Consider the following 72,089-nt stretch of genomic DNA (forward strand, 5'->3'; position numbering starts at 1 on the left):
GCCCATAAAGACAGTAAAGAGAGCTGAATGTGCTGAACTGTTATGAACTGTTTAGCTAAAGAAAAGGAAGATTCTACGCTGTCTAAAATAATCCTCCAAATTACACTGTATTGACTAGATCTTCACCAATGTAATGACATCTTAAGTACATCGTTTATATACAGGTATAAGTATCTACTTTTAGAAACTTTCTATGAGTGGAATCCCACAATACAAGCATGGATCACAGGATATACGCTCATGGCATGTGGCAAAGATTTCCAGAGACACCACCATTAATTAGCCTAAACAGCTCAGTATCATAGATACGTTAATACCAGTATTTAGTCCAGGTGGATCATAATACAAGTTAAACCTCTTTCTTGGTACAGATGGAAAACAATCTAATTCCATAAATGACATACATGTCATATATATATATATATATATCTCCATAAAAGACATCAGCTTAGATGAATTCCTACTCGTATGTAGGCAAATAGGCAGAAATCTAGATGAATCGTAGTACGTCAACAAAAAACAATGCTTTGTGGCCCCTACCTCCCCCCTCCCGAAGCTGTCCCACTTGTCCCATCAACTGGTGAGAATATAGCTGAATTGGTATTTCCCTATCTCCAATTATTTGATAGTTGCTGGGGCTGCGATTCAGCTCTCAGCTCCTCTATCTTACGGGGAACAACAATTACAAGTTGACCTTTGCCATAATTTCCAGCACTCTAATTTATCCCATACATCTTAGACTGAACTCAGAGAGCTTCAACTAGAGGTCACAAGGCAGATGATGGATTCTGAAAATTGGATATATGCCCCTCAAGTTGTAGACTAGGTCAGAGCTAGTTCCCTATTTCTGAATTATTAATTTCTTTAAATAATTAGCAGACATGCCACTCAATTATCCTTGATTTTCACATCCCATTTAAAGGTCACTAGGTTTTAGAGTCATCCTTAATTTGGCATAAAAATTATCTGTCCTTCCCAGCTCTGGCTTGCATCCCCGCAATCTGAGAAGCAGAAAATTAACTTTGAAAGTTAACTCTTTTGTACAAAGGAAGGCAAATGTATGCATCCTTTCTCTGTTTTCACTTGTAGTTAAGACTTTGTTCAATTATTTAAATTTAAAGAAAATCACATTTCCTCAGCTGTTTCAAATATGCTACCTCTTTTCTCATACATCTTTTAATTTCGTATTTAAATATTTATACATATTGAATGCATCTAGACAAAAAAACAAAAAAACAAACAAAACACATCAGAAAATGTAATGTAGTAAAAATACCACTGTCCTGGATTCTTTCCCCATTTACTCCTGGGACAGTTATTCAGCATCAGAAGATAACCTGATAGTTTTCTTTACGATCTCCTTTGGGTAAGAGGGAAACGTGATTTTTCATAAACTTACTGAGCTTTCAATATTCAAAATAAAAATCTGAACAATTTAGCAATAATTCATGACTGTATTAGTTTTATATGTATACATAATATATATTATTGCCTTTTGTAACCCTGCTATCCTCAATGTCTGTTAATCTACCTATCTACCCGATCCAAATCAAGCTTTCTTTATAGTGACTAAAAATTCTACAACAAAATGCAGAATTATGCAAGCATTACTATAAAACAAGTGAGAATATCTGAACTATTGTCAGACTTATGGCAGTTGTATGGTAAGGTATGACAAGAGTTTGCAACATTGGTTTATTACTTCAGTCAGTATTGCCTTATGGATTGATTTTGTTGCTGGATTACTTTGAGTAGTAACTGTCATAGAGGGGGTTAGAGATGCTGTGAACATTTATTTCCTTCTGTATTTATTCTATGAATTATTCCATAAATAAAATTATTCTATATGTGATCTGGGATGATAATTTTTGCCTTCCTTACTGGCACCTATTGAGGATTAGGTGGCACTTTATCCATCAGTTATCAGTTGATTTTCTTAGATTGCAGGTAAGTACGAAACACCGAAGAGTGTGAACACCTCAGCAGCTCTACAAATTAATCATGCTGAATCTTAGCACTACAGTTCCCCAGAATGGCTTATTTGCAAAGTAATGCCAGGCTGAAAGGAACTGTGTTGTTGATTGCTAACTTCAGAAGGTCAGAAGAAGCAACTAACATGAAAATTGTTGATATCTGTTTGAAAACCAAATTAATCCTTACTATTGTGTTTTCTTTTTCAGTTTGCCACATTTCTCAAAACATGAAGATGTAGGTTCTCAATCTCCATTATTGAAAATCCAGTCAGTTTAAGAAAGAGATGCTGCATTTGGAATAGGAAAATCATCTGAAGACTCTCATTCATTTGCTGGCCATTTTAACTGACAAGAGCATTGCTCTATTCTCTTTGCACCCTCCCTTCAGGCATTTATAGACATTGATGAGATCCCCTTGAGCATCCTTCAGGCTTACCTCTCTTCACAGCAGAGCTGCTCCAATTCCTTGATAGACTTCATAACCCTCTTTTGAACTCTGTATGTCCAAGTCCCCCTTGTACTGAGAACCTAGAACTAAAAAGATTGTAATTCTGACACCAGATATCATAACACTGGTCTCACTGTAACTGAAGCCTAATTGCCATTATGGTTTACTTTCATGGATTAAGGCAAAGAAAAGCTCTCCCAAACACTTTTGATCACTAGTTTGGCATGAACATACCACAGAAATACAGTTGAAGCTCGCCTTGAATTTTTAATTAGTAAATTTAATTGTTTTGCTTGGGTGTTCTTCATATCTATAATTTTTTCATTTGTCTTTTTTATTGCCATTGAAAATATTTAAAAAGAGAGAGAAATTGATATTTAAAGGATAATTCAAAGCTTAAATGGACTATGGATGTCTTTATTTATTTATTTATTTTGATAGCAATTTTATCCCAAAACAATTTCGTTTAACTGCTGAGAAATATAATGGAAAGAAAGAAATGTAAAGGACAGTGAAAAAAATCCTGTATTTTCCACAGAACATTCCACTCTTTTGTAAGCCAATAAGAAAAAATTTCTAACTTGACACTTCCAGAATAAACTAGACCAGACTAGACTAGAAAAGAATATAGTAGAAAGTTGGAAAAGACTTTCAAAGATCATTGAATCTAACTGCCTGAGCACTTTGGAGCTTACAAAAAAAGTTACATGATATTGAAGGCATTCTCTAAATGCCTCTTAAATATTAGTGGGTATGGGACAACAGCCACCTATCTAGGAAGCCTGTTCCAGTGTTTGACCTCTCTCATGGTACAGAAATGTTTCCCAGTACCCATCCCAGCCCTCCCCTGGCGTAGCTCTGTACCATTCCCCTTCTGCTACCAGTTCCCAGGAAGGAGCAGAACTCAGTACCTCTCTCTGCTTTCCACCTTGGGGAGCTGCAGGGAGAAGTGAAGTCCACTCTTGGCCTCCTCCAGACTGGACAGCCCAGGTGCCCTCAGCCTCTCCTCACAGGACATGCCTCCAGCCTTATAAGCTTTGGTGCCTTCACTGGACATACTGAAGAATTTTCAAGTCGTTTTTGTATTGTGGAGCTCAGAACTGTGCACAGTATTCACGGTGAGGCTGTACTAAATACATATAGAGACAATTGATGCTCTTGGATGGCTTGCTTATGGAAGTAAGCCAAAAAACTTCCACATATGCTCCAGCCTATTTCTATTCATTCATGTTTGTTCACTGCTGAATGTGTACAGGAGTCCATGATGTCCTACAGGCTTCCCAAACAGAGCATCTTACATGTCTTATCTATCCTTTCAACAGACAATACACCGATATTTCTCATTCTAGGAAGCTTTTGATCCTTCTTTGACAAACAAACAAACAAATGTCACAACAGCATGTTGATGCTTGGTTGCAAGACTTCAATTTTCTGAATTTCAAAACAGTGTAGGTTTTGAAGTCTAAACTTGACCCTGAGCTCACAGCCTTATGCAGGAGTAGATGTGCAGATGCAGACATAAAGGAACTCATTTTCTGTCTCATGGAGACCAAAAATTGCAGCTACATAAGGGCCATGCTTCCAAATTCCCTTTCCTTGTTTCATCTATTGGCAAATGCTCCTTATCTAATATCACTATCTGTATTTTTTTTTTTCTTATTCCATTACCCCAAGTGAAATCACAGCTGGGACTCATAGAAAAAAAAGTCAGAGTAAGCCTGCCAAACATGTGTGTTTTCAATCCAGTCTAGAAGAAAGGAATCACTGTGATAGCTAAGGGCAGCGAATGTCTGCACACAGCACTGCTTTCATCGTGCTCTCTCCATCAGAACTTGCTCTCATTTCTTTTCATATTCTGCTGTGAATAAAGGCTATGCATTGACTATTAAATATACTGGGCCTGAGTTTAACACTCCTCCCCCGAAAAAGATCAGAAAGAACTTAATTTATGTCTGTAGATATAATGTAGTAATTTAATATCAGAATCAAACCAAGGACTTTTCTGTGCATGTACTAATGAACATTTTAAAACACCAGTAATGGTGGTGGCGTTTTGCTTTTTTCTTTTTTTTTTTTTCCTAAACAGAAACTTATATAATAAGCACTGAGCAACTGCAAAACTTTCAAACTCAAGTACAACTTAAAAAGAATGAGTGCAAAAAAAAAAGAAAAGGAAAAATAAAACTTAGCTAGGGGGAAGCAAGCAAGAATTGCTCTTGTAAAGAAAAAAAAGTTTCTGTGCAATATTATATATTAAGCACATTTTGGAGCATAATTCAATATTATATACCTCCCCCCACCCATCCACCAATTATCTGACAGTAGGGATTCACTGATACAGATCTTTTTATGGCATCTCATTCTAGAACTCTATGAACTCATATTGCACAATATTTTCTCTCCTATTTGATTATTCTTTTTTATGAACAAACCTTTTTGAATGATGTTTTCTTCTCTCAGTTTCACTGTGGCTCAGGATATGGAGAATTTCTGTTACACTGAGCATCCAGGGATTTACTGTGCAGGGAATCTTACAGAGTGAGACGTCAGCTTGTTTTTTAATGCTGGGACCGGTAAGACAAAGCCCCCACTTCTGTGTAGACTAGGGTTACATCCACTCCCAATTACTCATATTATATATTACTTACATGATTTGACTTAACAGCTTCAGACTCGTTATGTTTAGCACAGCACACATGGGGGGAATAAAATGGCAATCTGCTATCTGAGCCAAAGTTCCTACAAAGACATAAAAGACATATCAGTCCCAAAGGCAGGCTTCATAGACATCCCCAGTCTCAGAAAGAGTGAAGTGGTAATGGAAATTTTTCCAAACTGATAGGGGGGAGGTTTATTAAACTTTTGTTTTGTTTTGTTTTTGTTTCCCATATATTTTTTCCCCCTTGGTTTACTCTCCAGGCTGCAAGTGCACATTGCTGGCTCAAGATTCAACATGAGCTAGCGATGTATGCTTGCAGCCCAGAAAGCCAACAATATCCTGGGTTGCACCAGGAGAAGTATGACCAGCTGGTTGAGGGAGTTGATGCTGCCCCTCTACTCTGTTCTTCTGAGACCCCACCTGGAATACTGCATCCAATTCTGATGCCCCCAGCACAAGGACATGGAACTGTTGGAGTGGGTCCAGAGGAGGACTACAAAGATGGTCAGAGGGCTGGAGCACCTCCCCCATCGGGACAGGCTGAGATTTGGAACTCTTCAGCCTGGAGAAGAGAAGGCACTGGGGGCATCTAATGGTGGCTTTTCAGCACCTGAAGGCAGGCTACAGGAAGCTGGGAGGCAATTTTCATAAGGGCAGGTAGTGACAGTGTAACGGGAAATGGTTTTAAACTGCAAGAGGGTAGATCTAGACTAGAGATTAGGAAGAAATTCTTTACTGTGAGAGTGGTGAAACACTGAAATAGGTTTCCCAGTCAGGTTGTAAATGCCCTGTCCCTGGAAGCATTCAAAGTCAGGCTGGATGGGACATTGAGCAACCTGATCTAGAGGGAGGTGTCCCTACATATAGCAAGAGAGTTGGAACTAAAAGATCCCTTCCAATCCAAACCATTCTTCAATTCGATGATTCTACCTTAAGGAAAATATGACATTTCCATCAATAAGGTGCAATCTTCTGCAAATGGGCTCAATAACACATATATCACTTTCTCTGCTGATTTCTTCTATCTGTTTAGAAAAAAATCATCAAACACTGTGTTTTATGTTCATACTATCTCAGAATCACCTGGGTTAAAAAAGACCTTCAAGATCACTAAGTCCAACCATCAGCCTGACCTACTGAGTCCCAGCACTGAACCATGCCAATGTACACACCTAGTAGAGAGGTTCCTTATTTAAAATTGTGCCTACTCAGCAGAATTTTTACTGTAACTGAAATAATAATAACAGTAAGTATAACTTTACAGGATTACATGCAGAAAGAAACAAGAGCAGGAAATCTTAGAATCCACTAACTACATAATCAAAATTAGTAGTAATTTCAGTGGACTTTTGTGTTTTTCAGACCAAGCGCAGGCCTTCCGTCTAGTGTTCATCAGTCTGTGACTCTGATCAAAAATTGAGGGATTAGATACTCTGGTGCTGGGCTACATTGCTGGGTCTGTTGATTTAAATTTCACCAGATGAAAAGGAGCTGACAATAAAAAATAATTGAAAATAAATGTTAAGAAATACATCAGATTGGCTCCATTAACAGTTTCATTTAAAAATACTTACACTTAACAGACTCATAAACTACAAGGATCAGATTTATTTTAAAAATTCCTTAAGAAATACATTGTTTCTTTCCTTTTTCTAACTACCAATAATATAAGATCAATGTAAAAGAGAACACATTCCAGTAACGTCTGCAAAAAGGTTGGCATTTAATAAAAATCAGCTTGTTTACTGCAAATGATAAAATTTAGATGTCTACAAATCCTTCGCTTTTTCATGGTGGAAACATTTTGATTTACATGCTGTTCTAAGATTTTGTTGTTTTTTTTTTCTCTTAATTTCCCTCCTTCCACATTCTCCAACAAATAAACAAACCCAAACAAGGATGCTCTTTTGGGATGACTAGTTACTACTATTTGAGAATCATTTATTCTGAAATACATTGAAAAATTACAATCTCCAGATTTTCTGCATAAGTAAGTGGGATTTGCTTGTTTTATAACTGAGCTGAGTCCTAGGAAGCACAAGCCATCCTCCCAAACTATCAATTCAAGGGATTCATACAGAGCCAAGAGGCTTTAAAGCTGTCTTGTTGACAGGAAGCATATTTTATAGTTGTTCACTTCTCCCATTGTGTAGGAAGCAATTCTACACTGGTAGTTTAACCTTCATCTACAAAGAGCAATTGTTCTTCCCATGAAGCCTGTGTGATTTTCACTTCAGAAATACGCTAACACAATTATTAATGGGAACCACAAAGAGAATCATATTTTTACAGTAAACACTGTCAGCTAAATGCAGACCAATACTTGTTTTTGATGTAGAAAGTTTCTACGAACGGGTAGAATTTTGTTTTTATTTAATTATTCTGCTTCCTGCTTTTATTTTCTGACATCCAGGAGTCTCAAACATCTCCTTGATCTAACTGGCCAGACCCAGGTGACAACATTCAACTGGAAAACCTGCATCAAATCTGTGTTTGTTGAAGTATTTCTGAATGACAGTTCCAAATATTATGTTTCAAGACTTGCATAACAGTTCTATGAGGAGATAGTGTCAGAAGGAATAAATAATAAGTCTGCAAGATTCATTGGGCCATACACTGAGAAATGACATGATCAATGACACTCTTGGGAAGTGTCCCAAACCTGAAACTTCCTTATTCCAGGAGTATATATTTCTCAAGAAGTCACCACTTCAAATTACGCTTTCTGTACCTCCTCTTCTGAAACAAAATGTTTATCCAGGGCCCAGAATGTTCCTGGGAATTTGGTTAATATTTTGCTAATACCTGTATCTTTGATTTTTTTTTAATTACCTGGGGTTTTGATCTCTTAAAAAGGTTTCCCCATCTTTGTGCTGATACACAAAAAGTGAACAACACTTACCACATCTTCTTCAAGCCACTTTTATGGGCAGATCCACTGTCCCACTTAAAAAAAAAAAAAAAAAAAAAAAAGAATGTGTTATGTGCTTAAGAGAGATCTGGGTTTAGTTTACCTTACTTCATTTTGCAGGTCGACAACCACATTTCTAATACAAGTCAGAAAACATACTCTCCTCCCAACTCTTACCTGTAAGTAGCTCTGTGTGTCAATGTTGTAAACTCTCCTGAAAAACCTAGTTTTTCATTAACCATTGGATAATCTAGGCACCAACTTAGCAATGTAAATTAGTCTAAGAACTGAACTGTAGCAGCACATGTGTCTGCACAACTTAGTAACTGCATGAGCATGGACTGATTTGTTTAGGATAAAAATATGCTGAGAAATATTAGACTTTGGATAAACCTGCCTGGAAGTATAATTATGCCAACATGAAAGTGTGAGAGGAATACGCACAAGGTATTATCTTGAAATATATGGGCAACAGTATACTAAGACAGATATTTAATTTAGAGAGCAAAAAATTTATACTTTGTAATTAAGTACGCAGAGGGAAAGATTTGGCTTCATTTAGATCTAATTCTATCTACTTGAGAGCCTGACTAATATTTAAAATTGCACTTCTGTGAATTCAGCCATATTTCTAATACGGGTAATCTTCTTTGGCCCATTTACATATCAGCCATTCAGCTTTTCTACATCAGTACTGATGTCATTGGAAGTGCATGATTCTTGATGGAGCTCTGGCCCTGTGCAGCTTGATCATATCTCTGCCAGTGCTGCATGTAACTGTACAGGAAAACAACATAGACCAGAAGGAGTGCATCTGCAGACTAATACCGAAGATCCAGACAAGCACTTCCGGAATCATTTTAGGAATAACTATAATCTGGTGCCATTGACAGAACAACCACTATCATATGGACCACACCAAATGTAGTTACAGAGCTGATTCTCTAGCTTATTTTCATCTGATAGAAAGAACATCTGTTGTGCTCTGAGACAAATCCAATGGAGGATTGAATGGGAAAAACTGGGAAATTCATTTCAGAAGCTCAATCCCAATACAAACTAAGATAATAATTCAAATAATTCAAACACATTCAGCTATATGCTTGATGCATCTTAATCATACCATAATCATAAACAAGGAAATACGAACCAGAATGAAATAAGTAATTCTCCTGAGGCAAAGAACAGCCTACATCAGCAACAGCTCTACAGCTGGGTTTGGGTCTAAGGCAAAAGATAGACAGCAGTAATCATACCCTGAGTGTTCCAGATCTTTTGAAGAATGAAGAAGGGGTATGGAGGGACACTAGTTCAGGCTTGGTGTCACAAAGCAAGTGAACTGTGATACAAACTTGGGCACAAACACTTATAACATATCCACAGCAGCTGCAACATAGCTAAGGTGAATCCAGTCTTGAAAGCTACCCATGACTAAAACCCTTTTTTCACTAGAGAGATGTGTACCTATGCATATCAGCTGTGTTATCTGAGGAGCTATAAATGAGCACTTGCCTCAGCCAGAGGGATTAGTTCTCCCAGCTCATTCTGCTGCTTCACAAAAATGTTTCTGGGCCATTAAATCCAACCCCTCATTGAATTATCCTACCATTTTATAAAATCCATTCAGAAACTTACAGGAGTTTCCATTAGAAACAATTGTGGCATTCCCCAGCATTCCGTAGTTCTCATGGGAACACCCTCACATACTCACACTGTTCTGGTTGTCAGGAAATTTTTTACAAGACAGACCAAATATAGTCTAGGTTGACTAATTTCTCTCAAGATAAACCACTATCCACCACTTTTTTTCCTGAAAAAGTCATATAAGCTTATAATTGAGTCTGTTATTTGACTTTTTTGGCATGAAAGAGAGCTGAAAGTACATTTTCGCGTCTGCTGTTTCCCTGACACAGTGGTCATTCTGAAAAGGCTGAGAACATCTGCTGCGGAATGCTTACAGCAGTCATTTCTCACTTCTGTTTCTGTTTCATCCATGCCAAAAAGAATCATGAAGCAACTTCATTATGTCTAGGAAATTTCATACATTCCCCTTCGGGATTTGCAAATAATGCAGCTTCAACAAAAATAAAAATAAAAATTTAAAAAAAAAACAAATAAAAACATAAAAGCTACTTATTGAACAGAATTCACAAAGGAATTACAGTGTTTCAGAAGGTATAATTCTCTTATCTCAATGATATTGGTAGAAATCTCTAAGACAACATGCATTTTATTAATTCAAACGAAAGTCCGTCTAAAATATCGTAATATGTTTAGTCAAAAAAAAAGGTTTGAATTGTTATTGTCTTCATGCTGTCACTTTGAGGACTGGAGATGCTAGAATTGATGTGAAAACTAACAATTAGGAGTATAAAAAATGCAAGCGCACGTACAGAATATTCAAAAATATGGTCTGATTTGAAAAGTTAGGCATTTTGAAATTAAAGCATAATTATATTAAAATAAGACAATGGCTATACAGTATAATTATGAATACAAGAAGGCCAGAGTATACAAATAAAAGGCAAATGAACACAGATTAAAATCTGTCTATGTATCAAAACAAATGAAGGACTGCAAGAACAGATAAAAGATTGCTTTGAGCAGAGGATTTTGTCAATTACAGAACTAACCAACCATGGCTGAATAACATCCATGCTTGGATGAAAGTTCACTGACACAAATCAACCACTGTAAAGGAGCCACCATTAGCTGTGTGCTCAGTTATTTTACATGAGCTGAGCTCATCCCTCCATTCTTCTCATAGCCCCTGGACAAATTCCTTGTTTATGAGGAACAAATGCAGTCCTGTAGTTCAGTCACACTACAGAACCAGTGTTCCACCCCACTGTTTGCACCTAGTATGCTCTTTTTTGGAAGTAATTAACTGATGAAACGTATACATCAAAGCAATCTTGTTTCTGTATTCATTCTCTGCCTACTCTGTTTCTGTGCCTCCAAGAAAATATAAATTACAAGTTGCAGGTAGAGACTTTCCGTTGTGTATCTGGGAGTACTGTGTGCTAACCCATTTTCTTGAAAATACATGGAACCTCTGAAGGCATTTTCTTCCTAGATCTGAGTTTAGAGGTACTTAATTAAAAGGTATGGGAACACTCTTCGGTAAAGGGATGTTCCCTGAAGATTCATTACTGAGGCTCTGAAGACAGTACCAGTTCTTCCCTATGGCACTGGAGTTACTACTGAGTTCTCCTGAGAGCTTTTGTGCCTCTTATTTAACATCTGTTCCTTCATATCCCATGAGAACATATGCAATGCAGAATCCATTTTATACAGAAATATCTGAACATGAATATCCCATTCTTATAACAGAAATGTAGAGACATGGATTTTCAGGAGGCCAATGAATACTTGTTGCAAAACCTTGCTTTAATATCCTTAGTCTTCAAGAGATTATGTTAATGTAACCCAAAGATTATGCCAGCAGTGCCCATGCCCTTTCTACACAGTGTTGTCTGCTGCTTTTTTTTGTGTTCATACATAAAATCATTCACCTTCATATGAGACCACATGCCTTCTATGTGCCACAATCAATATCCATAGTGATCGTTTTATGCTGATGAAAGTTAATTTAACAGATTGAAATAACATTTGTCATGGGTTAAAAATTTCTGCTCAAAATTCCTATCGGTGTTAATCTCTACTTGCCCAGGAGATTCATGGATTTGTCTTTTAATTTTACTTACTATTAAAAGGGTATTTCTTGTGATTGTTCTATTAAATGACTTGTTAGAGAGTGTGAGGGGATGGGTGTTTAATGATTATTCAAGTTGCATTGCGTACAAAGCTGTGGTTAAGGTTTAATTAGATCACCATACAAAGACTAAAATGATTATGAACTTTTTTAGATATATGGTAGAGTAGTAAAAGCAGATTTATAGATATAGATTATAAAATAAAATTGAAACATGGACATATCCTTGAGTGGTCAGGATGACAGATGTTGCCACAGAAACAATAGTTCCAGCATTACCTAGGAGTTGCTCATATTTTATTTCCTAACTTTATCAAGGTTAGAACAGGGAGAAAAGAAAATAGGATCTATTTCAATACTCTGAGGACCTCAGCAGAGAAAACAGGTGCTTGTGTTGAGACTGACTTGTTATTCCTATGTGATGTTAGGCTCTCATTCATCACGGGATGCAAATGAAATGACCTCAGTCAGACCAGAGAGATATAGCTGTGAATTAAATGTATCTGGAATTCATACCTCTATGGAGAGAACTGTAACACTGGATGGTATCCGCTGCTCTTGGCTTTAGGCGTCTGACATGTAGACATCCCTCTCTGAAATATTCATTTAGATTCTCTTTCTAATCAATAACTAAAGAACAGCATTTAATACTTTAATCTCCTTCTAATAAAGGCAAATGAAGAGAGGTTATCACACCCTACCTTGACACATTTTCCTCTATTTCCTATAAACATCCTCTGGAAAAGTATCTGGGATATCATTCTAGATGTCTGAAGTAGAAAGAAGGCTATCAGTTGACTTTTTTTAAAGGGGGTTAAGGTCTTACAGATTAAAATCTGTAAACTGTATTAAATTAAAAAACTGTAAGTCCCTACCATTTTTTTGTAGGCTTTTACTAATAGAAGTAATCGCCTTAATTTATGCCAAAGAGGCAATTGATATTGCTTAGAAAAAAACACACCCCAGCTTAACTAATCCCAAATAACCTTGAGTGCATGGCAAGATGTTGTATCACTGGTATCAATTCTATTTCTGATACTGTAGAATCAGAGAATCATCTAGTTTGGAAAAGACTTTCAAGATCATCAAGTCAGACCAACAACCTGATCTAACAAGTTCTATCTATCCTTTAGTGGTATGTCCAATTGTCTCTTAAATGCCTTCAGAAATGGGGACTCTACTTTTTCCTTATGCAGCCTTTTCCAAAGCTTGATCACCATGAGTAAGTTCTTCCTAACATGTGATCTAAGCTTTACCTGGTGCAATTTGAGACCACATACTTCACGTTCAACCCAAAGCTTTTCTTCTGTGCCTTCCTATTATCACACAGTTTTGCAGTCCTGAAATCCATTCAGATTAGTAGAGTCGGTTAAATACAGTATTACTCATACCTGTATATATTTGACTTTATCCCATTCATGTCACTGAAAGATAATTGGATGCATTCATTCCACCTATTAAGGATGCCAAGCTGCCTTTCTGTACACAGTATGCATAATGTTCTTTTTTCCCTCATAGAAAATATTTATTAATTATTTGACCAGTTTCCAACCTGAAGCACAGATCAGCTTACTTCTTCTTACTGTGATGAGAAAGAGTCCCAAAATGGACCATTTGCGTGAATCTATGTACATACATGCATTTTTATATTTACAATGCTGATAATGATTCATTTTCCTGAAATTGCTAGTGCTTGTGGCAGTTCTCTACTTAGATTCATCACAATATGCTATGCACTAATAAAATGCTTGCTATAAGCAGCTAGAGAGAATACAAATCTTGCCCCTTAGTGGCAAGTATTTTGAAGAAAATGTAATTGTTTTGGCCAAAGACAGAAGTCAGTAGTAATGGCTATTGTTCTTATCCTGTAATTCAGGCAAAATTTAATAGTTTATTCTTCAGTTCCTATTGGTATTCAGGAAGATGTGAGCTGTATTAACATTTTCTATGTATTCTAGTTCTATTGCCTGCAGCCCTAAACTTGGAAAATACATTAGCTGCAGCATTAGCTGTTTTTTCAAGTTCATGAACTAAGAAATCCAGATTTATCTTGAATTTGAATAAATGATTCATTACAAGGATGAAGAAAAAGAAAAATAAGCCTTGTTGACTTCTTTGCATCATGCCTCTGCATTTCCAGGAATTATTATCACCTTCCATCTGCCAGCTTGCCAAAGCAGAATCTGAGTAACTTCCACGTGATATAATGTTTTATTTATTTATTTATTTTTTGCCTGAAAAATCTAAGAAATGAAGAGATTAGATAATAAGTATCATAGCACTACCCTTTTGTTACACTAACATGTAACAAGGAACATGCTAATAGAGGAATACTGTGATACAATATTTCAGTGTTCCAAAGAACATGGAAACTGAACTTAAATTGTGGTCTTACTTACACATTGAAAAGAAGTCAGGAACAAAACAATATGCTCAAAGTAATAATAATAATTAGAATTAGAATTACACACAGCTTTATAGTACAGGTTGTGTAATAAACACTCCTTTCTGACACACAATATTGTGTTCAAAGATGTGTAATGAGGCTTGCTAAAACTTACGATATTCTTTAGAGCAGACAATTTAAAATTATCCTGCTAAAATAAATAAGTAAATAAATAAGAAATTCCAAACTTTTCTCTTTTCTCTTTCTCTTTTCCCTTTCCCTTCCTTTCCTTTTCCTTTCCTTTTTCTTTTCTTTTTTCTCTTTTCCTTTGCTTTTCTTCCCTTCCCTTTCCTTTCCTCTCCTTTCTTTTCCTTTCCTTTTTTCTCCTTTCTTTTCCTTTCCTTTCTTCTCCTTTCTTTTCCTTTCCTTTCTTCTCCTTTCTTTTCTCTTCTTTTTCTCACATAAGCTCTGTTCTAGTAAGATAAGAAGGGTTTACCCACTTTTAACAATCAAGAGAAGGCTAATGTAAGGAATCATCAAATAGAATTTGACATTTTTTATGCCACGTCAAATACTACCTTCAAAATTATCTGTCTTGAATCATTTGGTCTCACTGGAGCTTCTATAAATAGGTCTCTCTAAGAAAAGACACTTAAAACTGTAGAAATGAAGTCAATCCAACCCAGAAAAAACTTCTGGGCATAAAAAAATTAAAAAAAAAAAAAAAAAAAAAGAGGAGGAAAAAAAAAGTTATCTTTGACTGCTGATGGATAACCTTTTTTTTGTAATTGTTTCTGAGGATCTTACTCATCAGTCTTCTGTGAGAACATTATGCAGAAAATTGAGCACACTTCATCAGCACTGCCTCCATACTAGTGCAGGTGATCCATCTCATGAGCCTTTCCAGAATCCAAAATTGTCCTGCAGTCTAGGTAAATACTTAATAAGAGGAGTAATCTCCAGTTATTGTGATTTAAATTGAAAATGACAAATAGATTTAGTGTTTTGGCACTTCATTTGGATTTGTAAATATTTACCAAAACAAAACAAAATAAAAACATAAATACATGAGATATTTGATAGTGTTTTCTGTATGGTATATTCTCTGAAAATCTCAAGTTGGAGAGAATCGTGATCAGTTAAACAACAGTCTTGCCAGGAAGTCAACATTCTGGAAAGAACAATTTTACATGCTTAGAATAAAAAAAATTAGGAGAAAATCAAATGACATTAATAGGTCTCAAGACACTCCACAATGTAAATTAAATTGGATAAAGAGTAGAGTAACTTGCATGCTGGAGGATTAGACTTCAGAGCAGAAGCAAAGACTTTTCCTGAAGCAACAACTCAGGAAAAAAACAGCTTCAGATCACTGAATTGTTAAGTATGCTGCCATGTTTATGTACGTATTAACAAGTAGAGATGTGCTCTTCTGACTTATATAGCTGTATTACAACAAACTTTTCATATCTCACATTCTGGGCTGGTGTTGTATTGAAGGACTTTTATTATGACTTAGACTTATTATCAAAATTTCTGGTTTTCCAAAATACATTTTCCTCATGGTTTCCCTAGACATTGTATTGCTGTGAAATTACATCAATGGTAAATTTTCTGAAAACATTTCAGAAGATGCAAATGTTCCCCAGATTTAACTTGGTTGTTTGTTTGCCATTGGTGCTGTAATAACTAGATTAATAGCAAATGATAACTTAGTCTTTCATATCCAATTTGTATTGCAAATTGTTCTTCAGATGCTACCTTTCATTTGATAGCCATCAACTTTCTTAGACTTTTCTCACGCTGATGTCAAGTAAAAATGACTCCAGTTGACCCAGTGCTTTACAATAGCAGACAGTGGGAATGGAAGGGAAAGGTGTCTTTTGCTTTTTGGTATGATATTCAGAGTATAAAAGTCACTTCTCAGCTATCTAAATGGAGAGTTTCTGTGCAGAATGACACCAAATAGGCAAAAGCTAAAGAAAGACAAGGAGGAGGTAATGTGTGAGGTCATTGTAACTAGTAAAAGAATTTGATCTTTCTGAGAATTTTAATACAAGAAAAAGAGATTTTTCTAGCTAAAGTGAATTCAAGGAGAAAGTATCTGACAGTATTCTTGAAAAGGCTTGAAAGAGTAGTGAAACTATTGAAGGAGAAAGATAGCAAGGGGGAAACAATATTGTGTGAAACCATGGAGATGAGGTATAATATATAAAATTTCTCTCTGAATTGAATTCCAGACTTCTCAGACATGCACTCAATTCCCAGATAACAAAATTTCCTGCATGGAACAGGGTAATTCACTTAGTCTACCTGTATGTGAGTTTTCCATCCGTAAAATAAAAATGAAGGGACGAAGGCCAATGGAATTTAGGTCAGATGAAAGGAAAAATTGTATCTTGTAAGACATATGGAATAACTTCAGTAATCCTTCTGATCTCCTCAGAGGCTTTAGCTAAAATTCTCTCCTTGGTGTTGCACAGCATACTTTATAGTAGTCGTGAGCAGATGGAAAGTACCCAGAAAGGAGGATTAAGCAAAATTTTAGAAATTTAAGAAATATCACTCACAAGAAAGACTGAAAAAAAACTGCAGAACTGCAGTTTGTGAAGCTTGACAAAGGAGATAACTCAGGATAAAGAAAGGCAAACGCCCCAACCCTGAAGACTTTCAAGGTCATGCTGGATAAGGCACTGGGCAACCTACTCTAGCTGTGGTGCTCCTGTTTGTTGCAGGGGACTTGGACTACATGGCCTTCAGAGATCCCTTCCAACTCTAAGGATTCTATGATTCTAAGTGTGAAAATGTAGAAAAGTGGTCTGGGAAATAAAAAAAAAAAAAAAAAGGAAGAAAGTATGTACTCCCATAACTGTTGTGGATACTGCAATAAGTAATTGTATTATATGAAAAGAAAGGATACTTTGATGTTACAATAAAATTTTCTACTTATATCATTACTGGGACCTAAGGGCGATTTGAATGAGTTTGCTGCACAATCTGCATTGCAGGAGATCTTTTCTTAATTGCTTGACAATTACTAGCCAGGAATTACATGCTTAGAGAGTTGCCACTGGCTTCAGCACAACTAAAATTAGTTATTTGTATTATAGGAAATAAAGTTGCTGTGATGTTTTGTTAATTATCCAGTCCCCAAGCCTGCAGATTTTGTTTGCCTAGACATCAGTTAGAGGTATCAGTTTTCTGAAGTTTCAGTGGACATGGGAGAAAGGTATTCTTAATCTCAATTTAATTTTTAAAAGGAAATTAACTTAATTATGTTACTTAATTACTTACTTTAATATATTTTGGATGAATAGCTATTAATGAAGGAAATGCCTCATGAAAATCTGCCTATTTTGTTTCAGATTAAAATCCATAACATCTACAAGATTTCTTGTAAGCAGGTAAGTTGGAAATTATTGATGGGTAGCATTAATTTCTTACTCTTGCTAAAAAGTGAATTGGATTATTAATAATTTCTCAGTATTTAAATTTAATCTGGAGGTATCTTCAAATCTGTGTTTTCAATAAGGAAAGAAAGCAAATTTTGAATTTCAAAGGTGAACATTGCAAATAGTAGGTCGTTATAGTCACAACAGTTATCATTTCTTTTGAGAGTTTAGTTTACATGGCATGAGGAATTTACTTACAAAGCATGGACTGAACAACAGCAAGATAAAATTTTGATAGAGTGAGTTGCTAACAAACTTCTAACTCTCCATTTGTGAAAGGTATAAGGACTAAACCTCATTCTGTTCTACATGTAGGAGTATCTATGAAAAGAAATTCAAAGTCAACAAGACCTTGAGAAAGTACTGGTCGAATAATCTTTCAGAAATAGCTTCTCTTCCCCGAAAGGCAGTTCTCCACTCAGGATACCTCTGGGTTATTTTCTTCCTTTTAGTGTTGAGAAGTGTTTCATTTTTTGCAGTCAGCCACTCTCAATGTAGACAGTGAGTGCTCCCTGTGCTGAGTGGGTGATGTGCCAATTGCATTCAAGGAGGCATTCTTCCCCTCAGAGGAATCCAGCACTTACCACTACTTTAGATGTGACTGATATTAGCAGCCACACATCCTGTATTACCAAAGTTTCCAGTCTGTTTCTTTAATTCTATTTGATCTGAGCTCAGAATTGTTCCTGTTTCCCTGAAATCTTCATAGTGCCTTTTATGAAATAGTATAGTAAATTGGATTTTGTATTTCTTTTCTTTTTCTGCTTGTACTTGCCAAGGTGGCATCCATCTGAATATTAGATTTTTGCATGATATCTGACTGCTTTAAAGCTAGTTTGTCTGAACACTGAAATTCAGAACATCAGAAGATGCTTCTGCTACAAGTGGCCTTACAGGATCCAGATATTTTCTCCTATGCTTTTAACTTACAATAGACTTGCAACAGAACACCTTCCTATGCAATTCCAGATTATTTACAACCAGCTATCTTTGAAAGAGGAAATGCTGTTCTGTGGAACTCATGAGTTGTGGATTTGTGGTTTTTTTCTTTTTCTCTCTTTTTTTTTTTTTTAATTTTGAGTAAAATACTACTGCAAAGATTATTTCCTCAGACAGAAATACTTTCTCTCACCCATGTGGAATGAGGCCAAAATATAACCTGATCAATTTAACTCTAGTGTGTCTATTCACAGAAAAACAAAAGGAAATAGTTAATGAAACTGTATAGAAATTGCAGTTTTGGCAAAACATAGATTTCAAATGCTAGTTTTACTCACTCCTACCTCTATCCTCATACCTATCAGCAAAGAATCTGATCTGAGCAAAATGAAGTTCTATCCAGTAACTTTTATGCCTTTGCACAGAAAGATATGGAAGGATTTACTACTTTTCAAACAATACATACAACATTACGTATTATTCACAGTGATAAAAATCATCTGGCTCACATACAAATGCACTGTACCTAGCACAGGAAACATACAGATTCAGTGCAACAAGTTATTAGGTTTACACCTTTTTTGTCCCAAAGTCTAACAGAAAATACTTCTATTGAATTTCCATATATGGCTGCCAATTACTCTTGCATGAATCCCCTTGTTCTTCAAGGTAAGCCTTTGCAATTTCTAAGCTCTCTAAGCAAGATTAGTAGTAACCATTAATTACTGGTCATCAATGAGTTATCATAATTCATCTGAGCTACTGTGACCTACTCTGAAGGTGCTTTTATGTCCTAAAATCAGAAGCATTATCTCACATTTGCCATGGCCTAAGAATACATGTACATATAGTCATTTACTATAGCCCAGCTGATGAATAATAACTTACTGGATAGCTGCAATTTGGCATCACTCTAAGCCTACTTTTAGTTCATTTTCATGTTTGCAAGACAGAAGCATTTTGTGTCTTGTTATTAATAGCACCATGGTTCCAGCACAGAAACTCTCAGAAATACATTAGAATCTGTATTACAGGTTCTGTTACAATGGCAAATCATTAAAGTCAAAAAAGACCACTAACATCAGGCAGTCCAACTACCAACCCACCATCACTATGCCCACGAAGCCTTGTTCCTTTCTGCAACACCTACCCTTTTCTTGAAAACCTCCAGGGAAAGTGACTCTGCCACTTCTCTGGGCAGCCCACTTCTTTCCTTACACTAGAAGGAAATTTTCCCTACATCATTAACACTTGGCCTAAGCTTTGGGAATTTCTAAAAGAAACTTACGCTGAGGGAAGAAGGGAAAAAAAAAAACTCTGAGTCAATATGTGACTTATTATAATCAAATAAGATGAAAGAAATTGCTGATCTAAAAATGAAGAGAAAGGGTGAAGATTTATAATCCGTAGTCACACAAAAGAAATTCCTACATCTTTAATTTGTAAATGTGAATGACACTAAATAACACTCTCTCATTTTTCTTAATAAATACATGAGACTATATTGCTATCACTTATTATTAGCTTCTTATTTGCATAGTACTAGGCAATTTGCATTAGGAACTTATTTTTCCCTCCTCTATTTTGTTTTTCAAATGAATTTATGTTCACAGTGGGAGGCAGCAGGAGAAATCCTGGATTTGTCCACAGAGAATAGCAAACAGTAGGCAAATTTCCTTTTCGGTCCCCCGCTGACTTGCCAGAAGAAAAAAGATTGTTCAGTCATTGTGTACATTCAGTTCTCATCATCTGTGGTCCCAACAGGGGGTCAGTAAAATGTCTTTGGGATTGCCAGTTAGCATTAAATGTGCTGCTGACTTTTTGAAGGGTGTGGGTATCCTTGAGTTTAATTCTCAATTCAAAAACCCTACTGCTGCTATGCTATTCACAGGCTATCATCTCACTGTTTCATATCCAGTTGATTTGCAGTCTTCTAGTTCCTTTACATTTTTGTCTCTTGGGAAATCTTCACAGCAGGAGTGACTCTACCTACACGTTTACAAAGTGCCAAACTACAAGGTAAATTACTGGCTGAGGGGATGGTGTTGGGATCAAGGTTTTGGGTACTGTGATCTTGGGCAGGCCTTTGAGAGATCACCTTTGTGGGCATCGGATGGGATTTGGCTGAGCAAAAGAGTTCTGGGGAGCAATCTCACTGGATTGACTACCAGAGCTTTAAAATAGATTCTACAGGAGAAGGAAATGGAGTTCGTTGTGAAAAAGAGAGGTCTGGTAATTCTGCCTTTTTAGTAAACTGTGGAGAAAAGACTCTGTTGCCTAACTGGATTATGGAGGACTCCTAAGAGAAGATAACATTGTCAATAACCAGGCTTAAACCTTCTTGCGTCTCTCTAGAGATACCTGAACCTGCTGCTTCCCTAAAGTTCCTGTATACCAATGCACACACCATGAGAAATAACCCCTACAATTCTGTGATTCTGTAAATCACAGAATCGTAGGGGTTGGAAGGGACCTCCAGAGATCATCGAGTCCAACCCCCTGCCAAAGCAGGTTCCCTACACCAAGTAGCACAGGTAGGCATCCAGGCAGGTCTTGAACATCTCCAGAGAAGGAGACTCCACCACCTCCCTCGGCAGCCTGTCCAGTGCTCCGTCACCTCACTGTAAAGAAGTTCTTGCACACATATTTGCAGAACTTCCTATGCTGCAGTTTCCGACCGTTTCCCCTTGTCCTGTCTCTACTCACCACTGAAAATGAAAATCAATAAAATGAAGTGAATCCTAAGTGGAGAGTAAAACCTTCTCCAACCTAGAAAAATGCCAGAACAAAACACTTCAACATTGATTCAGCCACCTAACTTTAGGAACTTACCCAAATACTTGGCTTTATATGGAGGCTCTTCCCATAGTCATCAGGGTTATACATCTTACATGGGGCATAAATCTGCACCTTGAAATATGATGTCAGATGAGAGAGCCTAGAGTGACTCATTGCCTTGGTTAACATTCCAGCTAACTACTAAAACTTAGAAGGATTCCTCTTTTTATAGATCAGTGTCACGGGGAAAAACTGCTCACTCATATGATTTCAATCTTATTGGGATTGAAGTGGTTTATTGATTGATTAACAACACATCATTAAAAAGCAATCAGTGAATTATATATCTAGCATTGATATCAACAACATATCAGATAAAGCTCAACACCAGGCATACACAAAATATTAGAAATAGCTACACATTTCTAAATGGTGAGCAGGCTCCTGTAGGATCACATTTGCATAATGAAGCAGTGTTCCTATGCATTGCATCCTGCAAACTAGGACAGATTTATTCAGTTCCTCTTTTCAGGCTGACTCCTTTTTAAAAGTCATCTGTGATTGACTCTTAATTTCTGTTCGCTCTGATTGATGATTCTTCTCCCTATCAGATTTCATTATTTGGGGACAAAAAATCTCAGATAGTTTTGAGTGTCGTGGTCATACAAACTCCTGTCTCACCAGCTTTCATTATACAGGCCCATCAGCAGGTGGGGGAGTGTGTGAATTCACTCTCTGTTCCTGTATAACATATTTGCTTTTGAATCTCACTCGCTTTAGAAAAGACGACAAGCAGTGGTATTTGCAAACAGCATTGTTGACATTATCAGAAGAAATCCAGCAGCTAAATAGATGCTCTACTGCCAATATTTTTACTTTGTATTTTTGTATTGTTTATATAACTGAAAAATAAGGAGAAATCAGATTTGCTGAAATTAGTTCTGGCTTACAGTGAAATTAACTGAATACACAAAGCCAAGGGTTCTGATAATTTAATGTTGTATGTATATTGCAGTATTTAGGAATGGGTCTCTTTTTCTTCAGTTTCTTCCGAATAAATGTAGAAATGAATCTATATAGCCCCTTCATTTTAGACACATGCTTTACTCTATGTGTAATTTCCAGACAATGCTTGCCATGGATAATTAGGTGCTCTAGTCTTAAATTATGTAAAGATTAGCAATTTGTATTTCCAATTCTTGTTTTAGATTAAATGTGAATACGCATGAATGTGGGTGCGTGTGAATGTGTTTCTGCATATATTAGTAAGAGTATGCCACTCAGAGGATGTGATTCCTTCCCTTTCTTTCTCCCGACTACTCTCCTTCTATCTTAAAAAATTGGAACAAGTCTGAATTTGATTTACAACCTAAAGTAAGTGACATTGCTAGAGGAAAAGAAGTAAATAATAAGCAGGTAAAACCAGAATATCAGAAGTGAAGACCAGGCAACAGCACTGCCTGCTTTAAAGTGCCTGCAGTCTCTGTCAGTTTAGAATAAAACAAATGAAACTACCATTTACCTGGTTCTCTAGTGCAAACCCTAAATGACTTCACCCTGCTTTAGTTCCTCAGGCAAAAACAGAAAATGTCAAGACTGAAGAAGAAGATGTGCCGAGACTCATGACCAGAAGGTTTTCAAGCCGGAAGGCAGAAAAAGACCCCTTTGTGGTTGAAGAAGCAGAATAAATTGCACATGTCTCAGCCTTGAGAGCTTTGGGTTTGTTTCTGAATTCAAGAGGCTCTAACAAACCACAGAATAAGCAAACAAAAATAAAAAGCAGCAAGCTATGTTTGCTCTGATTTTGTCAGCTTCTCCCTTAAAATTAAAAAAAAAAAAACAAAAAAAACCATTTTCATTAATCTAAATGGTCAGGTTTTACTAGCTGTGTGATTTGTTTACAAGAACCTGGGGTAACGATTCACTGTCTGGGACTAAGATTTATCTCTAGTTCTCAAATAAATAAGATTCTCACCCTGTTATGCAAATTCCTGAAAGGAGAAATATATTTTTAAGATTTTTATTTTTGGGTTGCAGATAAGAAGACACCTATGCAAAGATCAGAAGCATGCTGAAATTGAAAACATTGAAAACCCACTGATGTTATAGGATGGAAAAATACAATAGGATTGCCACAGGGAAGAAAGTATTCTAGGATAGGAAGAGCCCCTTTGCTCTGGATGACATATATGCGCTACAGACTACTTCTGATCACTGTGGTCCCCTTTTGCCAGAGGAAAAATACGGAAAGATACGGATAGGAATAGTTCAGAAATAAAGCAGGTCAGATATAAACATCATGGGAACAATGGGAATAAGTGGATGAATTGATTGTAATGTTTGTATTGTATTCAAGTAGCATGCTCACTCCTAAAACAAGAAGCCAGTTAGTAATAGCAGTAAAGCAGTCTGACAGGTTGAAGATTCTCACACTGGGGCATATTTTTCCTGAGACATGAAAGGAGGAAGGATGACACACCTCTTGTGCCCTTGCTTCTCTTGTTCACAAAAGATGTATTTCCGAAACAATGAACAAGTCTCATTCTATGACAAATACTCCAGTTTAAGAGATGAATCATTAGATTTAAATACTTCTATAAAATTATTTCAGCTAATTGTCTCCACAGCATAACATTTAAGAGAACTTATGATTCAGGTGAATAATCATTGGATAGATCAGTCAGCTAAAGTACTTTTTTTTCTTCAATCTACTGGTATAGACAAACTGTTTTCTGTTCCTGGAAGTAGCAAGCATTTCCAGAATCTACAACTCATCCAGCTACAGACCTGGCCACAGCGTGCATTTCTGCCTGCAGATAGGGATGGCAAGCAAATGGCTCCCATAAAGATGAATTTAATAGTTATTCATCCAGTGTGATTTATTTGCTTGGGTTTTAATTACCTATTGCTACTAGTTTCCTTGGTGATGGTGAGAATATTGCAGTTAGATGTCAAACTACTTAGAATCATAGAATTGCTCAGTTTGGAAAAGACCTTAAAGATCATCAGGTCCAACCACAACCTAACCATACTACCCTAACTCTAACAACTCTCCACTAAATCACGTACCTGAGCACCACATCCAAATGGTTTTTAAATACATCCAGGAATTGTGACTCAACCACCTCCTTTGGGAGTCTATTCCAGTGCTTAACAGTCCTTTCTGTAAAGAAATTATTTCTGATATCCAATCTAAAACTCATCTGGTGCAACTTGAGGCCATTTCCCCTCGTTCTGCTAATTTAGACAAAAAAAAAAACTGGTGATACACATCTCAAAATCTGCTGTTGGTGGGCAGCTTGTTTTAAACAAGAGATCAGCAAAAGGTTGAGAAGATTTGCCTGATGGTAGCAGTAATTATACCAACAGAACTGGAGTGACTCATAACGATGGCATTTAACCAGAACCTCTTAACTCTCTGCAGGGAATCTAAAGGTCACTCAGTTTTCAATTAATTGGTTTCTGGGGGCTGACACTTTTCTGTGGCTTCCCTAAACTGTCAGGAGGGTTAACTTTTGCGCCTGTCCTTTTTATCGGCTTTTTAAAATCAGGATGCACCCTTTCTCTGTATTGTACATGTTCTTCATTTTCAATAGGAGCAAAGACTACATTTGAATGTCCTTATCTACAGACAGATGTTCTTTATCTTTCGTTCTCAAAATTGCTAATTGATTTACACTCTGATAAAATGAGATACTTCTGTATTTCTTGACAAGGTGATGCAGATAACCGACACTGAGTCTAAATGAAACATGCCTGGTTTAGCATTAAACGTGGAGGTTGGTGGCCCTGCATGTGGCGGGGGGTTGGAGATTGATGATCCTTGAGGTCCCTTCCAACCCTGGCCATTCTGTGATGGGTGGACATAATTCCATAAAATTACTTTCAAACAGGTCAAGCTGCTTTCTCCACCTCTTAGTAATGTTTTCTGTCTAAAACACCTTAGGAAGTATGAAAGCTACCTCTGTCCACAGAATATACAATAAATTATGGTATAATGTTTTACGTAAACACCTGTATTTTACATTACTAAAAATAGATGTGACGTGCAATACATCAGATAAGGACGTTTATTTGAAGACTGGCTTCATAAATCCCAAAAAAATGATACGAAACACTGCTGAATAGCTAGAATCAACTATAGACTATTGGTCATTTAAACTGAAATAGAAAGTTATTTGAATTCCCAAATAATTTTCTTACCTTTTCTTTTTCCTATGAAATGAATCAATTCTTAATAAATTATTTAGAAAGGGAAATAAAAAAGAGAGAAATCAGAAAAGGATACATCTATTCTTTAATTTTATTTACTCTACTGTCTTTGATGTATATACGTATATTGTAATAAGTGAAATATGTCTTTTCTAATGAACAGCTATAAAGGAAAAAAAGAAACAGACTGATCATTACAGAAAACAAAGTTTCTTGGGCTCTGTACACAGAGATGCATAATGTGAATTGAAACTTTTTTTTTTTTTTTTTTACTACTATCAAAAGCTATCTTTCGGCCTGTGAACTTTCCATGATTAAATGTAAGAATCTAGACTCTGAGATCTATCAATTAACACTAAGATCAGACCCACCCAGAAAAGAATTGCTGATTTTTTAATGGAAGGAAATGTGACACCATAGGTACTTAGAAAGATACTTCCCATAATGAAGAGAAGTGAACCAATTGTCGCAGCTTGGGGTTCTAGAGTAAAATAGTCCATTATGCTAACTCATCTGTGTAGAGCATCTTGTAACATTTAGGACAATTAAGTGGAGGTATTTAAAGATATCTCAAACTATATTTGCCTTTATTTTCCCTATCAAAACAAAGATAAATGCTGATGCCCTTGGTGTCACTGTGTCTGTCATTTGTCACTGTGTAGTCACCTGTTTAGGTAGTTATTCCTATACATAAAGATAGCCAAAGAGAGAGAAAAAAGATAGTTACTCGCAAATCTTTAAATATCACAGATGTATTCTAAACAGGTGAAGATTTCTGTATAACTCAACTGTTGCAATAAACAAATCTTAGAAAGTCAATAGTAAAATGAGAAATAAAAACAAAGTGATTGAATATGTCCTTTAAAATCCAGGAAAATAGGATTTGTTGCTGCATGTGGTCCACTTGTGATATCATAGCAATGCCACTTATCTCCTAAAGAGCTGTTTTTATCAGTATGCATCAAAGCACATTACAAAGAGATGTTGATATTCCTTTCTGTAAAATTGAAAGAAGATAAGAATTGCACAAGAGTGCTCAGCAGTCTGTTCAATCAGGCAAGAACACAATACATTTCCTGCAAATTTTCATTGTTCTTAGCATTTGGCAAAGACGTTTCTCTCTTTTGCTTACTCAGAAATCAGCCAGGAACTACTCCACTGAAATAACTATAATTACACATTTCTAAAATAGTTGTGAAAAGAAAGCCCAATCTTAACTTCTTGAAAGGATTAGCCCCTTTTTCTACACACACCAAAATGCCTCAAAGAGCAAAGATGAACTGCAGGTGCCATATTAGCTTAGAGTTTCCCCATAAATAAAATATATGCAGATAGCCAAAAAGACTTTTAGAAGAGTTTCCTACTAGAGCAATCTAGACTGCCGTGGTCCTGCTGCCATCTCTTGTTCAAGCAACATGTCCTAAGTGACTCTAGAAGATTTAATGAATTTGAGTAGAAAATATTGCACTTAGACACTTTGGTTCTACTATAGAATGTGCATTGCAAACATTTGCATACATACATACAATTAATGAACGTGGAGATGCTATAGTACAGCAGAGAGCTTGGCTATGTAGTTGTTACACCAAAGCAGGAAACAGAAACGATAGGTACACTCACCCATACCCTGGGCTCACATGGAAAACACCAATGGAATGGATCTCCAGAAGAGATTCTTCTGTACTGGTAGTCAGCTGTTAAATGGATTTGGGAGAGGTGGAGCCAGGCTCCACCCCTTCCTGCAGCACAGGTGAATTACCTTCACTTGTGCTTCTGTGGCTGACTCATTGCTTGCCTCAGGTGATCAATCAGAGGTTCAGGCCATGATTCAGTAGGTTCTACATGACATATCATCAGATCTTACTTGGGAATTTTAGAAGGGCGATTCTACAAGATATGTCTCAGGCTTCAGTTAATTAATTGAAGTTATATAGTAATAAAAATATGAAACTAGGAAAAGATTTGGAGACCTCACTCACCAAGCCAGAAATCCTGCAGTTATCCAGCACAAACTGCTTTTTCACATGTTTAACTCCAAAGCCTCCAAAGTAGGTCAAGTATTCTGTTCTTGAAAAAGAAATTGATGCTATCCTCAGCCATACAAGCCCAATTGCTCCACAATTTATACCTTTCGCAGTTTAGCTAATTTCACCTCAAGTGAAGATGAACCTTTATGCTTCATGTTTTGGTTGAGACTGAGGCAAAAGTCCCAAAGAGAAATATTGGATAAGGCATTTTTCTGGGGAGTTAGTGTCACAGGCTGTATTGCTTGATTCTCCTTGAAGCTAAAACATACAAAGAGAGCATAACCAATCCTATACAAATACTAAACACCAAAGCTCTGTAGCGAGAAAAGCAGTCTTACATCTCTCTCCCAGCATTTAGGAGATTGTTCTACAACACCATCTCTTTCTCATAAATGTTGTTAATCTCCTTTGATCTGTGGAATTCACAAACACAATGAGAAGAGGACAGATGACAAGATATGGAATGTGCAGAGCGTGATTCTGTGAAGCTTGTAAAATGACATGTTCAGAAACATTTGTTCATAGGGATCAGGCAAATGCATTCCAAAGTATCACTTCAGAGTCCTTTTCTCTGAAGAAATCTCAGAATCTACAACATGGGATGAGACAGGAAGTACGTTTTATTTATACATTTATATTTACACATTCATATTATGTTTAATGTCTCTCTCCTTCTCAAAAAACTTCATTAAGAAAATTAAAAGAAAATCAAACAATACCAAGAAGTAGTAAGCAAATACTGGCTGCAGTATGCCAGAAAAAAAGAGAAGGGAAGGGAAGTAAAGGGAAGAGAGAAGTGTTGAAGTTTTTGCTTGGTGTATGTAACGTGAGTTCTTATACCTGATTTCTTATCACTTGGCTGGCTGCACTGTAAATATATCTCAGCAGGCAATATGCCTCTGTATGTGTTAGTAAGACTTTCTGTTCACTTATGGTGCTCTAGCAATAATAAACTACTTGATAGAACAGCAGGAAAGACTTCAATATATTTTACAGAAAGGCATGCTGGTTCCTATGCTGTATCTAGCCAAGAAAATGCACATGATTACGCAAATGGCCCCAACAGACTCATTCCAGGGCAATGACTAAAATCTGTGGTACAGAAATGATATTGTTTTGGTATTGGTATGAAAAATCGCTTTCAGGACAAAAATGAATATTTTCAGGTGAGTCCAGGCAAAAACAGGTGCCTATTTAACTTATTTGTTTATTTAAATTTGTACTGAAATTTTTTAAAATAACAAGAGTCAAATCTGCCATTTATAATAAATGCAAATAAAATGGAGCTTGTAAATTACCTCACTACACTGTTACAACAGCATTGAAAATTAGGGAGAGGAAATCTTTTAGAAGTAGAGCTTTTCCCTTAATCCGTGTGAAAGATGTCACAGAGTTTGTGCTCAGTGTCACTGTGAACAGAGATTGGTGGCAACCCTTAAATTTCACTGCCTGAGGAGTTGTTTTCAGAGATGATGAAACTCAGAAACACTCTTCTATTCACAGCTCCTCCCATACCTGCCATGAAGTAATTATTAAAATTCAGGCTGATCATGACACGTTAAATAAGGATATTTTGTGTGGATGATTGAATCTTCAGTATAAGTTTTAGATCTAATGACTAATTATGCACTCAATAAAAAGATGATACTCTCCACAACCTCCTAAAATAGTGTGATTTATGAATAATTCCTTGACTTTTAAATGTTTTAAATAACAAGAGATCACCATCTCTAGGAATTTTGATACAATGAACCCCAAATAATGAATTTTAAGCATGCCTTTGTACAACTAAATAATTTCACTTGTGGAATTGTAGATGTCTGTACATTCTAAGGTGTTCAGCGAATTTTCCTAGATCACTAGCTTGGAAGTTAATTCCTGCATTATACTGCTGGTTCATAATTATTCTGTGGAAGCTGCTTGTACTGTTGTCCATTGCTCACTTCACTAAGTGAAGTGACTAAGTTGGTCAGCAAGGAAGGGACAATGTTCTTCCTCATGAGTGCTGGTGAGAGGGAAACAATCTTGTTTTCTCCTAATATCAAGGTATACAATCTGTTTGCTTGCTAATGGAGATGAGAAAAGTTAAACATAATATTACAACTTTGGCCGAAAAGAAATATCACAATTTTACTTAACATTAAAACATCAGTATCTGATGCAAGTCTTATAATTTCTATCCTGTAAATTCAGCAAAAGGCCAATAACTTGCAGATGAACATGCAATGTGCACAGACCAACTTGGCAAGTAATATAGAGCTTGTATAATGATCGACATAGCCCCATATGTTATCGTATGGAACAGTTTTCATGTTTATCTACAGACTAGCAACAAAAAAATACCAAAGAAATACAGCAATATTTCAGTCTAATCCCGGGCATAACTAGTAATTTAAATCTAATAATCAGTGTATTTAGCAAAATTATTTATGTCTGACTAGAGATACAGCAAGTCATTCATCTCCTGGGAGACTCAGCTCAGTTTCTGGACATCTCTCTGTATTTCTCTCCAGCACTATTGACTATCGCACAGGAAACAAATGTAGTATTCTTCCTACTTTGTATTAGTTCATTGATCCCTCTTATCTGACATCAGTCATAAGCTCAGAGTACACTTACGAGCAATCAGCAGAGGGTGAAATTATTACCTTCTTTTCCCTTTCCAACAGAAGACACACCTACACCCAGGAGTTTAACAGTGGTTCTAGCTATAACACATGATGCCGCAGACTATAATGAAATGGGAGAGCAAGCTCTACTGCCTCCCCTGAGTAATCCAGGTATTCCTAGGCCAGTGACAGGAGATTCGTGTAAATTTGATTGTGAACAGCAAGCTAGGGCTGGCTACATTGAGCTGGCAGGCTGTTGTTGGCTCAGTCCATTTAGGAATCAGGCAGCTGAGATACCAGCTGTGTGTTCTCAGTGCACCTTCTGTAGATCCTGCTGGAGTGACTTGCAAATAGAAAGTCTAGGGATGATAAATATGTTCGATAATACTGTTGCCAGGGCTTGATTAAAGAGAGTATGTTTTAAGGGGGAGAACAAAGATAGCAAAGATAGAGGACATAACTTTTGCTGATGGCCTTTATTTCAATAAGTGAAGAAGTTAGTTAACCTAATTTAACTTTGAAGAGGGAGGATTGCCCTAGCTGCCTCAAGAGACATTTTAATTCCTGCTTCATAGAGCAATCTAGTGTTTATAGCACTTGTCAGTGGCTGTGGGTAGAAATAGACTGAGGTCCCAGTCGCTGATGCTAGGACATTATGCATTTTACATGAAATCACAATTGGGAAAAACAGATAAACAACCCTTGGAACAGAAGCCTAGACATCCATGTCCTCTCAAAGGAGGTCTCTAGCCTTGCTGCTGAATCTGGCCTTGTTACCATCGTATTTGCCAGCCCAATGAAGCCTGGATGTTTTTTCTGCACACTGCAAGACTTTTCAGCTGGCATTGTTGAGGCATTCTGCCCTCCCTCCAAGCAGCCTCCAGTCTGTTGGCTAAGCAGATTGCCAAAAATGCAAGAGGTGGGGAGTTAAGTCCCATTAACCAGAGGAGAGAACTGAATACATATCATCCAAAGTTCTGATGGCTGTTAATCTGCTGCATAAAAATATTCCTATTACTCTTGTGAGGGACTTTGCATTGAAAAAAAAAATCAACCAATGCTATATTTTCTGGGACACTGAGGAACCAGCAAGCTCATTCTGTACACGGGCTAAGAAAACTTCCAACGTGGAGTTCCTCAAGCAACAGAGGGAGAAGACAGATTTCTTTGTCAACTCAACATAGACTTGGGCACAAATGATATGCTGAGCTGCTCACTCCTTTCAGGAGTAAGTGAACAAATGGAAAAGTTAAATTTAAAATGTAAAATGTGCTTAACTTAAGCCTGAATGAGAGCGGTAATTTTCAGGACTGAAAATTTGAAATTATGGAACAAAGCCAAGTCTGAATCTCATTTTCTGGGCTGTAGTCTTTTTAGACATGCTTCAGATGCCTTGTACAGTGCTTCACAGGAAAAGACAACCCAGGAGCAAGTTGAATTCTAGTTCCTGAACTTCTTCTCCACAAAGTCCCAGATGCAACCTGTTATTTTCTCTGTTCCATTATGTCTTATGTTTATCATTATTGAAGACTAACCTCTTATTGGAACAATGGGAGCAGAAGAGTGGCCAAATTTCTCATTATTGTTACAATAAAAGAAGACTTTCCAAAAATCACCTATGTAACCATGCTGTTCTCTGTGCTCTTTTTCTATTTAGAAATAAACACTTATGGCATTTTATCATGAGGTAAAATAGATACACATGGTGTTTGTAATGATAAACAGATTTTCCCTTTTCTGTCCTGTTTCTATACTGGCACATCTTTCCACAACTTTATAGACAACATCCTACTTCAACAGTGAGAGGGTAAAGTTGGAAATAAACACTACCTACATTAGGGAGTACAAATACATTTCTTTGTGATTAAATATAATGAAAAATCATGGTAATGAAAACAAGCTCATAATTCTCAGGATTCTCACCATTGAGAAGGAAACTACCTGGACATCACTGCAATGAGCAGATAGACGCATCTAGATTATAGATTATCCATAATAGCATTTAGCAGGCAAAAACAAAATACATAGGTGTAAACACATCAACAGTCCCATGAACAGTCTGTCTGTAGTAAGAAACCTTCTGAACTTCCACAGTAATTTTCTGAATATCACTACGCCAGAACCACCAACACTAACATATGAACCTTTATACACAAAGCTTTCCTTTGCTTTTGCTACCTCTTGCGAGAAGATGCCTTATAATGGCAAGCAGAACTGTCAGAAGGAAACAGATCGAAGAACAGAAGGATGCATTAGACTTGTACCATTCAGAGCAGTGTTGTCACTTAAAAATCTTGAGATGCTCCCATTTCCCCAGATTCCTAAATAATCTAAAAATGCCTTCTGGATAAAATGGGCAAAGATGAGTAAAAAAGCACGCTCAAAAACTGGAAGATGAAAAAAGATAAATATTTCTATTGCATCTTTATCTTATTTTAAAAAAGTGTTGAATTTTATTTTATTAATAGTAGAAAAATTATTTTCTACCCATATGTTAGTGGGTTTGTCTTGCACACTGCAAAACCAACATGCACACACCATTGCTCTGTGCCACTTTCATTTCCTGACACATGAACAGAGCAAGTGGTTGTTTCACAGCAGTCGCTTCAGGTCTGATATTTATGACATTTATGGTAATTTATCTTTATGTACCTCTGGATTTTCTGGGAGTAAAAAACATTATATACGTAAGCACAACTTTTGCATTCCACAGAAATGGACATGAAAACAGAAATGCTAGTAACTACCAAGATTGGAAATCATAACATTTAGTTCAGAACAAGGCTTCAGCATAGCAAGACATAATCAAGACTGAGAGGGGAGGTTATTTTGAATCACAAATCAAAGAGACCAAAATGATGAAACTTCCATTAAAAACATCAATGAAGTACAACTTTTCCCAAAAATTATGAGCCTAGAAAAACTGAGGAGATACAGCAGTGTTCTTTCTTTGTCAAGGATCCTGAGGAAGCATAAGCAAAAACTTCAAATATCTACAGTGTTTGAGGGACTTTAAACACTGATGTTAGGTAAATGCTCAAAATGCTGGAATGTTCTGTGAAGAGAATTCCTACTCTTCAGGCTGTTCTTCTTTGTGAGGTACAATTAAAAATTAATTGAGCTGAAAGGCAAGAAAATTATGATTCTATAGGTAAGCTATTAGGCAACTTGGCATTTCTGCTCCAGTGAATACTTCATATAAAATTATGTAAATATTCATTAGAATACGTCAGGAACTCATGTCTCCATTGTCACATGAATACCTTAATCACTATTATCTTGGAGACTTTTGTCCAATGAATATTTAGTTCTATAAAGTTGAGCGATTTCAGCAGGAGGCTTAGAGACGCTTTTCTTGAATACCTAAACATAGGTTTTGAAATATTCTTTATTTCAGTTTCAATCCTGACCACCAAAGGATGGAATTAAAGCCATACATCCCAAACCCAGGCACACTGTGAAAATACTGCAGTAAAGAAGGAACTACTGTCTCTATTGTTGACGGTAATTGTACCAAAACATGGAGCTGACATTTAACCAAAACTTGGACTTTCATCAATGCGTATATACAAATAATATTTTTTACTGCATAATATGGAAATTCAAATTCAGTTGTTGTAAGTGACTACAGAATATTAATTACAAAACATTTTACGACATTTTCTGGTCTGTATCCAGAAAGAGATTTGGATCTTACAATATCAAAAAGCAATAAGAAAAATAAACTATGAAAATTTGGGAACTCAGAGATTTCTTTCAGGGTTTTCTTAGAGATACCAGTGAAACAGGCTAATGTAAATGTACACATTGACACAAAATCTAGACTCACATCCACAGTTTCGTGGAGCCTCTGATTTCCATTGAGATTCCATTCCATGAGCCTCATTTTCCATTCAGGTGTAGATAAGTAGTACCTCATTGTATGAATGCTTTAGATCCTACTCTTCAAATGACGTGAAATTTAAAAAATTGCTGATGCTATTTACTTTTAGTAATTTCCTCACTTGCAGTTCTTTTCTTGACTCCTGTAGAGAATCACAGTTCTCTTTAATAAGCTGCTTTGTGGGTAACTCAAATACAATATCTTCTCTGCCTTTGGTACATCTAGGAAAACAACGTTTTCTGTTTCCCTTGAAAGTTGATCTTTAAGAAAGTCAGTGCATGTGAAGAATGAAAGATCTCAAAACATTTTTATGGACCTTCTTCTAACATACAGATTATTTCATTCTCCTTAGTTTTCTGCAGTTTAATGAGTGTGGTTTTTAATATATACCTGTTATGCCAGAACACAAAGAATGTCTTTTGCATTTGGACCAGACAATGATAGGCAATGATGAAGTTTGTGTTCACTTTCATTTCCAGTGGGAAATAATCTTTATTCTTCCTGTCAGCTCATTGGGCCACCATTGTGTTCTGAATATGTTACTGTTCCCTTATGTGAACTGGCAAGCACTCACAGAAAAACTGTGCTCAGATGAACTTCTCCACAGCAAGCACTTGAGAGTCTCCGACATGACAAAGGACATGAATTCATTATGGTACCACAGCAGAGCCTGTATTTTATTGCACGCTTTTATCACAAACAGCAGAAGGTTGTTTGCTAATTCTGATACGTTCACCTTAGCCACATTAGTCTTAACTGTTCTCTCTACTTTCATCAGACCCAAGGGATGATACAGTTTACTTTGCACACATCTTCCAAGCTTTTATTCACATTATGAAGAAAAGCTCTTGCTCAGTAGGGAAAAGATATTTTGATTTTGTTCTGTTTATATCCTAAATGAAACACTAAGTTCTTGTAATTTTACAAGTATTTTTAATCTCTTGGATTACTAACAGTAACTTCAGTGTATTGGAGAAGTAGTAAACTAAAGCCATAGTAGCTCAAATGAGTGGTAGCAAAGAAAACATTTACAAGTGAGAAATCAAAATCCAGAAATTCGACATTTTGTCTTCTAGTATTGAATTCAATTCATCTAGCATTTGCTCTGTGTACATTAGATTTCATGCATTGCATTGCCTTCATAAAACTGTATCTCTCTGTATGGATAACAGAAGGGTTCTTGGTCAGTACTGTAAATGACTGCTAAACCTTTAAATGAATATTATGAGTCCCTCTGAATTAATTTGCTTGTTCTGTCCACTTTAAAATGCATGATTGTGAAGAGCAAGTCCTGATTATATTTAACACTCTTCCCACCTCCAACACATTTGTAGGATAAGCTAAGTAAACAAACAGTGAAATACTGGTATATAAACTGGAATATATTTACCCAAGACCGAATAGAAGATCATTGGGAGAATATAAAACCTAAGCTTCCTGCTTTTTTTTTTTTTTTTTTTTTAAGTCAGATCTCCTTCTTTAAAAACATAACATTTCAAAAGGATAAGAGGACCAGTGTGCTTCATCATATCTAACTTCAGATAATACAGCTAATTGTCTAGATGTCTTCTGCAATCAAAGAAGAGTTCCAGACGCCAGTTTGTTTCTTTCATCTTAGCTATCTCAGGACAGAATGAGTCACTGTTTAGAGTTACAATGATAGAAGAGGTGATAAATACAGCTTAGATGATTGAAATCATCTCCCAGATAGCTTTTAGATGGCTGACAACTGCAAAATAGAGGAGTCCACTTCCCAAGAAACAAAAACTCTTTTTCATAGCAACTTTCAAAAAGTCTTTTGCTTTTGAGCTGCCCTCTAAGAAAACACCAAATCTTCATTATGGTTTTAGGCACAGAGAATAGTTATTTCCCAGTGGAAAAGGTGAGCACTTTGATTCAAAAGAGAACATGCATTTATGAGGTGAGCAATAAGTAGATGAGAATTCCATATTACATAAAATATTTGGTTCAAAGTCCCTGCTCAGCCCAGGTCAGAGCAACATGTACCATCCCAGATTGCTCTGTACCAGTGGAGAAACCATTCATTCTCAAGGAACTTTTTTTTTTTTTTTGTCTTATCTGAAAATCAGTTCTAGGAAACTACCTTCTCAGAAGGGAGGTCAAAGGCAGGCAATAAAAAAAGAAACCTTTCTCACTTGCAAGTAGGATTTGCAAAGCAAAACTATGGCTATATAATGGTAAGTACTATTTTTGATAGATGCATTCTGTGAAGCAAAATGCAAGCTGAGGAGTTTTCCTGCCAGCCACAAACTTTTTGCTTGCATTAGATTTCCATCTCAAAAGAAACAGTGAAATGCCAAGATTTGGGAAAAGAATATGTAATCTTCTTTTTCCACCCCTTATACACTCATCTCATATATAAAATAAAAACTGTATCATTTTCAGTAATGTACATATATGTTTATAATGCAACTTCAATAGATTTAACTGGTAGCTTCATGTTAAGTATTTTTGAGGGGAGATGAAGGACTGAATAAACACCACTAGTCTATCTCTGCTAAGTAAAATACTACGAAATTGTTTCTTCTGGTCATGTAAATGCTGAGAGTTGCAAACAATCAACCCAAATGGGAGTTCAGAAGGAGCACAAGCCTAGAATAGTAAGCAGCCCCTACCTTAAATCACAGCTGGCCCTACAAGTCCACTTACAATCATGCTGATTGCACACAGGTGAAAAAATAAATAGTTTTGTCAGAACTAGTCCATACTTTATTTACTGAAGCTAATTGTTTATAAAATAAAGCATGAAGCTTATCATCTGTCACTCAGTGTGATCCAGGTAACTGAATATATATATATTATTAATTTATTATTATAATATATATATATAAAATATATATAATATATATATAATTATTAATATATATATATATATATTAAGGTTGCTATGTTTCTTTTTCTATCTATTTTCCCTTACTTCTAGTGATGAAGAATTGTTACTGAAAATGATTTTCATATATATCAAAAAGAGAATGTGACAAAGGATATAAGGTTACAGGACACTTAGAAATGATAAGCTATATAACAGAATTTAATATGAAGATTACAGCAATGCTTTTTCATCAGTTTATCCTAATTCCTCAAATTAAGTTATTAATATTTATCTTAAATTACTTTTCTTGAACCAAGCTTACTACACTGGTTGTACATACCAAATAACTCTCTCCAACTCTCAGCAAAAGTGTTCCTCTTTGACATATCTCGCTCAGAAACCAACTAACTAAATAAATAAATAAATCCAGAAAATTTACATCTATTGTTATTCCTTTAATTATCTACTTTGAAAAATAACACTGACACTTTGTAACTTTCTGTGATCCTTATGCATCCTATTAGTACTCTTTAGAATTATAGAATGGTTTCAGTTGGAAGGGACCTTTAAGATCATCTAGTTCCAACCCATCTGCTACAGTCAAGGACACCTTCTTCTAGAGTCCAAACAAAGCATTCTTCAGACACTGACACTGTGAGATGAATATGGTAGATGCTTAGAAGTGTAGGGGTGAAGCGATGTTAAAAAAAAAATAAGCACTCAATTTCAGTAACAATCCACTTCTCGGAAACAAAACTTTAATATGATTAAAAGTAGTAATAATATGATTAAAAGTAGCAGCATACTCTCGTGATGTACTCTTTCTTGAATTAACGTTCACTGGCTGAATATACTCACATCATTGCCAATGACATGCTATTTGTTTTTCGTTAATTGTGCCAATTAAATTTATTGAGATTTCAGAAACTCTTACTTCAGTGAGTAATGCCTATTATAGCATGCATAGGTTGCTCCAAAAGCAATGTCTCCAATTTTTTTTTTTCCCATGGAAAATACAGCAGAAACAAAGAGCACAATAACACTATTTGAGAAAGCAAATTCTCTGCTACAAAATACTGTTTTTCAACACAGTCACTACCATTAGCCATGCTTTTTCACCAGTGATGAACAGGAGCCTGCAAGCTGCACATGTAAAATCTGCACCAACAGAAACAACCCACTGTCATTGTTCCCACTATTGAAACACTCAGCTTACCACCTCGCTGTGCTCACAACCTCTCTTTGGTCTCCATAAATCTTCAACTGTCAATGAACATCAGTGGGTACCATTTAATCTGTATGGAGAAACACAGTGACACACCTTTGCTTCATACACTCTCCCATGTTAGGTGCCATTCTGTCAGACTGCTCCACTGCTGCCATCTGTCACACAGCAACAAAATGTAATGAAACAGTGATAAGAAGGTTCTACATCTACTGCCATACTACCAACACCTACCTCTGATTTTGGAGGCCAACATCGTAAAATAGGGGGCATTTACTTCAGAGTAGCCCTCATAAATCTTGCGACCATTAAAGTGTTTGTTTGGGCAGAATGTTTGTGTTTGGATTGAAAGCTTAGAGTAAGTGAATTCCTTCATCTTTTGTTACATACAGAAGCAATAACTTATGCTTACTCAGTAAATGACTTCTAACAGAAAGGCAGAAAGTATCAAAAATCAAGAGTCAAAATACTGACACAAATATATCTAATTCCAATAATATTTTCTTTACTCTTTAAAACGATCAGCAAAATGAAACAGTTTTTTGTTTGAGTCATTTGCATCTTGCTTTTTAGGCTCCTACAATTTGGATCTCACAATCCCATCTAAGTTACTGTCATGAGCATAAGCAGTAGGTCAGCAGAAGCTGTCTGACCCCTTCACAGTTCTGTGAGCAGAACAAATGTGTGTCAATACCTTGGTTTTAATCATTGCTACAACAGTTCTAAGGATTGAAAAGGTAAATTGCATTGGCTTAGAAAAAACTGAAGTTGGGAAGATCATTTCACTGCTACCTGTGGTCCAGATATACAAAATATAGGGACGAAAAAAAACCTTACTGAACTGATAGGGGCACTTGGGTTGCAGAATCAAAACTGCATATTCTACCATTCATCCTGGACAAATCCTGTTTCTTAGAAGTGCTTTTCACATAGAACTCTCCAGTTCATTCTTTTTCAACAATCCTGGGTCTTTCCAAAATTCTACTTTGTTTGTGGTAGACAAATTCTCAATTTTTTCTTAAACACAGTCTCAGAGCAATAAAAGAAATAGGGATTTTCTCTTTCAACATTATATTTTAAAAATATTAGTGAGATTGTGTGTCAGATGAATGTACTGTTTATGGATGAGTTCTGGATATTTAACAATTAATCTAATTAAAAAAAATACAGACTCTGCAGTACTCAATTGCTGCAGTAGACATTGCACTACAGAACATTTCTTTAGTTGTTCTTATTCCCTTCTTGATGGTAAAAAAAAAAAAAAAAAGATAACAAATCTTTCCCTCTCCACCCTACAATCTAAAATTATTATCAATTTAATACATTTTTTTTTTCTAAATCCCCCAAGTCTTGAAATGATTCTTTATATTTAAACCCAAGTAGGAATATGGTAGCTGTTCAATAGCTCATAGAACCACAGTACATGACATTTAAGAGGAGAAGGAACCATCTTCAAAACTATCTGATAAATTTGCACTTTGTTGAACAGAGCTTTTAAAACTGAAAACTATAAAGGACAACAAGGCTAATCATCTTTCATTTGCCAAACATACTATACGTACTTTGATAATGACTGATTAGAAACATAATTTTATCTGTCATCCAAGAAACATTACCCCATTCTACCATGGTCAGTAGTGAGACAGAGTAGACTGCTGCATAATGAGCTGCTAACAGGCTCAGCTGTTCCCTCCTTCTAAGAAACTAGAAAACTAGCCCAGATAAGTTTTTGCTTAAGATATGATGAAATCAAAGCCCTCCAGAAATATTGCTCAGAGGGTTAGAAATGCTGTAATTAGAAAGCTTGAAAGCTCATGTTTTTTTATGCTGTTTATTGTTGGGTCTGATTAGAAGCTAACAGTCTTTGGAGATTTGTAATGAAGTTAAACATAATTCAATATGTTCAGAAGAATCCACAAACAGCCAAATTTTGATAGTGCCAAATGCTTTATAGAAAAAGACTTTATTTTTTCTTATACAAAGTAGATGAATTAGCAGACAAAGAAAATTTGAACATCATTTGATATGACTTAGTCATTTCACCATGTCAACTATCACAAATCTCAGGAAATCTAATGAGAGCCTTAAAACATTAGTGATTTTTTTCCTGAGCAATTAGGTGGGAAACTCAGTTTTAATTTTCTTCCTCTTTTGCCAGTGCCATGCTACATTACATCTAATTTTCATCATCATCTTTTCATTTTTTTTCCAGGATATAAGCAAGTTGAGATTCTTAGGAAGAATTTAGTGTTGTCTTGAAGCAATTGTATCACAGGTTTAGACTGGCTGAAAGAACATATTTATCACACTTGCACAGAACAATTATATTCTGGATGTGCTGTGTCTGGTCTTATCATTCATAGAGCATAACATTTTTCCCTTCTCCATGAAAATACTGTGAAAAATATCACAAATACTTTAAGTAACACTTTCAAAAAAAAAGTGAGTTTTCAGGGGGCTACAAATTCTTTGCATGCCCAAAATGATGTTTTCCACACAGTAATTACTGAAGTTAGATGGTTTTTCAAGGCATCACCACTTGTAGAAGCAGCAGAAACAGTGAGCAGTTTTATTTTCTCTTGTTTCTTTTGATCATCCTATTCTAACCTTAATTCTCCCCTCACTTGCTCTTGTGGTCCCACAATCTCTGTCCAACTACATCAGCACCCACGATGTAGAGAATAAATCTATGTCTAAGACAGTGGAAGAATAGAAGCATGATTTTCTCCTGCTTTACTTCTTCAGTGTGAGACACTAAATATATGAAAGAAATACAAAGAGCAAACCACGGCATACAGACTGATACAAAGCATGAAACAAAACTTCCCTCTTGCTGCTTATCACGTTCAATGATTACCAATCCTGCCACCAAAGAATTTTTTTTTGTTTGGTGTTACATGCCTTTTGAATCATGATACTGAGCTCTTTACTTTTTGTAATTCATGATACATACCATACATGCAAAAAAATGGGATCCTCCTCCATTGAAGAATATTTGCACACAATGTTATGGTCCATTTTAGGACCCATTTTTTACCCATTTCAGGGTAGTATAGTTGGGTTGAGATTGGACTTGATGATCTTTAAGGTCTTTTCCAACCTGAGCAATTTTATAATTCCTATGATATCCATGGAAGAAATCTTTGTTAAGAGTTGTATTTACAGAATCTATTCTATTTCCTCATATTAGAGAAAGAAACCAGCAATGTGGCTGATCATTCTCTGACTCAGTTTTGTTATCCTGATCAGTCTTCCAACACAAGTTGATTGGATTTTGCATTCATTCCCCAGAAAATGAACTCAATTGCCCAGACATCTGTTAGCACCACAAAATTAGATGGCACCAATTGGTTCTGTACATACAGAAAAAAAAATATTATTTCTATGCAATATGCACATTTCCACTGCAAAATCTTCTACTGACCCCAAGGAGAGACTCTAATTATAGTGACATAAAGCCAACAAAATTAGTTAGGTTTATGTTTAATATTTATATTGAAGATAACTTAGCAGTACTTAGTTTTCCTGTTTGTAAGGTTTTGAAGCTTACCACAGCAATAGGATTTTGTATTCCATTGTATCAGGATACGTGGATTTTACCTTTCTTGCTTCACTTTAGAAGCTCCTGCTTAACCAAGATTCTTATATTGCTCCATATGGTAGAAAACAAGCTTATAAATATCTTGAAGGCTTCAACAATTCACTAACTCCTTCCTCCAGTAATTCTAAAATGTCCTCCTGAGTACATCCAAATAGATAAGCACAAATTTCAGTTTCCCTCCTGAGGTCCACACATTTCACTTACTCTTGAGTTACTGGGAGAGCCAGTCTGTGAGAAACCAGCCTTACATCAGGCAATCAGTGAGAGCATATAAATTCCAAAAGGATCTTGCAGGTATACAGCATTAGAAATGTGAGCTTTAGAAAGATTTTGGCTTGTATGATGAAATAAGCAAAAGAAAAACCTGACATTACTGTATGAATTAATAGGTTGCATACATTGTCATTAAGAATTATGGGGTATGATGCACGTGCATGCACACTGTTACACCAGCAAGTCCCTGGGCATTCTCATTGTCACTGCTTTTCATACACTGCATTTCCTCTGTTTAAGTAAAACTGAGCACTCAAACACATCATATTTTTCTCCCAATCAGCCTCTTTCCATTATATCTGATAATTTTAAAATAAATTTTGTTGCACAAACAGGTTACCTAGAAAACATCTCCAATCCTTCAATCCCTCAGCCCTCACACAGAGTTATTCTCATATATTCTTTCCTGCCCAACAGCATTTAGATCTATGCCTTGTTTGTTCTTTGATGACTAAGAATAGTCTCCTCCTCCCATTGATTTCCAGAGAGTTATTATGCTCCCATTTCATTTTCACTGACTTACAGGATATCTTCTCTCTTTTGATCCAAAGCAACCACAAAAATTCATGTTACTGGATGGATCATGTCCATTTTCCATTTCCCACACTTCTATTTTCTTACAGCTTTGTAGTCTTTTTCATTCAACCTTGTTGCCCTGCTTTTATCAAATGTATTCTAAGAACTGCAGCTACAATTTTGATAGCATGTTTTTTTTTTTTTTCCTAAGGAATTTTTGGCATACATTTTTATAGCCATCATAGGTATCTTTTGTTGTGTGAGATATCTCTAACTGTCTCTTAGTTGTCATTTTTTAATATTCCCTCTCTCAGTTCAATTTTGAATTTGGGATAGTAATTTTACCAAAATTCTAATTTGACGTACTTCAGAGAGCTCAATTCCTTTTCTTGCATTTCTCTCATTTTAAAGGAGAACTTAACAAAAAACAAAATAAAAAAAAAAAAATAGATGTATTAAACCAGAAATTTTCAAAGTTAAAAACAACTCCTGTGTATAAAATAATGAAAATATAATTTAAAGAAATGTACTAAAAACCACCATGGTCTATAGAGCCTTCATTTTTACTTGCATTACTGTGGGTATTTAGGGGTTGAGCTGGTTGTTTTAAGCAGATCAGAAGTTGTTTAATACTTACTATCAGTTTTGCAAAACCAATAATAATTTGCTTTTACTAATTGTGTCAGAATCTTACAGGAGAGACATTTCATAAAATATACAATACATATTTATGTTTTAATCAAGGGATGGGGAGAAACTTTCATAATAATGTTGCACTTAATCGCTAAAGTAGAAGCTTATGATTTATTTCCTGATGCCAAAGAGATACCTAAATTTACCCACTCACTCTTTCAATATCCACTTTTTATTTATGTTTCACAAGATGCCTCTGCTAAAACCTTTCTGTTGTGTGCCATGTGATTGGAGAATTAGTTTGTAGTTAAAGTTCAAAGGAGTTCCTGAACAACAACAAAAAAGTTGATGAAGGTGAGAATTCATTATTGGTAGCAAACAATCTTTTATCCTATCAGAGGAAAATGGTCTTAAATAGGCTTAGTGGCACCTATGCCACTGGCTGATTAGCAACAGCTATTCTCTGAAATTTTGCTGCTGTTCTTTCTCTCTTGTAGTTTATATCTACCTCTCTCATTATAATTTTATTAATGTTTTTGGAGAAGGGAATATTTTACTGTCCATTTTAAGCATGTTTCCTATATCCTCTAATGCTATAGGTTCTCCTGGCCAGAACTTTCGTTCCGTCTTCTTCTGGGTAGAAGCAGTTGGTGAAATGATGTTCTTGCACATTTCCAAGCCCTCTTGAAAATGCATCTTCCTCTTAGATATTTAGGAGTTGATTTAATACATAACAGTTGGCTGAGAGATACTTCATGGGTCAAACAGTCATTTTTGAGCACTTTTTTTTTTTTTTTTGTAATGTGTGCTAAGTGGGAATATATTCTCAGATATATGTTCTATTTTCAGTCATTCAGGCTGTAACCCAGCTAACATTTCAGTTTAGCTAGGTAAGAACAAACTCAGTCTAACTCTTATGATTACATTGTAAACATCTCCAGTTGATGAAGACATCCTATACCACCTATCTTGATAATTAATGGAAGTAAATCACAAGGTATCTCACCAAGTATTCAGGCAAATCTGAAGAAGCCCCCTTAAGTGCATGTCAAAGACTTTTCATTAAATTGAACCTGTCCTAAGATTCAACTAAAATCCTTCAGTGTTTCATAGGCCAACAGGTTTCTAATATCCCAACAAGTCTAATAACTGAATAAAAAAAAACAGCATACAGAAAAGTCTACTTACAGGGGAAAGTGTGAGAAGTCACTAGGTTCCTGGGCTTTAGCTGGATGCATTTTTGAAGTTGGAAATAAAAAAAAAAAAAAAAGAAAAATTGTATCTGTTTAGAATGTTGCTCTTGATCTTCCATTCTTTGCCCTGTGGCCAGTCACCAGTCGTTTACTTTTTCTGCTCCATTAGCAGCATTAGCACTGGTAAAGCTACAAAAGGCACACACAGTTGAATAAGCACAGGATTTGACTGACTTGCAGTCTACATTTCTAAGCAGGAAAGGCAGATATTGAACTGCTTTCTTTAAAGCAGATAAAAGCAAAATTAACACACTCCATCCATTTTTTTTTTTTTTTTTTAATACATATAGAAGTTCACAATTTTCCTTGAAGTGGCATAAAATTAGCCTAACTCTGATATTACATACTAGATAAGTTGAGAAACAAAGGATGACAAAAAGTTCCTAAACCATGCAAGAAAACTGTAATGGGGAAGTTATAAGAAATTACTGCTGTCATTTTCAAACCTCTTAAAAGCTTATAGCCTCCATTACAATGTTGCACATCTTCTTGGAAGAAAGAAGTATTTCTTCAAAACTGAGAAGAACATTGACAGAATTCTTTGAATTAGGTTCTACTGTTACTTCCAGGACAACAAGACCTTTCTTTCCCCTAAAACTGCCTTATGTTTACATTGTTTTTGTTTCGCACCTCTTTTTATAAAGAGACACCTTGTGTGTACCATGTGTGAAAGTGCAGAAAAAGTTAACAGAGTTACAATGCGACTGATACTTGAGGGAAAGAAAGAGGTTGTGACCTTATCTAGCAATTCTAAAACTGGATGATGCCTAAAGATCAGGGCCTTGGCATGGCCATGAATACAATGGAGGTGATATTTGTGACATTTGTGCACTTTAGAGCATACCTCAGTTCCCTCTGTGCACTCTGTACTAAACTGTGTTCGCATTAGAAAATAAACTGTGTTCAAAGTAACCATGGCAACTCTGACATAGATGCACGGGGGATAGTTCTGTTATATGTGAATATGAGCAACAGCATGGAAGAACACTGGGGAGACCATTCTGAGTGAACTGCGCTCTTCCTCCCAGAGGATCCTGCTCATCCACTTCTTCAATATTGTTTGAGGACATTCACTAAATTTGATTCAAGTAGCAATAATTTTGGAACAGATATCAGTTTTAGAAATGGGCATCAGTGCAGCCTTTGCTTTTAGTTAATATCCATATTTAACTTTTGGTTAAAATTCTTGCCAGGTTTCTTGTTTTAGAAAAAGCAGAAGCACAAGTAGCATGAGAAACCAGGGAGTTTCAAGATGTCAAGAAATCCAGTCACAAATCACAACAGAGCTCAGTAGAAGGTCAAACATATAGTGGCTAAATTGTGAAATATACAATCCTTTAAAAAAGTGAATTTAAGAACCGATTCTGGCTGTGCGTTAGTTACCAGAGCATAGGAGAAAAGAACAGTCTTCCTAATAATGGTTTGTTAATAGCAACAACAAGTATTTGACCCAACGTAGGGCCAGCAAGACCCACATGTCTTCCTCCCTTGAAATGTGAGTATTTTGGTTGATTTGGTTTGGTTGAATAGTCCAGAAGCGTGCTACTGATAGGCTTTAAAGCATACACATTTCAAAGAGCAAGTCCAAATGGAAATGAGTGCAACACCTGAGGCAGCCCAGGTGGCTGACATAGGTAGAAGACCATAAGACTCAGAGTGCATTCACTGAGATGAGACAAGGGCATGAAGATTCAAGGACAGCTTCTGTTATTCAGCTCCATTCTAAAGATGAGAATTCTAGAAATGTCTTGTATTCTACCTGTGAGCAAGTCTGGGTGATCTCTTTCCCTTTAACTCTTCAAGAAATGCATTATGTGTTGTGAGCAATAAGCAATAAGATTTTGTTTTGCATCTCATAAGGCCAGAGGGGTTGATCAACGCAGTGGCAAAAGACACATTCAAAGTCCAAATCAAATCACATTCTAGTAGGAGAGAAACACTTACAGATGCCTTTAAGGAGAGCAGTTCAACAGGAATATTGCAACCTCCTTTCTAGGCATTAAAGCAGAGTAATGAAAATAATAGTGCTTACTTCTGTGTAATGGTCTACATGCATATCAATTACTTACACAATCCAAAATTGACATGAGGCATAAACAGACTACAGTCCCATGACAGAATATGGGAAAATATTTGCTTACAGCAATATCATTAGCTAAATCAGCAAAGGGAAAGTGAGCTATGTGGCTACTGCTTTACAGGATGAAGACATTAGGCTGCACTCTGCAATGTAAAAAAAAAAAAAAAAAAAAAAAAAAAAAAAAAAAAAAGTTAAAAGCACTGGGCTTCTAAGAAATTTAATGACTTAGTGGCTGGAAGATAAAAGCTCATTACCGAAAAAAAAAAAAAAAAAAAAAAAGAACTTTCCACACACTGTTCTATTATATCAGTGTGCATCAAGCTGTCCACTGCATCCTAAAACTGTAAGCAAAAAGTAGGAATAAGACAGGTCTAATGCATTTAAAAAAAAATATGGCAAAGATTGAAGTGAATAAGTGATATAAAATCTGATTGTGAAAGCACATGTTAAACACTGAAGACACAGATGAGGAATGTTGCAACTGAGATCCCAAAAGGCTTTCCATATCATCCTCTTATAAGAGAAGCAATATTGGAGGAAAAGCAACCTTCTGGTGATGACAACTACATCACTTTACCTGCAGAAAACATGTTACTCCACTCATGGGTAAAGATGTCAGTTCCAAGTGGGATGGCTGTGATGTATCCTAATGCTGTTACCAAGTGGGAAACAAAGCATCTCCAGACTCCTTTAGTTTTCTCTAGTACTTCAGACAAGCACTATTCCACTGAGAGATGCCTCAGAAGAGATGCTCAGGCATGTCATATAAGTGGTGCTTGTGTGGTCCCCATATGGTGGAAAACTACAAAGAGTAGGAGGTGCTGCCCATGCTCCTGGATAACAAATGAGGCAGCAATATTATGAGCTGGTGGAGTGAAAAGTGAAGTAGGTTAATCAAAGTTTCTTCTGGAACTTTCTCTAACTGTTTAATGCAGTAGGTACTGTGAAAAGAGCATGCAAGTTGAAAAAATCCACAGATGTAGGAATGGTAATAATAACAGACCTTTAATTTACCCCGACTCTGAGGATCTTCACTCATGTAAATCAAGTCAAAATCTCATTCCTGTGTTGAAATATGCTTCCAAGGCTACAAGGCTACAAGGAACAAGGTGAAGATACTAACACAGTAAACACAGAAATGGTTTTGAAAACTTAAGGGAATCAAAGTAATAGAAGAAATATTACAAGACTTGCACATTGTTTAGGAGATGTAGGTGGGAAGAAAGAAATCATACAGATGATTTGAAAACACTAAGACTGTTGAGATTGCACAGAAACTAAGACTGATACTGCACTTCATTGTGAAACATGATTTTTTGTATTAAATATCCATCCATCTGTAAGATAGTTGCCAGCCAAGGGCTGTTTTGAAAAGCAAAGCAACTCACAGCCATTCTTGTTTGTGAAGAATATGTCAGTTTAAGATCCAGCAAAGCTAAAAGCAGAAGGGAGTAGGTCACACAATATTAGGCTGTGCAACGTGGCAGTGAGGAATGGCATGGGATGGGAAGGAAGCTGAGCTGTCATGATGCTTTGATTCAAAAAATACCCATTTAATTGGTGTACTTCAGTATAATTCATCATGCATTGGCTACAGTTTTCCAGCTCACAGGCAAGGCAGTGAACACACACAATTCACTTAATGGCTCTTTTCATCCCTTCAAGCTTCTTCTCTCCCTTTCTCCAGCTAATCCTCCCTCGTTGTAATTAGATGCTATTTTGTTAGAATTTTTCCTTTCCATGAAATGTTTCAATGAACATAACACAATACTTTCTTTCAAATTAAATAATTACTTTTCACCTGAGATCTGGACCTGCATTCCAATGATGTACCATACTTCAAACTTCAGTTACATATACCCTAGGTTTACTTTTGTCTAAGCTTTACTTTTTATTCTAAAGTCTATTTTTCTGAAGTGCGGAAAGTAAACATGTTTCTGAGAAAGTTTGTCTTTGAAAAATAGAGTCAAGGCATACAACTTTTCATTCTGAAAGTATTGACTGTTCACTTGAAGTCAGTCAATACCCTTAACAACTATGGCCAAATCATGAGGTAATTGAAGTTACATAGCCTTCACATAAAGTATTTTCATTACTTAAAAATCAGATCTTAATACCCACTGTTACCAAGAGTATGCCCAGTTGGACTTCCCAGTGCTATAATTGAGTCAGAATCACAGAATCATCTACTCTGGAAAAAAACTTTAGGATGACCAAGTCCAACCATTGAAATGACCTACTAAATCATGTCTGTAGGCACTGCATCCACATGTCTCAAATACCTCCATGGACAGGGACTCCACCACCTCCCTGGAAAGTCACTTCCAATGCTTCACTGCCTTCTTTGTTGAAAAATTCTTCCTAATGTCCAAACTAAACCATCACAGTGCAACTTGAAGCTATTTCCTTGCATCTTTTTACCTGCCAGTGAGAAAAGTGATAGACATCTCCTCACTGCAGCCCCCTTTCAGGTGGTGGAAGAGAGTGGTGAGGCCTACCTTCAGCAAGAGCTGCAGGAGCCCAAAACTGAATAAAATACTCAAAATTAGTACAATCTACAGGTGAGACAATAGCTTCTCCTGTGGAACATGTCCTCCTGGACAACATGCTCGATCATATCAAGAATGAGCATGTGATCCGAGATAGCCAGCACGGCTTCACCAAAGGAAGGTCATGCCTAACTAATCTTGTGGCCTTCTATGATGGAGTGACGGCATTGGTGGACGAAGGGAAGGCAACTGATGTCATTTACCTGGACCTGAGCAAGGCCTTTGACATGGTCCCCCACTACATCCTCATCTCCAAATTGGAGGGAAGTGGATTTGATGGCTGGACGACCCGATGGATAAGCAATTGGTTGAAAGGCCGCAGAGGGTGGTGGTCAATGGCTCTATGTCCAGGTGGAGGCCGGTAACAAGTGGTGTCCCCCAAGGGTCTGTCTTGGGACAGGTGCTCTTTAACATCTTTATTAATGACATCGATGAGGGAATTGAGTGCACCCTCAGCAAGTTTGCTGACGACACCAAGCTGAGTGGTGCGGTTGATATGGTGGAAGGAAGGGATGCCATTCAGAGGGACCTCGACATGCTGGAGGGCTGGGCTCGGGTGAACCTAATGAGGTTCAACACGGCAAAGTGCAAGGTTTTGCATTTGGGCCGGAAGAACCCCAGGCACCTGTACAGGCTGGGAGGAGCGGTCCTTGAGAGCAGCTCAGCAGAGAAGGACCTGGGGATCCTGATGGACGAGAGACTGAACATGAGCCAGCAGTGCGCTCTGGCAGCTCGAAAGGCAAATGGGATCCTGGGCTCCATCAGGAGAGGGGTGGTCAGCAGGGACAGGGAGGTGATTGTCCCTCTCTACTCGGCTCTTGTGAGGCCCCATCTGGAGTACTGTGTCCAGGTGTGGAGCCCTCAGTACAAGAAGGACATAGAGATTTTGGAAAGGGTCCAGAGGAGGGCGACTAAGATGATCAGGGGGCTGGAGCACCTCCCCTATCAGGACAGGCTGAGGGAGTTGGGCTTGTTCAGCCTGGAGAAGAGAAGGCTGCGGGGTGACCTCATTGCAGCCTATCAATACCTGAAGGGAACCTACACCCAGGAGGGGAGTAAACTCTTCAAAAGGGCTGACAATAGCAGGACTAGGGGAAATTGATGCAAGTTGAAGGAGGGAAGATTTAGGTTGGATGTTAGGGGGAAGTTCTTTACAAGGAGAGTGGTTAGGCCCTGGAACGGGCTGCCCAGGGAGGTTGTGGATGCCCCATCCTTGGACGTGTTCAAGGCCAGGTTGGACGGGGTCCTGGGCAACCTGATCTAAATGTGTATGTTTGGTGGCCCTGCCAGGCAGGGGGGTTGGAACTACATGATCCTTGAGGTCCTTTCCAACCCGGGTGATTCTGTGATTCTGTGGAACATCTTTTGATGGACAGAGTAGAACAGTACGGGTCCTGGTGGCTTCCTAGGCATGATACTAGCTCATGTTCAGCCAGCTTTTGAACAGCAACCCTAGATCTTTTTCTGTGCAGTTTTCCAGCCACTCTTCCTCAAGACTATATCGATGCATGAAGTTGTTATGACAAATACAGCACTCAGCATTTAGTCTGGACAAGTTTTGTGATCGACATCCTATTTATCTAGCCTATCCAGATTCCTCTTCAGAGCCTTCCTATACTTAAGCAGATAAAATATAGAAGTAGGCTAAGTGTTAATTTAAAGCTGAATCTTCTTTAGAATTACAATTTTCAGAATACTGAGGAGTTGAAAGCTTTCATGGCTAACTGAGAATTTGAGAGGAAGATATCATACAGAAAATATGGACTGAAGATATTAGGAAAATAAGTTTGCTACAATTTTTCAGATAAAAGTTTTCCACTTACCCAGTAACAAAGTCCTCAGTCTAACTAAACATCTCAGTGGCAGCAAGCATGCAGCAATGACCTGCTGAAGGAAGAATGTAGTCAAGCAAGTAGTGCACTGATGATTGAACTACATGCTGACCATATTATTATCTTCATGATTTTCACAACTCTCAAATATTTTCTTCTCTGATCTTGAGGCATCTTCTAACACAACTCCTGTCAGATATCTCTTACTTAAATGCACCTTCCTTTCCCTTTTTACTTTCCTTACTTCCCTTTGTCCCCCCAAGTACATTTTCCCAGCCTCTGTCACTCTTCTTGAGCTACTCTTCCTTTCCTCTTTCCCATCTAACTTTTTACTTTTTTAGAAGAAAGCTTAATGTGAGCAGTTATTTCACTGAGATGTCACTGTGACAATACATAAATTAGGTGTGAAAATATAGTAAGAACAGTTTAACAATAATAGTGGTGTTTAAATATCTTTCTTCACAGACACACTCAACACTGAGCCAAAGGTTGCGTTCAGGCTACTTCTAAAAAAAGCTTTCTACTCCAGGTGTCTCTACAGGTTTCTTTGTTTATCCTTCTCAGTGTGTTTTAAACATCTCTGAAAAGATGAAATGGGCAAACTCAATCAGAATATCTGAACATTAATGTATTAGCTTATTTTCACCAGAAGTAACAACACTACTTTTTTTTCTCCACCAAATTAATACTCTTTCATGGCCTAATAACACAAGATAGAGTTTTTTAAGCTTACTTTCAAATGAGATACAAGATTAGTCTTCATCAATTCCCAGAAAGATTGTTACCCCCAGAATAGCATTGGTAGATGTTGGTCCTTAGAAAAAGTGAATTTTTTTCTGATGCATTTTTTACAGTACCTGGCAAAGTACTATTAGACAAGCATATAGGGGAAAAAAAAATAAAATTGACTTACACAACTAATGATAAGGTCTCTGTCCCTAAAGCATTCCTTCTCAGAAAGTAGCTTTCACCCAGAAAATATTCTCCCTTTGGAAATAAACCCTTAAATGAGCTCAGAGAGTGAGCCCTTACCAGTCACATGTTAAGCACAGGTAAATTGCTTGCACCTGTGCTTACTTGGCCAGACAGCCACCCCCTTCACCAGGTGCTCAAACATCAGTTCAGGCTGTGACATAACAGTTTCCTCACAGGAGGATAACACTACTGAGATGGTTTTCAGTTATTGGTAGGTACAAACTCATTTCTGCTGTGGAGAATCATCAAAAATTCTCTTGACGCTACTACTGAGGCCACATTCCTAAGCTTTACATGAAACCTGTGTAGGTCATACAAATGTCTTCAGACTTGCTCCATGGTCAATACACTTTGAGGCTAGTTTAGCTTGATTAATATTGTGCCCAACTTTATGTTTCCAGGCAAAGAAAAAGAGTTTTGTTGCTATATCTTAGGCATGAATGGAGTGAAAGGAATTTCATCCCACGGTCCATTCAGGCTCTGTCTGTGCAGACTCCAAAATACTGCATTCTGTATCATAGATGTAAACTACAGTGATATAAGAAAGAGACAGACAGATACTTGTCAATGCAAAACTACAATATGCTAATTTAAACAATGGAGACAGCAACATGTGATTCTTAATGGCTCAATATCCTTGAATACTTGCTACATAGAAGGTAGAGTTGTACAATCAAACCTTAGCAAAGCTAGTACAGCTTAAAACTATAAATCACTTAACAGAAGTCTATATTGGCAAGCTGGCACCACCACATCAAGGAGGTGTCTACACAAATGTAAGTAATCTCAAGAGGTATCCCTACTCAAGGCAAGATCCTGGTATATAACCACCTGCTTGCAAGAAGAAATTAAATGATCTCTTTTGCTGCTTCCTATTTATGGGGTAATATGACTGGCATGTTATTTTGCATTGCTATCTATTAAACCAAGTGTGATATCTGTTCTTTTACCAGACAGTTTGAGCCAGTATTTTGCTCATCAATTGTCTGTAATAACCTTGATTGATATCAGCCCTGAGCTAAGGGCAAGATATTTTGCATCTCATAGTATAAGCAAGGCCTTGGGCAATAAAACTAGGCTAAAAGAAGCTGGGGGGCTGGAAAGGGAACATACTGTCATACTCAGATTACAAAAGTGTTCTGCTGAATACAAAATCCTATCTGAAGAGTTTTCTATGCTTTAAATAATCTATAAGCTTTGTTCCTCTGCAGGCAGGCATCCAGTTTTAGTAAGCAGACTAAGTACTTAATGGTATATTTTAGTGAAACAACATAAAGAGCAATGTGCAGCAGTATCTGATTCAAACTCTCCTCGCTGCTGAGAAGACAAGAAAAAAATGCTTTTGATTAAGTATCTTAGTTTACACATGATGAATCTAGGTCTTGTTCCTGCTGTTGGTTTTCCACAGGGTATTTCCTGTTTTCCATTTTTTTTTCAGCCTTAACATTCATCTTTACGTTCCTTTGGGAATATCAAAATAAATCTGCAAAATTCTTAAAGTACTTGGGCATCAAAATAAATCCAGACAATAATGAAAACTAAAGGTGATGTTCAGAACAGTTTACTTATAATTTTGCATAAAGTTTTCAAGAAACATTTTAAAAATGCCTCACTTAAAATGTAATCAACAACTATTAAAACTTTTTGAATAATGTACAGTAAAGTTATTGCATTTGGAGTTATAGATGAACACAGGAGTTGTATGAGTCCTATATGGCAAATAATTTTATTTGATGAATTTTGCTGTTCCTGCTGGTGCTTTGTGAATATTTATTCATTATTTGAAATTATTCACAAATGTCTTTAGTGAATGTTTTTGTTTGTTTGTTTGCAGATGCTTTGCAAATAGTTCATAACAGATATTTGTCATTTTCTCCTTTTTGATGAGATTTGTTTTCATGAAATACTGTTTCTCTTCCTTAGCAGTTTGATTTATATAGCAAAACAACACAGCAGGAAATGCACATTTTACACGAAGCTATCTGAAATCAACTTTAGTCAATTTAGTGAATATTGAAGGTTGAATGTTTTGTTGGGTAGAATTCTCATTAATACTGTCTGAGAAAAAATATGCAAGAATAACACACTTTATAAAACTCTGAGTCTGGAGTGAGTGAGTGACTCTAGAGCCCCTTGTAACATAAGTTATTCTATAATTCTCATAATGAATGTTTTCAAACTCCCTACACTTATTTGTCCCCATAATTTATTACTGAAATGAGAGGTGAATTCATCTCTGCAAATCCAGGCACCTATGTATTAGTTATTATGTCTAAACTAATCATCATCTTTACTCTCTCTACAATAAATACGGAGTTTATTTCTTTCTGCAGTCTCCAACTCTAATGTGAAAATGTGATAAATTTACAGTTTTGGAGTACCTCTGGAATTCCACTAATAAACTACCTATTTATTAGTTGCCTTTTAGATATATAAATTTCAGTGAAATTACTTCTGTACAAAGTTCAAAGGATCATTAACACAGGAAATAACAGTCATAGTAGTATATGGGAGAGTAAGATGACTTCGAAAACAATATTAACTGCTCTGGGAAAAAGTTTAATTCCACAAAATGGTAGGCATGTTTGAACTAAGAAGATGTCTGGGATAAACTGGGACCTCTACATTTGAAAGTAACAGAAAAAAAACTGATCAGAAGGTTGCTGGTACGTACTAAATGAATATAAAAGGATACAGTGAAAACAGAAGAAAAGCTTGATTTGATACAAAGCAGTATCAAAGTGTGAATACACAAAGCACTAGTAAACTACATAACATGATCACAAGTACAACAAAGATCAAACTAGAGAAGGATAACAGGCTCAAATAATCAAGAATAATTTACTTCCTTACTACCTGATTTGTTTACTTTCAAATACAAATTTCCTGTAAGTGTATATACTTAAGTAAGGCAGGTATAAAGAAGAGGGAGTGTGAAATTACTTAAATGTAAGGGCAGTCACAGAATATGGGCTAGTGGATATTAAATGTTCATAAAGGAATGGAGATTGTAAAAATAGAAACATTTCATAGTAAATGGTGTAAGGAATTTGAATTTGTGACAGGCGGACTGAAAGAGCACGCTAATGTTATGAAATGGATTATATGACTTGGCAACATAATTAATTTCCTTCAAATTCTGTATTTCCTTCAGTGCTCCCTTCCCTTCCTTTTTTCCACCATAAAAGTGCTCTACTTTGGCCTTCTCCTGTGCTTCACTAAATTTCATGCTCACAAGCATTTACCAGTACACTTCACCCACAGAACAACTGTTTCACCACCAGAGGAAAAATGAAGCAGAGAAACCCTGAAAGAATGGTTTCCTTTTCATGAATACTTTGCATGTTCAAGTATCAACTTTCTGTTGCAGGGAAAGAGGCAAGATCCTGTATAATAAAACCAAGGATAATCTAAACCTCACCAGACATCTGAGGTCTACATTTAGTGAACAGAATTAATTTTCAACTGTTACTTCTCTTTGAAAGGTCACTCGTGTGCAAAAAAAAAAAAATTGTTTATCATTCCATAATCCTTCCTTAATTATTAATGGTTGAATGCAGTTTAATTTAATCTCCAATCAAGAAAAATCTATTTTGCCATCCTTGGCTCCTGCAATTATAAAGAATAACCTTGGCATAGTACCTGCTTAGTTTTCTATGAATGCTTATGCTTTAAGCTACTTAGAAGGCCATTTATGCATCATCTTAAACTGCAGAAGTGTGAAGAGAGAAGGAACATGATGGATCACAGCAGCTGTAATGTGTGAACACACCTCGATAGTATGTGGGGCCAGGCTGCTCAGTGCTTAATGACTTGCTGAGGTTCACGTGCCCTTGAAGGGGATTCTATGTTACCTCATGGGTTTCTACCTAGAGCTCAGAATTTTGCTTGCCCTCCTTTCTCTCTATGTGGATGGCGAAGGATACTTAACTTACTTAGTACTAAGGAAAGAAGAACTCATAATTTCCTAGTGGCATAGACCCATCAGATCTATAATAGATTATCCTGTAAGCTGCCCTTCCTGTTCCAATCTTTCTAACACGAAGAAGACAGATTTTGATCAGATTTCAGAGTTCAATTCTTGCTCTCCTAGGGTCTCATTTATTTCATGGTGACAGTGCATGCTACCTTATTCTAGCAGCTATTTTTTCCAACAGGGATATCCTGTAACCCCCTCAAGTAAGACAATTGATTTCTCCCATTCTTTAAGCCACTGGCTGTGAAAGAAAATAATATTATTGTGGCACAAATAGTCAGGGGGCAAGGTTCCACATATACTAGATTATGTTCAAGAGAGGATATTCATACAGATTAATGGTTCAGTGTAGAGATAGCCAAATAAATGTTGGAATCATAGAATCATTAAGGTTGGAAAGACCACTAAGATCACTATGACCACTGTAAACTATGTCACTTAGTGTGATATCAATCCTTTTCTTGAAAATTTCCAGGGACAGTGACTCCACCATCCCCCTGGGCAACCTGTTCCAATACCTCATTGCTCTGAGAAGAAATTTTTCCTAACATTCAACCTGAATGAGAGAAATGAAAGAGAAAAATGAAAGAACATTAATTATATTTGAGATCCAGAATGGCTTTATGGGTTACTTCTAAGGAGAGTCCTAAGCCATTTACATGTTTTCCTTGCTCTGCTTAAATCGTAATCTGGTAGCAAAAGGAAGACCTTTAGGGCATAATAAAAATAAACTGGTTTGCATGGTTGACACAGAAATGTAATAAACACTCCTCCCATTTTCACTCTGCTGTCAGAGCAATGTTTCATGATTATTCTATGCAGGTGCTTCATTCAAGTCTTTCCAGCAGCAATTCAGCCACTTACTGCAGGTCATCAAGTTGCACTGCACTTGGACACAATGTGTGCTGTTAATAATCTAAAGTGACAAGGCAGCATAAGAGCTTTCTTTCTTTAAAGAAAACCATATTAGCTGGATTTAATATGCTGAAATGGAGCCTTTATGATGGCCTAAGGAATGTCCAAATTTTATTTATGTTCCATGGAATCTAAGTAGAAACTTTAATTAGAACTCCAATATGTCATTTTCTGCTTAAGCACTGCAAGTTTGTTTTATTTTATATATTTACTTAAAAAACTCAGCCCCCAGGCAACTATCAGTTATTAAACATTTTCAGTTGAGTGATCATTGATAATTTTTTACTTCTCAGTACTGACACACGATATCCAACAGTTTGTGCATGTATTAAAAATTACTGAATCTTCTGCTTTTTGTAAGTAACACTGTAGTACATAAAAGCAGACGGTATTTCTGTACATGAAATTCAGGATATGATTAGAAGAGGCAACTTTATATTTTACAACAGAACAAAGGTTTCACTATTTCCCAAAAATGTAAAATTTATCTAACTATAATGAATTTTTACCCTCCATGGGGGATGGGCCTCTAACTCTGTCTTTCTAGACATACAGCTGAGCTAACGCATAACTGTATGTTTGCAAAAAATAGAAGTAACTGTGCAGACGTTTTGACCTAGTTTTGTCTGGGATAAAGTTAATTTTCTTCCTACAAACTGGTGTGGTGTTGTGTCTTGGATTTAGGATGTGTATAATGTTGATAACACACCACTATTTTAGTTGTTGCTGAGCAGTTCTGCACAGAGGAATTTTCAGCTTCTGGTGATGCCTTGCCAAGGAGGTGGGGGTGCACAGGGAACTGGGAGGGGACAGACTCAGGACAACTGGCCCAGAAAGGCCAAAGGGATATTCTATACCATATAGCATCATGATGAACAATAAAACTGGGGAAGGGGTCAAGGGAGTGACTGCTGCCCAAGGACTGGGTGGGCATCAGTCAGTGGATGGTGTACAGTTGTGTTTTGCATCATTCATTTTGCATATCATTTTATCATTATTATTATTCCTATTTTATCTTCCTTTCCTGTCCTTTTAAGCTGTCTTTATCTCAACATCTCATTTATGGTAGTGGAGTGAGTGAATGGCTGTGCATGCTTGGCTGTCTGCTGGGTTAAAACACAACTTTCCACATGCCTAATCAAATTTGTCATCTTGTGAGAGCAAGCAGACAGCCCCAGCAGTCCTCGAAGCAACACTGTGAGGGAAATTAGGAGAGCACAGGACCTGCTTATCTCCACTGTAAACTGGAGTATCTGCTCCATATGTATTAATAACAAGGAGAAATGATAACTGGTCTTCCTTTTTAGTGTTGACTAAGGCAAGATTCAGCATAAGAAATACCTATGAGCTATATGAACCAGACCAAGATTCACATTGTTTACTTATGTTACTATTTTCCCATTAATTTTCTATCACAATTGGAGAATCCATTTATGTGGAATAGGAATTCTTCCTTAAAAGTCAGTCTTGTGATGTTAACTATTTAAAGATATCCAGACAGAGCCTTATGATGACCCTTCTCACTTTATCTTATTTTCCTATCTAAATCCTTGCTTTGACTTTGCTATCTCCTTTTCCCTCTGTAGGGAATTTTAGATTTCTCTTTCTCCATCCTTCACTACTTCAAGGCCACCAAGGTATTTTATTCACAAAGGCAGACTTCTTAATATACTCATAGCATGGATACACAAATATGACAATAATACCTGTGAAGTAGACATATTGAAAGTAAGTGAATCTTCATTATCAACTCAATTACAAACCTGATCTCTGAAAGCTGTGATATATAAACTGAAAAAATGAAAACATATTTTTATTTCTGTATGTCAAAGAAGAATCTGCCCTCACATCTGAATGGTCTTAACAACCTAGTAATTTCATGACCTAATCACTGTAAGTGGAATCTTCCAGTCGGTTTAAGATTTGACTTGGGTTTTTGATCTGCTATGTATATTTGTTTACCTTATAAAAATATCACAGGCAAGGCTTATAGACGCTGAGAGGCTTTAAAAGGAAAAGAGGGCTGGAGCACCTCTCCTGTGAGAAAAGGTTGAGGGAAGCAGACTTGTTTAACTTGGAGAAGAGTAGGCTCTGGGGAGACCTTCCAATATTTGAAGGGAGCATATAAACAGGATGGGGAACAGCTGTCTAAATGGGTTGATGGTGATAGGACAAGGGGAAATGGTTTTAAACTGAGACCAGAGAGGTTTAGGTTAGATATTAGGAAGAAGTTTTTCATACAGAGGGTGGTGATGCACTGGAACAGGTTGCCCAAGGAGATTGTGGATGTCCCATCACTGGAGACATTCAAGGCCAGGCTGGATGTGGCTCTGGGCAGCCTGGTCTGGTGGTTGGCGACCCTGCATAAAACAGGGGGGTTGAAACTAGATTATCATTATGGTCCTCTTCAACCCAGGTGATTCTATGATTTTATGAAAAGCCAAACGGAGATTCATAGAGGCTACTCAACTGAGTCACCAGAATGCAAATAAACATTCACTATTGCACTGGTTTCTTCAAACAAGAAAATTCTGTGTAGCAAGGAAATCCTTTCAAGATTCACTTGGAGTATGTTCTCTCACCTGCTTTCAGGAAGACTGAAAGTTGTTTTAGTGCTAGCAGGGGCTTAAAGTGGAACTTGCTTCTGGAGAGTCTTTGATTAGCTTAGATTTATTTTATTCTACTTTTCATTTTATTTTATTCTATTTGTTCAGTATTCACAAGTTTTTAAATGTTTTTATCTGATGTGTTGTTTGTTTCATACAGTCATAGAATCATGGAACGGCTTAGGTTGGATGGAATCACATAATTACAGAATCATCAAGGTTGAAAAAGACCTTTAAGATCATCTAGTCCAACCATCCACCTATCACCAATAGTACTCACTAAACCATGTCCCTCAACACTGAATCCAAATGTTCCTTGAACACCTTCAGAGTCAGTGACTTCACCACCTCCCTGGGCAGCCCATTCTACTGCCTGACGACTCTTTGAGAAAAGCAGTATTTCATAACGTCCAGCCTAAATCTCTCCTGTCGCAGCTTGAAGCCATTCCCTCTAGTTCTATCACTAGTTACATGAGAGAAGAGGCAGACCTCCAGCTCACTACAACCTCCCTTCAGGTAGTTATAGTGAGCAGTAAGGTTTCCCCTGAGCCTCCTCTTCTCCAGGCTGAACAATCCCAGCTCCTTCAGCCACTCCTTATAAGGCCTGTGCTCCAGACCCCTCACCAGCTTTGTTGCTGTGACTCTACAGAGATTTGTCCTGCTTTCTATGAGCAGACATGTAGGAGCCAAATTCTAGCTTCTCTTGTATGTAAAAGCTCAGTGTAGAAACTCGCATCCAAACACCTTTCAATGGCTGACTTGAAACTAGGCTTAGTTATTTCTGTCATAGAGGAAGGGGAAAGCAGGAAAATCCCAGATTAAAAATCTTCAGATTGGGAAGTTTTGCTAGTGGAGAGATGGTGGCAGATTTAGTCTCTTATATGTTTTGTAGCTATTCTTTTGAAATCTATATGATAAAGGCTGAAAAGCTTTGAAAAATGAAAACAAGCCTATAAAACAGAGCTTACACTATCTCTGTTCAGACTGACATCCTTTGGACAAATTTGTCTTCATACCTGCGTGCATGATAGCAGGCCCTGATCAGGCAGTTGTAGAAGGGAAAAGACATAAAGTTCATAATAAAAGGAAGTAAATTTTGTGAGACTAGATTTTCAAAGGAGAGAATTGGAAAACAGGATAGGTTTAATCTTAGCCAATACACTTATGGCTTGGCTCCCTGCATAAGAGAATGAATGAGAGACAAGATAAATTGGGTAAAAATTGAGTGCAGATGTGTGAATACAGAGCTCCAGGTTAGAATGACATTTCACAAGAACCTTAATGTTTGGGTTGATTAAGATAATGAGCATCTTGGGCTTAAGTTAAGTCCTAAAGATAAGTGATATGAATATCCCCAGATGGAAAAAAGTATTCATATTTCCATGCCAATAGTGTAGAGCACTCTGCTACTTGCTATAACAGATAGGACTGTAAATGACAACTCTTTATAGGGCTGTAAACTGCAAGTTATCTTTACTACAAAGCTACCAGGAAACAGATCAGCTACACGCACACATATGTCAGTGTGCCACAGTGGGACCATGCTCGTTAAATTGCTGTTTGGCCTTTCCCATAATTAATTGACTAAATAGACCATACTGTATTCCCTGTAGCTTTGCCACTTCTGTAGGCAGTTCTCCCAGGCTCTCCTGCTTGTTACACTTTTTTCAGGCCATGCTATGGCCATTTTAGGACAAGAAAAGTAAAAGATGCAAGTAATCATTCCCATGCATGACGCTTCCGATGGAACTTATGGCCTCCTTGAGAATATATATAACAGCTATGAAATTCCAACTAACTAAAAGAGAGAAGGATGAAATATACTGTTAGAAGGTTTTGGCCAGCAGGTCTACCAAATAGAAGTGCTCAGCCTGTAGTATTTTTGGAATTCTCAGAGTAGTCCTTTTGTCAGCAAGACAGTTTCATGCACAGCCTCAGCCCCAGACAAGACTATTGTTGTTTTTCATCTCATATTCCACTTCGCTCTTTCTGGAACAAACATGAGTGTCAATGTAGTACAGTAAGAAAGGTTTGATACCTATAGTACCAGTGGAAATGGTCAAGGAATCAGCAACATAAAAATTAATTCAAAAAGCAATTAATGAAATAATATCTAATATCTGACCAGAACATTGTTTCTGTATCTATTTCTAGCAAAGTATTAATTTTTTCCTTAGAAATTGTAAGAGAGATTTGGGTACTTATTTTCATGATTACCTTCGATGTCGTTTACTATACATAGGGATTTTTTGTTTAAAACATCTCCTAGGTAATGTAAAAAAAAAAAAGCTGAACTTTTATTTCCAAAGCCCAAATAGTAATGTGATAGACCTTCATGGCTATTTTAAGAATATCCTGTCAGAAGAGCAATTATCAAAATAACATTTTAATATGCTGTTTCTCTCAAATACATTTTAAGAATGAAAAATGATCTCTACCTTTTTGCTGTTTTAATGAGAGTTACTTTTGTTCTGAAGCAGAGCTATTTATTTCTAAGTAGGCAAAAACTTTAGAACCAGATAAAAAATAGCAATTTTCCCACCAGTTTTATTTCTGGCATTCTTTCAGTAATATTTCTAAATCTCAGAGGGTAAAGGCTTGTAGTGAGAACAGACTTCAAAACATATCTATCTTACATTGATTTTCTGCCTTTCTCCACCAAAACAGGGGAAAAAAAGCCCAAACTAAGAACGTTATGGTATTACTACCTCCTTGCAATTGACTATCATTGTAGTCAGTGATCATTTAAAGAATAAACATTGTATTTCAAGCAGCTATGACTATGAAATAAATAACAATACCAGGAGACTAAATGCATGTTTTAGACCTGTATTCAGTTCATACTAGTAACTCATATGGAAGAAACAATTGTCAGTTTGGAGATGTTTTAGGCCTTAGGAAGTGCGAAGTGAGGTAGCAATATATAGCAAATGGCACAGAACTGCAGAGCCCTCAGCAGTTGTTTTGGAATTTACCAATATTTACAGGGTTCAGTGTGGAGAATTAATAGGAAAAGACATTTTCCCAACTGTGCTAAAAGGAATATGAATAAACCATAGAAACACAAACAGTAAACATCTCTTCTCTTCTCTTCTCTTCTCTTCTCTTCTCTTCTCTTCTCTTCTCTTCTCTTCTCTTCTCTTCTCTTCTCTTCTCTTCTCTTCTCTTCTCTTCTCTTCTCTTCTCCTCTCCTCTCCCCTCCTCTCCTCTCCCCTCCCCTCCCCTTCCCTCCCCTCCCCTTCCCTCCCCTCCCCTTCCCTCCCCTCCTCTTCCCTCCCCTCCTCTTCCTTCCCTTCCCTTCCCTTCCCTTCCCTTCCCTTCCCTTCCCTTCCCTTCCCTTCCCTTCCCTTCCCTTCCCTTCCCTTCCCTTCCCTTCTTTTCTATATAGTATAAACCTGTTTTCAAGGGGAAAGAAGGGTAGTTAAGACAAGAAAATACTGACTGAATATAATTTTTAATTTAACTCGATAATTTCAATGACTGTAGTTACAATTATAGTCAAGGTCACTATGATGTTTTTGTCCTCTTCCATTCAGTGGAAGGAAAAGAAGAAAAAAATCAAACTAAACTTCTCAGCCTTAGCATGCGAAGGTACTTCAGGCATCTGAACTCTAAGGCAACTCAGGTCAATAGAAATTAGTTTGAAATCATAGAATCACAGAATGGCTTAGATTGAAGGGAATCTTAAATATTATCTAATTCCACACCCCCTGTCCTCCACCAGCTAAGGCTGCTCAGGGACCAAACGAACCTGGCCTTGAACAGCCCCAGGGATGGGGCAACCTCAGCTCTCTGGGCAGCAGTGCCAGGGCCTCACCTCCTTCTGAGTAGAAGATTTCTTCCTTTCTACCTAACTTCTAACCTAAATATCCCTTCTTTTAATTTAAAGTCATTCCCCCTTGTCCTATCATTATCAGACCGTGTAAAAAGTTGGTACCTTTCCTGCTTGTAAGTTCTTTCAAGTGTGAGAAGGCTGCAAGGAGGTCTCCCTGGAGCCTTTTCTTCTCCAAATCAATAGTCACAATGTTATCTGACCTTCTGAAGAAATATGTCCCAAGATAAAACCTAGAAAGAGTTGTCTATTAGTAGCCAGATTACAATGTGAAATGGTTAGATATTGTCAGTGTGCTTTCAAAGGCAAGTTTTATCCAGCACTAAGGCTTTAGTCATTGACAGCACATGATAGCTGATATCAATTCATAATTCACAGGAATTAGAAGGGAAGAAAATATGACAATGCAAATATGGAAGTACATTTATGAATTAAAATAAATGACCACCCACCATAAAGAAAAGTCTTGGAGCAGAAATTATTGGAAATGAGATAAACGTAAATGCAGAAAAATTCAAATCAACCTGGTTCATCTATAGACTTACAAAAAAGTAGAGATGAAAATGATCTTAATAGGTTATCTAGGTGAGTTTTTCAAGCTGCTGCTGATGAACAAATTAAAATCCGTGCCATGGGTGTAGTTACTCTTCCTTATACCTAGTGTAGTTTTATCTAAACTAGTTTGCTTATGGGAATGCCAGCTGAGACCATGTCAAAAGCCTTTCCAAAGCCAAGATGCATTACATCCACTGCTTCTCCCTATTCACAAGGTCTGTTACCTTGTCACAAAGGGAGGTTAGATTGATTTGACAGTGATTCAGTCCTGACAAACCTATGCTGGCTGCTATTCATCTCCTGCTCATCATTCTGCTACAGAGGCAGGAAGAATAATTTATGCTTTTTCACTACTGATTTTGTTTGCACCAAAATAAGCCTGACATTTAATATGAAATTACTCCATTAATCCACTTTCTCTTATAATCAGGTGAATTAAGGTAAATTTAATTCTAAGTTTTCAATATAAAATAATGATTTCTTTTTCCCTGGTATGTCAATACAATAAGGAGGATATGCTGTGTCTTCTTTTTCATACATAAAAAAGTGGAATTGAGAGACAATCGTAGAATTCAACCAGCTAAAACTATGGATCATTTACGGTTGTTTCTTTAATAAAAGTGCACATACACTTTACCTAAATGTGCAAAGTTTTTGCACGAATTAAAAATTAATAATATTTTCTGAATTGTTTGCTACTCAGGGAAGATACTGGAAACACAGAGTATATTCAAATTCAATAGCATAAGGGATGATCTGCCTGCCAGTAAGTTTCAACCTCATTATGAAAAGGTGAGAGGACAACTTCATCTCTGCAGGCCTTTTGATCTTTGCTTTCTTGTTGAAGCTATGAACAAAGATGCCAGTCAGTTCTAGCTGTAACACAGATCCTTCTCGCTAGACTCTGGACTGAGTCCAATACCCATACCATATAGGTCACCAAGCAGCCATCTGTCGTTAGTGATGATCTGTAGTCACTACTGACATGCTAGATCTCATCTAGTGCTGGTGAGTGAAAGACTCCCTTATTACCAAGCCAAGTGAGGTCGGGCTCTATCAGTCCTGCATATGGATCATACATCAACTGTATATACTCTCCATTATTATTTAGAGAATCTTGTTCTGATAAGTTCAAATCAGAGCAATTTATTACCTGAACTACGATAGTATTTCTCTTTAACACTGTGAAGAATCTATCCTTTGTCATACTGAGGCATACCCATATATTCATTTTCCCTCCTGACTTTTTGAACCATCAGAAAAGTAAAAAAAATAAATCTGTGCCTTAGAGACCATATGCTGTCTGTAATATTTTCTTGGATTTTTACAAAGTATTAATGGATGTATATAAGCTGTTACGACTATAATAGAATACAATACAGTGCACGGTACTATTGAAAGGAGATAATAAAGGATCAGAATGTTTTCCTCTGCCTCTTAAAGTGTATCTTCCCCTATGTACAAGTATAGTCAAAATGTTTACATTTATTTTTGTTTGTATAGAGGATAAAATAAAATAAATACTGTTGAAATGTATAGAGAGAATACCTAAATACAAATTAGTATACGTTTAATGAGGGCAGGTTAAGAGCAGAAATAGCAACAGCTCATTTTAAGATGATATCTTATATTTTTAAAGGAATTTCTGTGACTGGATCCCCATGACAGCGTAAGATGAGCCCCATCAGAGGTCCTTTACAGTGGTATAGTAACAGTAGATAGTAATGACAGAGATCTTTGGGGTGTTTGATCAGGTGGAAAGATACTGTCAGTAGAGCTAGCTGAAGGAATCCAAGAGCACTGAGATACAGATGCAAGATGAGTAATCTCCTATTAGAGCCTGTGACATCAGTCGAGTTATGAGAACTTTTCAGTTCTTACCTTCCTAGCCTCCTTGGAAAGGACCTAAAAAACACATTTCCATTTTTCTGTACTTTGTGGCTAGAAGATTGAGGGAGGTCCTTTGTCTCTTCTACTCTGTCCTTGTAAGGTGCCACCTGGAGTATTATGGCCAGGCCTGGGGACCCCAGCACAGGAAGGATGTGGAACTGCTGAAACAGGTCACAGGAAGGGCCATGAAGGTGATCAGATCACCTCTCCTATGAAGGAAGATTGGAGGACTTAGGCTTCCTCAGCTTGGAGAACAGAAGGCTCCAGGGAGACTTAGCTAGCTCTTACAGGGAGCTTGTAAGCAAGAAGGGGTCCCACTTTTTACCTAGGCAGAAGTGATAGGACAAGGGGAAATGGTTTTGAACTACAAAAGGGGAAATTTAGATTAGATACTAAGAAATTTTTTACTCAGAGGGTGTTGAGGCCTGGCACAGGTTGTCCAGAGAGGTTGTCGTTTCTGCATCCCTGGAGGTGCTCAAGGACGGGTTGGATGGCATCCTGGACAGCTTCATCTGGGCAGCAACCAGACTGTGGCAGTAGGGTTGGAACTGGATGGTCTTTGATGTCCCTTCCAACTTAAGTCACTTCCATGATTGTATGATTTTGTGAGTCTATGATTTTCACCTTAAAATTATTTCTTTAAAATATTTTTGTCAGTCTTTTCTTCTACTTACTCAGTTTATCTTTCAGGCCTCCTCTTCTCTATTTCCATTTGCTTGCAAGTATATTTTTGTTCTACTTAACCTTCTGGTTTTATTTTATCTGCTCTCCATTTTGGAAGGAAAATATGTGTTAATCTTGGAATCAATATCCACTTGATAGGGATATATAAATTTCATATCTTCACATTCTTTCATATCTTTATACGCTTATATTTTGGATTGCTGTTCAGTGACATCAAAGATCACCAAAGCTAACTATAAGTCAAATGGACAGCTTGGAATTATAATATAGATTCAGAACATTTCTAAATTCCTTTTTGCTATTAACTTCATCTGTCTCTGCCCTGGTAACACTACAAAGTTGAAAAGATACGTAATGAGCCATGATTGTGGAAGCAGCAGCTTCTCAATCAGAATTCTTGGTTTTCCTAATTCCAATCAACAGATACCTTCAGCTCTACATCCTTCTGAGACAACATCTATCTTCTTGTCTCTTTCCATTTCATTGACTCTCCATCTACTTTCAGACCTCATCTGAAAAACAGATTCCTCACCCCCCCCCATCATTTCTCTCTGCCATAGCTATTATAATTTGAAATAGAAACTTTGTTACTTTTAATAAGGAGAAGTGTTTATGTGAGAAACTCATTCATGCAAACAATAAATATTGTCGTGACACTTCCCTGAGGGCAGAAACTTGTAGATGCACTTATTTATTAAAATCCATTGTTTTGTTTAATTAACATTTCAAAGAAAGAAGATTCCTGCTCCAGATCGCATCTTCATGAAGTGTGGAAGAAAATTGGTGGGTTTTTTTGTTTTTTTTTTACACCTCTGTGCTAAACAGCCTTCCAAACTCAAATCATTTGTAAGGAAAAAAAAAAAAAAAAAAAAAAAAAAAAAAAAAAAAAAAAGCAGCAAAACAGAAAAGACAAAAAAACTCCAAAAATTTTATTTTAAGACCATATAAAATGTAAACATTAAAATACACTGTTACAAAATTATATTTTCTACTTATCTGATTGATGAATGCCATTGCAGCAGCAGCTGCTGCAGATTCAGTGTTATCAGCCACCTCTTGATAAAGCCTGAAATATCTTCTAATCTGAGGTATTCTATGAGCCTAACATTTTTATAAGGTTTATGTTGTTTTATCTCCTCCTTCTGGAACTTTACAAAAAAAAAAAAAAAAAAACCAGATGATAATTATACATTACTTGGCTCTTCTTCAGGAATAAACCTGACCTTAATTATATTGCCTTCCAGCTTTTGGGGCCCTTTGCTGACAATGGCCTTGGCTTTATACAACACTGCTTAGCAGAAACTAGAAATATCAGTGTGTCATCAACATTGTTTTTCTCCTAGATCTGAAAACATAGCATTATACCAGACACTGAAGAAAAAAATACCATTCCAGCTGAAACTAAGATAGTAAGACAAATTACTGTGATCTCACTTATAAGCACATGCTTTTCTTCTCCATTGAGTCAGGCGATAGGAGGATTGCTTTCATAAGAAGCAGTTTTGTGACAAAGACTGAAAGAGCTCAAGGAAATAAGCTCAACCTTCTTCCCACTGACCTCTGAAAGAATAAAGATGCTTCACAGACTGCACCTGGAATCCCATTTCTACATAAAAACGTAGAGTAGAAGCAGTATGGGAAAAATGCAATATCTCTGTCTACCCAACATGATCTTTTGCATTTTCCTAACAAAACGAATATTTCAGTTCCATGCAAAAGATAAAACTAGTTTCTCCTCTGTCTGTATTAAGCCTTGCCATCCATTCTTTTGCTTCCAGGTGTTATGAAAAATAAAACATCACATGATCCTGTTCCTTAAAATATTTATAAACTGAGGTATGCCACCTAACATTTCAAGTTTTTTTTTTAACATCTGGGCAACAAAGAGGATAGTATTCAACCAACTGACAAAAATATAATAAAGAGCAGTCAGACTACGTCTTACATTCAGATTTACCTTTTATCATATTCTTCTCTGACAAATTTAATCTACAAATTCAGTCATCTCTAGATTTCAGTATCTTACTTTGTCTTGTGTAAAGTGTATATAATGTCAATTCGTATATTCGTATATTACCAAACATAGATCAAAACTCACACAATACATTTAGAAATTCTTAGAAAGATGAAAAATGTTTCTCTAAAGCAGTAGGCTCGTCAAACAATATCATTTGAAATATTTTCTCTACTGACAAACAATATATTGGTGAAATGTCCAAACAGAACTAAATATTTATTCAATATTTAATTTTTTTTTTCTACCTGAGCTCTGCCATATTTTGTGAAAATAATAATTTTGGAATTTTCATACCTAACACTTTGACTTCTGTTCCCCTACTGTACAGCACTTTCCCTAACAAACTGTTATTTCTCCCTTTTATGACAATGTTAAACCCTAGGATATAGCCAAACAATTTTTAAGTTATTTTCTGAGAAGTTTTAAGATAAAAATAACTGTCAAAGTAATAGAACTTCCTACACAATATATTCCTTTTTTTTTTTTTTTTAATTTATTTTTTTCTCTACTGGCTTTACAACTCACAGTAAATTCTGTGGTATTCTTCCATCCCTTTCTCCCCAGAACCACTTAATGTGACATCATGTGTCAATTCTCAAAGTTCTTTGATTTTGTTCTACTGGTAAAGATAACTTTTTGTTAAATTGTGATGTTCTGAAAATGTCAGAAACATCTTTAATGTTTTCAAGAAAAACTGTACTCCAGAACAGAGTTTGTTGTTGCTGGTTTTGATTCACTTGAAAGCTGCTACTGCTGCATTACGCTTTTCTGTATTCAGGACACCAAAACGATGCTATGTTGCATGAACAGTTGCTGCACTTCATAGAAAGATACAGCCAAGCACATGCAGAAGAAATAAAAATCCAATGAATGGTGAAGACAGACCTCTATAATAAGACACGTTGATCTTTGAGCAGTGATTGATGTCTCCTGGATAACATGCTGCAATGACTGATGGAAATGGAAAGCAAAATTGACTTACAGCTAAGGACACTGCATGTTGATATTTACGCTACTTTATGAGGAGGCTAGAATTGTTCTTGGGACATCAAGGAAGAAACAGAAGAATATCAAAAGAGCAGCACACAGCTGGAAACCTAAGCACTGTGTGGCACACATATTATAGGTGGTCCTCAGCGATCGCCATGCGATCAGATGAATTCCCTTCTGTTTCCCCATAATGAAGATCCAGTATTCTTTACATACTCTCCTATATGTTATCAAACCATTTGTGTTTCAAGCTGGTGTTGAGCATCTCAAGGTGATCGCAAGTTGATTCTCTTTTATGCTACTTGCAGCTGTGCAGTGAGGGTATGGGTGAGTACAGAGGACATCAATGTCCCATTCTACAATATGGAGTAAGGATATATATTCAATATCATCTTGAGCCAACAAGTGCCACAAAGAGGATGTCTTCAATTTCACCTGGAAAGACTTTGCTTGGAAAAGAGATTGAGGTGGCAGTCATACAGCATACTGTGTAGCTGCAGCACTGAAAGGGAACTCAGTGGAAGAAATAAATTTTATGTGTCTTTAGCAGTAACAGAAGCTACTTTACAATGACAGTCAAGATTAAGGCTTTATAAATGAAATGAGCACAACAATTTGTTAAACATCTATTCTTCCCCATTACAATGTATCTTTCTACAGCCACCAAGAGGGACAACTGTTGCAAATATCCTGTGCCTTTAACTTGACAAGGAGCTTGAAGCTACCTTAATCCACATAATTGCAGACCTTTGGCAATAAAGGCAAAACTGAAAAAAATATGTCATAAATGCCTTTTCCAGATACTAATCCCACTCTTTTAATCTCTCTGGTGTACTTTGAATAGATGGATATTAATCTTGCATTGCAATGGATATACACTTGTATTGTGTATAGTTCAGGTTCAGAACCATAGAAGTTGTGTTAATGTTAGATCCAAATAAGAGAAAATGGATTCCTGAGTTAGTACTTTCTGAGTTTTGATTTAATAGATGCTGGACAGTATCTTAAATCTGCAGTGACTCTGGCCATAAAAACTGTCTTTGTCGAAGACCTTCTGGGAAACTTCTGAATCCTGAGGAAATAAATTTATCTACAATATCATCACCCGAGACTCAGTTTCATGTGTCTGCTGGAATGATAGTCAAGATTATTCAAATAATCCACTTCCTAAAACTTCAGTCCTTGCTAATTCAAAGCTATCTTCAAATGTGTAACTTGAATACGCTGTATCACTTAAGCAAAAAAATAAAAGTAAAAGTAAAATATAAATAAATAAAAATAAAAAGCTAAACCTCTTTAATCAAGTTCAATAAACCAGAAAGCTAAATGCTTGCTATCCTGATAGAGGAAAAATAAACCAGAATATAGGACATCTGTGTTTAAACCCTTTCCAGGACAGTTTTTTTTAATTATATTTTCCTAAAGAAAATATTCCTAAATATTTTCCTTGATAATCATACTTTATTCTGGTAGTCTGAACTAGCTCACTCTGAATCTCTTTAAGAAACATATTCCATGTTATTCTATCATTTATTGACAAAGACAGAACACAAGAACAGATTGGAGTTTTAGTCTTATACAGAATGATTATTTTTAATGATCTTCAGAGAATATATGTTACAAACTGTCTCAAGATCTGGATTTAGTGAATGCATAGTAGCATGCATAAAAATTCAAACAAATGAAACTGAGGGTATGTATTATTCAATATTATTCTGTAGTGAGTGGATTTGAGACCTATTGTTTGAGAAAAATGGACGAGTGGAAAATTCATTTGGCCATGTAAGAAAATTTGCCTTTCTAGGCTTTTTTTTTTTTTTTGGAAGCTGAAGTCTCCATTAGTAATATTTTCTTTCTATTTTCAGTGGCTTTAGTGACTTAAGTATTATTCCAAATTCAAGTAACAGTAGTACTTTTCTTTAGAAAACTCATCTTGTGTTGCTTGTTTATGCTGTAGATTACTCTTTATTTCTGCCCTCTTTTTGTTTGTGCAGTTAAAATAAAGTGCTGAAAGAGCCTTCCAAAAATGGTGAAAGCTTTTCAGTTTTTCAGTTTGATAGTTTTTTTGTTGTTGTTGTTGTTTTTGTTTTTTTTTCTTTCAAGGTTTGGAAATTACAACTCTTCTTTTTTAAGGCTTTCCAATTCATCTTGAACATTGCAAAAAAAAAAAAAAGAAAGAAAAAAAACTGCGCCTGCAATCGTGAATCTTCACCTTGAAAGCTTGAAGTCTGTTATCTGAAGTTATAGAAGGTATAGTAGAATTTTCCTCAACAGCTCTCTGATCAAGCCACCACGAGAGGGAGATGGCGCATCACCGGGGTAAGGGCGGTTGAGCCATTACTTCTGGACATACTGAAGCTCGATAGGTTTAGGAGAAGAAATATTTGGTTTTACAGCAGGAACTCATGTGCAGTCTTCAGTACTCCACAGTACTGGCAATGTTGTGTTGGGTTTTTTTGTTTGTTTATTTGTTTTGGTTTGCTTTGCAAACACAAACTCACCTAATTCTTACAGTGCTCCAGCAAAGGTTGCAGAGATGGTCATAAAACATCAAACATCAAACATTTGACTGCATAAACTGAGCACTGTAATCAACACGTCAAAACTCTCTGTCTTAACCCTATGTCCTGATTTTCCTTGTCCATTTTCTTTTCATCTCACATGAAATGCATTCGATGGTAGAAAAAAATAAGAAGACATTACAGAGCTGCCTGTGTCTTTGGATAGCGTAATTCAGAAAGACAAGTGACTGATTATAACTGCTCAATGCCCTGAACCTTCACTGGGATTAAGACCTGAGGGAAATTCTGCCCCTCTCCACTTTGTATTGAACTTCATGACTGTGTTAAAATCACTCATTTC

General features: G+C 36.6%; 1 long non-coding RNA gene across 1 annotated transcript; it reads right to left on the minus strand.

Moving 5' to 3' along the window:
* Positions 1-5,069: 5,069 nt before the first annotated feature.
* Positions 5,070-27,137, minus strand: LOC125692087 (uncharacterized). Its single transcript, XR_007376445.1, has 3 exons — positions 27,094-27,137; positions 7,983-8,026; positions 5,070-5,160 (listed from the first exon to the last, which is right to left on the minus strand). It is a non-coding gene; the product is annotated as an uncharacterized LOC125692087 (long non-coding RNA).
* Between the last annotated feature and the right edge of the window lie 44,952 nt (positions 27,138-72,089).

Source organism: Lagopus muta, chromosome 4 (assembly GCF_023343835.1).
Source record: "Lagopus muta isolate bLagMut1 chromosome 4, bLagMut1 primary, whole genome shotgun sequence".
NCBI classification, from domain to species: Eukaryota; Metazoa; Chordata; class Aves; order Galliformes; family Phasianidae; genus Lagopus; species Lagopus muta.